The sequence below is a fragment of the Schistocerca cancellata genome, chromosome 5 (assembly GCF_023864275.1).
Source record: "Schistocerca cancellata isolate TAMUIC-IGC-003103 chromosome 5, iqSchCanc2.1, whole genome shotgun sequence".
Classification (NCBI taxonomy): Eukaryota; Metazoa; Arthropoda; class Insecta; order Orthoptera; family Acrididae; genus Schistocerca; species Schistocerca cancellata.
The window spans coordinates 619,351,730-619,423,818 of NC_064630.1; the positions used below are offsets into that span (position 1 = coordinate 619,351,730).

General features: G+C 41.3%; 1 protein-coding gene across 1 annotated transcript; it reads left to right on the forward strand.

Annotated features, from left to right (window-relative positions):
• Window positions 1-2,283: 2,283 nt before the first annotated feature.
• On the forward strand, window positions 2,284-22,270 carry LOC126188049 (uncharacterized). Its single transcript, XM_049929481.1, has 2 exons — window positions 2,284-2,338; window positions 18,715-22,270. Exons 1-2 carry the CDS (start codon window positions 2,321-2,323, stop codon window positions 19,552-19,554), a joined length of 858 nt encoding a protein of 285 aa, XP_049785438.1. The 5' UTR covers window positions 2,284-2,320; the 3' UTR covers window positions 19,555-22,270.
• Window positions 22,271-72,089: the final 49,819 nt, after the last annotated feature.

Below are 72,089 nucleotides of genomic sequence, written 5' to 3' on the forward strand. Positions count from 1 at the left end.
GGCACGGAAAGAAATAGGTATTCGTTTTCTCCGCGCTCTGTTCGAGAGTGGAATAAGGAGAATTATTGTGAAGATGGTTCGATGAACCCTCTGCCCGGCACTGAAGTGTGATTTTCAAAGTATCCATGTAGATGTAGCTGTAGCTCAACAAGACGTTAGTTTGTGATGATGATCACAAAACCTCGAAACGGACGAACGATAGTAAATGAGCTCTGTGTAACGTTCCTTCTGAATAGGAAGAGCTCACTCATTTCATCTCCATCTCCGACGCGCAAGTCGCCCAATGTGGCGTCGAACGCAATAAGTACTTGCCCTCAGCGGCTGAACTTCCCCGAATAGGGGACTCCCGGCCCACAATGCCGTACGCTCATTTCCATTTCACTGGCTGTAGTTAATCATACTTGCTAAGTTAATTAATGTTACACAGAAATAAAAGCTTGACAATCCCTTCAGTAAAATGTGTACTGCTTCCATTCAGCGAACATTTTTTTTTTTTTTTTTGCCCTCCGATATGACAGAGTTGATGATGTAAACAAAGAATGAGACTCATAGTGCGGTAAGACATTGTTTATGAAGTAATCTGTCGAAATGAGTTATATTATAGTGAGCGTTCGGACTCTGAAGAAGAGATATTTCATGAAGAAATACATTGTAGGGAGAAAACTCGCTATAGCCTAGTTCAGAATCACCGTAACAACATGTGATTATTACTCTTTAAGAGAGTATGAATGTGGTTGTCTTCCAGCTACATGGTGCAGGCGCGGATCAAAGACATCTCAAGGAACATTGTGTTAAAAGCGTTTACATTGTTACAACTCGTATAATGATTTACAAGTTTCCCAAATAACTTTCCGCAAGTAAATTACTTTTACTCTCAAAAACCATAAGGAATTCTAAAAAAGTGCAAGCTGTACGTAACACAAGATATTTGTCCATTTTTCGCCTGAGTGCTAGGCCTCATGGATGCCTTTACGGCCTGTCCTGTACACAATAACAAATCCAACACTGTTCGTGAGTTCACAGACAGAACCGGTAAACCATAGAAGTCGAGAAAAGCAAGACACCGAGAGAAGGATCCTACACTAAGAAAAAAAACACAGACATACTGACTTCCCGAAAGGAAGCAGGAACTACTGAAAGGGACAGTTCAAATAGCTCTGAGCACTATGGGACTTAACATCTGAAGTCATCAGTCCCCTAGAACTTAGAACTACTTAAGTCTAACTAACCTAAGGACATCACACACATCCATGCCCGAGGCAGGATTCGAACCTGCGACAGTAGCGGTCGCGCGGTTCCAGACTGTAGCGCCTAGAACCGCTCGGCTACACCGGCCGGCGAAAGAGACGGTAGCCCCCACATTTAGACGCTCACATTGCCGAAGTTTTGCGTAGGGATAGTGAGTGCTACGATAATACGGGATTATGAGAGCACAATTTTAAATCCTATAAATTTCGATATTGTCAAAGTTGGACAGTCTGATGGTATTATAATTCTTAAATTAGTTATATGACGGACTTCTCAAATTTTCGGACGAAAGCCTAAAAAATGATAAATTTTTCTGAATAATGACATCTTGAAACTTATATGTAAGCAATATACTAAGCATTTTTCTAGATAAATTATTATTATATTAAACAGTTCATATATTTTATTGTTATTACTATTATTAAAGCCATACGCATCTGTAGTACAGTACATGTTGAAGTACCAGCAAATTATATATATTGGGGGGGGGGGTAGATAAGCAGAAGAAAATAAGAAACTGGTCAATACTAGATCTGTGCCTGACATTAAGGCACGTATGCAGACTGTAGATAAGTTAACAACAATTAGGCCATTGTTTTAGGCACTCCAGACCTAACTTATATTTTGTGATTTTGTCTTATGTCAAGGTGTTCCAGTCAAGAATAATAAACATAAGCCACACCTACTGGAACCGATATTTCAAACCTGGTAACATCCAGAATTAATCGCACTGTCACTGATCCCATCTTCCCAGAATTAATATGTATATTTGGAAATAATGGGCTGCGGTGTTACTATAACACTCAAATACTGTAAGCTAATGTTCATAAGTAACCGTTTTTCTGTTTCAGTGAACGCAATATGCTCTCTCCAATTATTCCGCATATATTTTCTGTTATCATTTTCGTGAAGGTCGACACGCTGCTTTCCTTTGTAGCTAATTTTCTGAGAAAGTCGACATGGTTTTTGTTCTGACTGATAACATTATACCCGACTGCCTTATCGTTCTTTAGTACGACTTCACATGTAGGCACACGGCGTTTAGTTTTCTTTATGCAGTGAAACGTTCCTGATGCTACCCCGAACGTGTGTGAGTACTGCCAAGACTTTCTTTGTATAAAACACAGCATCTGGCTACGACATACAGGGTGTTCGGAAATTCCCGTTGCAAACTTCTAGGACATGTAGAGGGGAGTGAGTACATAATATTCTGAACAGGAACTTGTGTCCGGAAACACCGGTTTCGTTCTATGAATATTTCAATACAGATTTTAACTCATCCACTTCTGCTTGAAGAATTAAACTAGGCGTGACGCAGTACAATTATTAGGTAAGAATTCGAAAGGAAACATAATGAAACATCCCTTTTTATCACTTAAGCACATTTGTTTGTATTAACGCTTAAACATTACGCGTCAGCATTATTCGAAAACAAAAAAGAACCCCGCATGGTGTACGTACAGAACAGTACTGAAGCATTACAACAGCGGCTCGATGTGATTAACGGTTGAATGGATGTTTCGTTATGTTTTCTTTCGAACTGTTATCTAATATTTATACTCCGTCACGCCTGATTCAGTTCCTCAAGCAGAAGTGTATGAGCACAACATTTTAATTGAATCCGTCATAAACAGAAACGGTACGTTTCCGTATACAAGTTCCTACTCAAAATATTGTGTACTCACTCCCCTCTACAAGTCCTAGAAGTTTGTAACGGGAATTTCCGAACATCCTGTAGTTAACCTATGTGATCATATCACACTGTTGACATCCTCCTTTTGGCTTATGTAGGTTTTTCGCCCGCAGTTGTTGAGTTATGAAATCTTACGGAGTACGTTTTTCATTTGTATTGTTCACGGTTTTGAATTTAACGTGAAAGAGTGTCTGAACTATCTTTAGTCCCCAGAGTCATTATAAATGTAGGAATCTTGATATCTATGTGACATTTTGTAGAAATGGCCGTTCCTTTTATCACACGACACTTATCGTATCTCGGTAAAATCATTTCTGTGTTAATGTTCTTACGCCTGTGTTTGGAATAACGAACTTCAATAACTGTTACGATTGTTTTACTCCTGCTGTCTGCTTCACTTCCAACCCTTGGTTAGGTGTTGGATGTTAATGCAGGAAATGTTCCCACTTTCAGCAACGTATTTCCTTTTCCACAAGGCAAGTGAGCCCCATAGAGAGCAAACAGAGAGAAAGAGAAACAGAGGGAGACAGAGTAAAATAGCACCTTGGAAGGAAAGTGCTTTCCTTCACATACTCGTTGCTGACTGAAAAGGGTAAAATAATTTGCATCGTATTCTTTTTGTAAATTAGCCGACAGATAAATTATCGTGATACTAATTACCTTTGTTTTGATAGTTAAAATTAACGATACTATAACACATAAAATACACTTATGATGTTAAAAAAAGATAATTGATATTTCTGTCTAGAGCTAAACTTTAGATTTTAACCATTAAGACACATAATTGCGCATAAAAGCTATCCGTCGGATCTCTACAAGTGTACAGATTGTTCAAAGACTAACAGTGTTCTTTCCGAAGGATAAGAACTGCGTTTACGCCCCGGTCAGGCAAATAGTTTGTTTCAGTCTTCAGGGAAACTTCAGCTCAGAGTAGACACCGCTGCAGTGTCTAATTCAGGATTATTACTGGATCTTTCGTTCCAAACGTGGCAGTTTATCTTCCAAAACGTTGCTTAAATATGAGGCCCAGAACGGTTTCCGTTTTGAGCTGTGGTCCACAGCTGCATATTCCAAGATCGGTAAACGGGGAAGGTGCAGTCGTGTTTATGTATGACTTTCTCGAAGCTCTTCGCTTATAGAAGTGCTATTATCACGTTCATCAATTATCGCAGAAACAACCGAAACGATTGTACCTGGTGTTTGGCAGCGTAGCTCATGCTATTCGTGGTACTGAAGGCTAAAAACTAAAATTAAAACCACCTCTTAGAGACGACAAACAAATCTGGGAGAAATGGATTCCCTGTAACACTAACCCGTTGCAAAAACAAGTGAATTATGAACTGAGTCCGAAATTACATAAAATTTATGTATTCCTCTTTATAAAAGCATTGTAGCAAAAGAAAAGAAAACAGTTCTTCACTCTTCCCTAAGCACTGAATCATACAAAAGCATTTGCATAAGAAAGTTAGCTACGATCATTAACGCCGACAGCGCACTATGAACAACTGTTTAGACGCTATGGTGAAGGTCTGCAGTTCAACGTTTTAATGAATATTCCAAACATTTCAATTCTAGTTTATGGACATCACATATAATTGTAGAAATCTTCAACTTATTGTCAGCTCCAAAACTACATATTTCCTTGAGACGGGAAAGCTCCTTTCCACGAATCAGCACGGTTTCCGAAAGCATCACTCGTGCAAAACTCACCTTATCTTTTTTTCACTTGATATCCTGCGTCCACGGAAAGAGGGCAAAAGGAAGATTCCATATTTCTAGATTTCCGAAAAGCGTTCTACAGGATGCAGACTGTTACGAAGGTAGGAGCATACGGAATAGCTTCCCAGATACACTTCGTTATCGAAAGTATCCGGTCGTCTGGCTGAAAATGACTTACAAGTTCATGGTGCTCTCCATCGGTAATGCTGAAATTCAATGTGGTGTTGGCCCACCCTTAGCACTGATGACAGCTTCCACTCCTGCAGACATACGTTCAGTCAGGTGCTGGAGGGCTTCTTGGGAAACGGCGACCCACTCTTCACAGAGTGGTGCACTGCGGAGAGGATTCGATGTCGGTCGGTGAGGCCTGGTACGAAGTCGGCGTTCCAAAACAACCCAGAGGTCTGGACTCTGTGGAGCCCAGTGCATTACAGTTATTGTCGTGTAACAACTCCGCCTCAGGCCGTGCATTGTGAACAGGTGCTCGATCGTGTTGAAAGATACAATCGCCATCCCCGAATTGCTCTTCAACTGTGGGAAGCAATAAGGTGCTTAAAATATCAATCTAGGCCTGCACTGTGATAGTGCCACGTGGAACAACAAGGGTTGCAAACCCCCCTCCATGAAAAACACGACCACACCATAACACCACCGCCTCCGAATTTTACTGTTGGCACTACACACGGTGACAGTTGACGTTCACCGGGCATTCGCCATACCCACACCCTGCCATCGGATCGCCACATTGTGTACCGCGATTCGTCACTCCACACAACGTATTCCACTGTTCAATCGTTCAATGTTCACGCTCCTTACACCAAGCGAGGCGTCGTTTGGCATTTAGCGGCGTGATGTGTGGCTTATTTGCAGCCGCTCGACCATGAAATCCAAGTTTTCTCACCTCGCGCCTAACTGTCATAGTACTTGCAGTGGATCCTGATGCAGTTTGGAATTCCTGTTGACGGTCTGGATAAATGTCTGCCTATTACACATTGCCACCTTCTTCATCTGTCGGCGGTCTCTGTCAGTCAACAGACGAGGTCGGCCTGTACGCTTCTGTGCTGTACGTGTCCCTTCACGTTTCCACTTCACTCTCACATTGGAAGCAGTAGATCTAGGGATGTTTAGGAGTGTGGAAATCTCGCGTACAGACGTATGACACAAGTGACACCCAATCACCTGACCACGTTCGAAGTCCGTGCGCCCGCGGAGCACCCCATTCTGCTCTCTGACGATGTCTAATGACTACTGAGGTCGCGGACACGGAGTACCTGGCAGTATGTGGCAGCACAATGCACCTAATACTGAAAACGTATGTTTTTGGGGGCGTCCGGATACTTTTGATCACATAGTGTATGTAAGTGGCTCGAAGACTTCTAAAGTAACAGAACACAGTACGTCGTCCTCGACTGCGGGTGATCATCAGAAACAAGGGTGTAGTCAGGAGTACCTCAGGGACGTGTGATAGGGTCGCTTTATTTCCTGTATACATAAATGATCTTGTGGACAGAGTGAGCAGCAACCTGCGGGTGTTTGCTGATGATCCTGTGGCGCCCGGGATGGTATCTTCGTTAAGTGACTGTAGGAGGGTAAAAGATGTCTTAGACAAAGTTTCTACTTGGCGTGATGAATGACAGCTGGCTTTTAATGTAGAAAAATGTAAGTTGATCAAGATGAGTAGGAAAAAAACCTGTAATGTTCGAATACAACATTAGTAATGTGCTGCTTGACATAGTCACTTCGGTTAAATATCTAGGCATAATGTCGTTAAGCGATATGTAGTGGAACAGTTTATTGCGCGAATTTTAGGAAAATGTGGATCATCTGTGAAGGATGCCGCATATAAGACACTATTGCGACCTATTTTTGAGTACTGCTCAAGTGTTTGGGATCCGCACCAGGTCGGGCTGAAGCAGTACATTGAAGCAGTTCAGAGGCGGGCTGCTAGATTTGTTACCCGTAGGTTCGAACAACACTCAAGTACTATGGAGACGCTTCGCGAACTCAGATGGGAATCCCTGGAGGGAGAGAGACGTTCTTCTCGAGGAATACTGAGGAAACTTTAATCTGACTGCAGAACGATTCTACTGCCACCAGCGTACATTTCGCATAATGACCATGATAATAAGATAAATTAGGGCGCGTACGGAGGCATGTCAATATTCGTTTTTCACCCGCTCTGTTTGAAAGTGGGACTGCAGCTCGTGGTCGTGCGGTAGCGTTCTCGACTCGCACGCCCGGGTTCCCGGGTTCAATTTCCGACGGGGTCAGGGATTTTCTCCGCCTCGTGATGACTGGGTGTTGTGTGATGTCCTTAGGTTAGTTAGGTTTAAGTAGTTCTAAGTTCTCGGGGACTGATGACCATAGATGTTAAGTCCCATAGCACTCAGAGCCATTTGAACGATTTTTGCTTGAAAGTGGAACAGGAAAGGAAATGACTAGTGGTGGTATAGCGTGCCCTCTGCCACGCAGAGTACTTTGGCATATGGAGTGTGCATATGGATGTAGAGGAAGATAACTCCATTTTGGGACAGTACGTTCTGGATGATGTGCTGCAGGGCAGCACACACAACAGCACTGAGAAAGAAGCAATGCATCGCAAGAAATAGAGACGCAGTGGACCTGCTGACATAGCAAAAGACTGATGATGACAGATAACCAGTTGATCCAGACAGTGAGCGGCTATTGATAAAATTTTCAAAATTTTTCTTTCCATCTGTCTTCTGACTCGTTTGACGCGACCCTCCACGATTTTCACTCGTGCCTCATTTCAGATAAGCACTTACATTCCGATAAATTCGATTTATTCAAGTATGTCTCTTCCTCTAAAGATTTGCACTATGCTGAAGTTATCCTCCGATGTCTTTATACATGTCCTATGACCCTGTTCCTTCTTCTTGTTAGTATTTTCCACATATTCCTTTCCACGCTAATTCTATAGTAAATCTCTTCAATTTAAACGCTTCCATTGAAACGTCCCCTTAGAACAATTGTATACGAGATTGTGCTTAAACTGACACACAATATTTTTAGCGCAACGCAATATGACTATCAAAGATCCCTGCAAAAGAATGGCCCTGAGTAACATTAAACTATACCTTTCAGAAATCACTTACCTCACAAAAATCTTCATTACTCGAACTACTGCAATACGGCGAGCGCCACTACTGCCAGATAAATAAAAGATTCAAACTACGGAAGTCACTAACTACTGATAGGGATAGTTAGCAAATGAAAGATTTTAATAGAGAACAAACACTGTATTTACCTTAATAGTCATAATATATATAGTAGTTCTTAATATCCAGTATTACAAAACTCCGCCATCTCTCTCCCCACATCCACCACTGCTGGCGGCTCACCTCCAACTGCGCAACGCTACGCGCTGTTCACATCCAGCTGCCGCTGCCCAACACTACAATGGCAGACAACAATGCAAACTAGCCACAGACTGCACACAGCACAGCCAGTGATTTTCATATAGAGCGCTACGTAACGTTGCCAATAAGAAAACATAAACAGTCTACTTACATAGCCCCCATGCTCCCCACAAAAAATTTTACAAATTTTACAATTTTTTTTTGGGCAGTGGCCAATAATGATTTGATAAAATTTTTCATAATTACAATAACAAAGAAATCAAATGCACACACTTATTTATATAATGTTGGTCAAAAGCTAAAATTTTCTCACAGTCCATAAAGACAGTCCTGATCATTCATCACAGTAAAACTGCCGTTTCTTTTATCAAAGTCTGAGCAGTAAAAGACAATGCACACGGAAGTAGATGTCCATGCAGTCTTGAAGAAGTAGTGTTGTCCTTCCAACAGAAAGACAGTGCTGACTCTTGATATGCTGACAGGTAATGGGCCACAACAGAGCAAACCCACAGCAGAGTCATTCGACGTTTTGACGAATATTGGCAGGTAGGTCATCACAGAGCAGACCCATTGTAGTCCTGGTAGAGATTGTGGTATTGGTGGGCCACCAGAGGTGCAGACCCAGTGCAGTCCTTGTAGGAATAATGGTATTGGTGCATCATCAAAGATGCAGACCCACTGTAGTCCATGCAGAAATAATGGTATTGGTGAGTCATCAAAGATGCAGACCCACTGTAGTCCATGTAGAGACGGCCAGCAGCCATCTGTTGCGACTGTGCAGGTGCACATTCACCTTCGAAGAGTCTTGCGGAGAATATAGCAAGTCCATAAACCACCACTTGTGCACTCACAAAGTTTTTGGAATTGTCCTTAGAACCAGCAATGCTGTTATCCAGTCCCTTGCTGAATTATTAACACACGTGCAAACACTAACAGTCCCTACTTCTCACATATTGTCTATATACTATGACCAACAGAAATGTGTGCAGTGAAATGAATACTTACAAGTTACATAATTTTATGAACTGCTGTCAATTACAGTTTTATAGCAGAAGAATACAATAACAAAGGTACAAAATACATCATTAAAACATAACAATACAGATAACATTTGTAGTACAGGCTTTACAACAGAATAGAAATAAACATATACATCAGTGTTACAGGAATTATGACATAAGTAAATACATAAAAGATCAGAATAACTTTTGAAACATCAACTTTACATATGAGCAACAAAACAGAATAAATAATGTCTCAACATCTTTACAAAGTAAATAACATAGTATTAGAAAAATTCTACAACATAGCTCTCATCAGCTAAACACATAAAGATAGGAAAAACACAAATACACAAGGGTACACAGAAATATAGAGGGATGACACAAAAGGAAAGGACAGGGTTTGTTTTACTGCAGTATTTTGCATGGAGATCTCCCTTTGTTCATCATTATTCCCAAAAGTACTATCTAAGCCTGCTTCCTGTATTCTGTTCACATCCTCTGTCAAAAATAGTTTTTCTCCACTGTACAGTATCCTTTTCTTTTGCCCAAACCATTTTCATATAGCTTCTCAATACATTTCTTACAAGTCATCATAGTTAGTTTCTTATATAGTCTACCCCTCTTAAGCTAACTTAAATCTACTGAGCTCAGATATATATACTAAGGGACGAGGCAATGCAGCATCACATAAAACAATTAATATAAACAGCAATAAAAAAACGCAGATTTGCGAAGCAAGCAGCATTAAGAAATTAGAAAAGCAATTGTAATATTACAACTAATATAAGGCAATGTGCAGCAAACAAGAAAAATAAAACAATAGTAACTCATACCTAAACATGACGTAGCTCAAGCAGAAAAAATATTACAGTAAAAACAACAATGCAGATAAGGAAAGCATTACTCGAACTACTGCAATACGGCGAGCGCCACTACTGCCAGATAAATAAAAGATTCAAACTACGGAAGTCACTAACTACTGATAGGGATAGTTAGCAAATGAAAGATTTTAATAGAGAACAAACACTGTATTTACCTTAATAGTCATAATATATATAGTAGTTCTTAATATCCAGTATTACAAAACTCCGCCATCTCTCTCCCCACATCCACCACTGCTGGCGGCTCACCTCCAACTGCGCAACGCTACGCGCTGTTCACATCCAGCTGCCGCTGCCCAACACTACAATGGCAGACAACAATGCAAACTAGCCACAGACTGCACACAGCACAGCCAGTGATTCTCATATAGAGCGCTACGTAACGTTGCCAATAAGAAAACATAAACAGTCTATTTACACCATATACTACTCTTCTCATGTTTACACGGTTGATGTTTCACGTGCAAAGAAAACTTTGCTTCAGACACACATTCTCAGAACATTTTTCCCAAAATCAAGCCTGTGTTTGCTACTAGTAGGCTTAGTTTATATACGAATGCCCTCTTTTCCTTGACTAGTCAGCTTTTAGCATCCTATTTACTTCGTCCGTCATTCGTTATTTCGGTTCCACGGTATCAGAATTTCTTCAGTTCATCTACTCTCCTCAATTTGAGTGTTAAGTTAATCGCTAGTCTAATTCATTCTACTGCTCACTAATTTCGGCTTTCTTTGGTTTACTCTCAGTCCATATTCTGTGCTCGTTTGACTGTTGATTCAATTCAACAGGTCATGCAGTTCTTCCTCATTTTCACGGAGAATAGGAAAGTCACTAGCGAATCAATGACGTCCCTTTACATTGAATTTTAACCCCACTCTTAGATATTACTTTGTTTTCTGTCACTGTTTCTTTGATGTAAAGGATGAACAGTAGGAGAGAAAGACAGCATTCTTGTCTTACACCCGTATTAACCCGAGCTCTTCTGTTCTGGTCTTCCAGTCTTCCCTCTTCCTTCTTATACGTATTCTGTATTACCCGTCTTTCTCTACAGCTTATACATATTTTTCTGAAATTTTGGAAGATTTTACGTTTAAGAATGCCTTTCTTAGACCTACAAATCTTAAGGCAGTGCCTAGATTTCTCTTAAGTCTTGCCTCCACTGCAAGCGTAACGTCAGAAATACCTCTCTGGTTCCTTTACCTTCCGAAAGTCAAACATCGTCATCAAACACATCCTCAGTTTGCATTTCCAGTCTTATGTAAATTGTTATATTGGATAAACGATGTGTTAAGCTGATAGCACTACAGTTCTCGCATTAATCTGCCCTTACTTTCTGCGGCATTGTGTGAATGACGTATTTTCGGAAGTCTGGTGTTATCTCTCGAGTCTCATAGATTCCATACTGTAATTTATTGTTAACTCGTTGCCACTGCTCCCAAAGATTTTAGAAATTCCCAAGGAATGTTAGCCGTCTCTTCTGCTTCATTTTATCGAATTCTTCCAAAGCTCTGCGAAATTCTGACACTGATGCTGGATTTTCTATGTCTTTCATATCGAATCCCATTCCTTATATCTCACCAGCAGACAGTTCCTTCTCCTCGTAGAGGCCTTCAGTGTACTCTTTCAACCATCTCCTGTACGTTTAACAGTGAAATTCCGTTTGAACTTTTTTAGTTCACAGAAAATCAGGTTTGCTTCTTTATATGCTGAATTTCTCCTACCGAAGACCATTGTTTTTCGATGTCTTCACATTTGTCTGCAGTTATCTCGCTTTATATTACCGACACTTACTGTTTATTTCATTCCTAAGTGGCGTATATTGCAGCATTCCTGTACTTTCTCTGATATTTTTGTACTTACTTCTTTCTTCCATCAACTGAGTATCTGTTCTATTACACAAGGGTTCTTCGTATTTATCTTCCTTGTACCTGTATTTGTTTTTCCATCTTCTGTGATTGTCGGTTTTAAAGATGTGCATTCTTCTTCATCTGAACTGGCTGTTGTGTTATCCGTTATCGTAGTATCTACAGCCTTAGAGTACTTTAAACGCACCTCGTCGTTTCTTCATACTTCAGCATCCCACTTCTTTACACATGAGTTGTTCCTTACTTAATTGATGTGTGAGTCTATATCCTGTCTTCGGTGCACGTGATAATCACATATCTGATTTCGGACATTCTTTGAACGTTTGTATTTTTTTTTTTTTTTTGTTCTAGTAAAACCCCATGTCATTCCAAGCATGTGTGTCAATTTGTAGCTCTCTATCTACATTATTCCGTGATTTATTCAGTTTTCAAATTTATACTGACTTTATGATCATCCGGTATATACACAACTATCTTAAAATCATTCATGGTGTGATGTGCTTTCCTTAGCCAGCACTGTACCTCTTTACTCTAACGTCACTGCGTGCTTCCGATAACGGCCACAGGAGGCCAAGTTCGATAATATCGTGGTTGGGTAGAACTTACAGAGTAGTGCATGATTTTGAAAATTTTCTGTTGTTGTTGTTGTGATCTATCTGTAGCCTGGGATGATGCAGCTCTCCTCGCTAGTCTATTCTTCACTAGCATCTTCATCTCTGCATGACTACCTCTATCTACATCCATTTGAACTTGCTTACTGTATTCATACGTTGGTCCCCCTCCGCAATTTATAACCCAACTCATCAGTCTATTACTAAACTGATGAGTCCTTGATGCCTCAGGATGTGTCCCGTCAACCAATCCCTACTTTTAGTCAAGTTGTGGCATAAATCTCTTTTTCTTCCAGTTCGATTCTGTACTTCCACGTAAGTTATTCTATCTACTCATATAATTTTTAGCACTCTTCTTTAACACCAAATTTCAAAGGCTTCGGTTCTCTTCTTTTTTGAGCTGTATATCATCGATGTTTCACGTCCACGCAAGGCTACACACCAGACGAATATAATAAATTCAGAAAATTGTTTCGTGTGCAAATTATCATCGCTTACCTTGTCGGTTGTCATCTTTGCGTGTGTTAACTATTTTCTATGTTTTAAAGTATTCTGACCAACATAATGAGACTCGTGAAGAAGCTAACTGGTGCACAAAGGAGAAAACTATCTAGTGAACGAATAAAGGTATATCACGCTCAAGTTAAAATATTTAGTGAATACTTTTCTAAGACTGCACATGAAAATTGCAACCGCCCTATCTGTAGTAGTATTATTAATTGCTAGAGGTGAAATTTTAACACCATTAGATGAAAGTTTTGGTGTCGGTGAAATGAGTGGCGACAGTGGCAATACAATTAGAAATAGAAACGACGCTGTTGTTCATGTTGATGAGGCTTTAAAGTCGGGAGCTTGTGAAGGTTACATGGAGTTTGGAAACACGAAACTAGAGGAGGACAGTATCGGTGACAAGAGAAGTTATGAAGAGTGTATGGATGTAAACACGACAGTTGACACAGCAGGTGATAGTACACATGTGGACTTTGCAATAAAATTTTGTTTTAAAGATGCGAAAAATGAAAAAAGAAAAATTCAAAGACCCTGCGAATTGGGTCAATAATGATGCAGTATGAGAGTTTATTGCTGCTGCACTGCTAGGCAAAACGTAAGTGGGATTTTGATAACTCAAAATGAGAGTATTATACTCGTATTTTCCACTTAGAATACTCAGTAAACCATAAAATGGAGAAGAGAATTTCGGGCAGTGGTTTGTTTTGCCTTTGAAGATGTGACGTATTTTGCCTCATTTGCAGACTCTTGTAATAGGAGGAAGTTGAAAAATGATAATAACTGAAATGAATCAAACTCTTTTAAAAGTTTTAAAAACTATTTGCCTCTTTTCTTTTCGTCCTTTGAATGAACCACTTCGGTTTGATTTGTTTCGTTGTTACTCTACGATGAAATTAACTGTTGCGCTTCCTTTCTAGGGATGTAACTATTGTTATTTCTTGCTATCAGTTTATTGTAATGTAATTGTAAATTGTCCCATATTCATTGTTTCTTCGTATTATGTGTTAATTATAAAATTTATAAAAATTGTAATTACGACTTGTCCCTATCCACGTGTGGCAACACACAATAGGGTTTCTGAGATCAACAAAAATCACATCAAATCATAGCAAAACCTACTACATACTCCAGATTCAGAACCCAAGAACATTTAAGTCGAAATTGCTCCTCCCCTCACTCTGATGTAGTATTCCTTTTTACAGCAAAGAGACAACTGTAAGCAGAAAGATCACTTTGATCTCCAGAGTCCTTGACATGTTTCCTTTAAGTAATTACATTAATACACTCCTGGAAATTGAAATAATAACACCGTGAATTCATTGTCCCAGGAAGGGGAAACTTTATTGACACATTCCTGGGGTCAGATACATCACATGATCACACTGACAGAACCACAGGCACATAGACACAGGCAACAGAGCATGCACAATGTCGGCACTAGTACAGTGTATATCCACCTTTCGCAGCAATGCAGGCTGCTATTCTCCCATGGAGACGATCGTAGAGATGCTGGATGTAGTCCTGTGGAACGGCTTGCCATGCCATTTCCACCTGGCGCCTCAGTTGGACCAGCGTTCGTGCTGTACGTGCAGACCGCGTGAGACGACGCTTCATCCAGTCCCAAACATGCTCAATGGGGGACAGATCCGGAGATCTTGCTGGCCAGGGTAGTTGACTTACACCTTCTAGAGCACGTTGGGTGGCACGGGATACATGCGGACGTGCATTGTCCTGTTGGAACAGCTAGTTCCCTTGCCGGTCTAGGAATGGCAGAACGATGGGTTCGATGACGGTTTGGATGTACCGTGCACTATTCAGTGTCCCCTCGACGATCACCAGTGGTGTACGGCCAGTGTAGGAGATCGCTCCCCACACCATGATGCCGGGTGTTGGCCCTGTGTGCCTCGGTCGTATGCAGTCCTGATTGTGGCGCTCACCTGCACGGCGCCAAACACGCATACGACCATCATTGGCACCAAGGCAGAAGCGACTCTCATCGCTGAAGACGACACGTCTCCATTCGTCCCTCCATTCACGCCTGTCGCGACACCACTGGAGGCGGGCTGCACGATGTTGGGGCGTGAGCGGAAGACGGCCTAACGGTGTGCGGGACCGTAGCCCAGCTTCATGGAGACGGTTGCGAATGGTCCTCGCCGATACCCCAGGAGCAACAGTGTCCCTAATTTGCTGGGAAGTGGCGGTGCGGTCCCCTACGGCACTGCGTAGGATCCTACGGTCTTGGCGTGCATCCGTGCGTCGCTGCGGTCCGGTCCCAGGTCGACGGGCACGTGCACCTTCCGCCGACCACTGGCGACAACATCGATGTACTGTGGAGACCTCACGCCCCACGTGTTGAGCAATTCGGCGGTACGTCCACCCGGCCTCCCGCATGCCCACTATACGCCCTCGCTCAAAGTCCGTCAACTGCACATACGGTTCACGTCCACGCTGTCGCGGCATGCTACCAGTGTTAAAGACTGCGATGGAGCTCCGTATACCACGGCAAACTGGCTGACACTGACGGCGGCGGTGCACAAATGCTGCGCAGCTAGCGCCATTCGACGGCCAACACCGCGGTTCCTGGTGTGTCCGCTGTGCCATGCGTGTGATCGTTGCTTGTACAGCCCTCTCGCAGTGTCCGGAGCAAGTATGGTGGGGCTGACACACCGGTGTCAATGTGTTCTTTTTTCCATTTCCAGGAGTGTACATATTCATGATGTGGTCGTTTTCCACAGAAAGTATATAAATATTCGTTGTAAAAATTCAAACAACTTTTTCTTGCTGTAGTCTAATATTTATTTACGTTCTCGACGCGTTTCGCCTTTTACTCGTATTATGACACCTTTAGTGGATTTAACCTAGAATAATACAGACTTCTTGCTCGAAACAGTTCACGTCATAATTTTTACGTGAATACATTATTCTTTATAGAATTATTTCATGGAGGTCGTGTTGTACAGCTTTAATGGATGTTAAGCACTGCGTTATGCGATGCGCACCTGTATTAGTATATTTTATTAGAGACGATCGATTTCGATCTGGTATCAGACCACGATAGGATCAAAAAAAAAAAAACAACTATGTAAATATGCAAATGCGTAGCTGATGTACGGCATGTTTTGAACCAGATAATGGTTTGATCCCAGACGGAAAGCGATTGTCTCTAATAAAGTATAGTGATACAGCTGTTTGCATAGCTGAGATGCTTTTTGGACCCGATAACAGTCTGATCCTTGACCGAAATGGATCTTCTCTAGTGAAATATACTGGCAGAGTTCTGTACTGCATAATACAGTTCATAATATTTGTAACATTTATGTACAGCATACACAAATAAGAAAAGGGACACCAGGTGAACAAACAGTATTGCGACAGAAATCGCTCACAGATATCACGAGAAAAATCTTCAGTCCTCGCCTGAGCAGTAGTGTTGTTTTACATCATTTAAATAACGAAGTGTGAAAATTACAAAACGAACAGATCTCTATTTCGATATACGTTGACTTTTCATAAGGAAAGCGACAGTGTGACCTTTAACCTATGAGCAGATCTCGGCAAGTAGGAAGAATAACTGTAAGTGATAATTTATTCATGTAAACATTATACTGTGATTATATTTTCATTCAGTGATGTTCCACAGCTCTTACGTATTTGAAAAATGTCATATAAACACCATGACATGCTAGTAAAAAAGCTTGTTTTACACAACAAGTTGCCGGCCGCGGTGGCCGAGCGGTTCTAGGCGCTTCAGTCCGGAACCGCGCAACTGCTACGATCGCAGGTTCGAATTCTGCCTCGGGCATGGATGTGTGTGATGTCCTTGGGTTAGTTAGGTTTAAGTAGTTCTGCGTTCTACGGGACTGATGACCTCAGATGTTAAGTCCCATAGTGCTCAGAGCCATTTGAACACAACTAGTTTCAGTCGTCTGAGCATCATCAGGTTCATTAAATTATTCACAGTACCATTATAGGTGAATTATAAAACCGTTATCGTGAGGTCATAAAATCATGAATAATACACTGTCATCATATCACAATATAAATTACGTCTCACTCTAAGCAATTCCGACATGGATGTATACACTCCCTAGCAAAATTTTTATAGATTGATGACATAATTTATATTACCTACCAATATGATGACAGTGTATTATCCATGGTTTTATCACCTGACGATAGCGATTTTATATGTAGCCTAACATGATGCTATGAATTGTTTTATGAAGCTGATGATGGTCACACCACTGAATCTGGTTGTATAATTAAATATTTTACTGGCAATTCAAGGCGGTAATATGACATTTTTCCATTATGCTGTGGGTTGTGTCCAATGTGTAAGTATCCATGTAAAACTGAAACTATATTATTTCCATATTAAATCCACTGGGAAATGCGTTTCATATACAATGGTTGGAACTTAAATAGTGACAACTATTTATTCACAACCGATACAAAAGGGTTACATGTTTGCACCTGTTACCGTCCTTCAGAGTAGTCACCAGCGTTGTGTAGAACCCGTTGCCATCGATGTGGATGGCGTTGTATACCGTTAGCACAGACTGTTCTGTTGATGGTGCGTATGGAGCGGTCTACTGCCTGTCGAATCTCTGGAACAGTTCTGAAGCGAATACCACTTTCAGAATCAAATCAAAATCACAAGGACTTAAGTCCGGGGAGTATGGTGAACGGTACAGTACTTCCCACCCGGCCGCAGTGAGGTTAGTTAGGTTTAATTAGTTCTAAGTTCTAGGCGACTGATGACCTCAGAAGTTAAATCACATAGTGCTCAGAGCCATTTGAACCATTTTTGAAGTACTTCCCAGTCCAACGACCGAAGAGAGCAGCCACAGCTTGCACTGTATGCGCCCGCGCATTGTCGTGCAAAATGATGGGTGGGTTGCGCAGAAAGTGTCGCCGCTTCTTTGGCAAAGCTGGTCGCGGGTAATGCTCCAAAACCAAACAGTAGTACGACTTAAGTCCATGTGACGTTGATATGATTCTGAAGATGAAGGAACTACTTCGTGGCATTAGCTTCAGAACTGTTCCAGAGATCTGATAGGCAGTAGACCGCTCCATTCGCACCATCAACAGAACAGGCTCTGCTAACGGTATACTACGCCTTCCACATCGTTGGCAACGGGTTCTACACAACACTGGTGAATACTTTGAAGGACAGTAACAGGTGTAAACATGTAACTCTTTTGTATCGGTTGTGAATAAATAGTTGCCACTATTTAAGTTCCAACACTCGTAAAAGACTAAATGCGTCTAGAACGTAAACAAATATCAGAGAGCAACAAGAAAAAGACGACAGAATTTATATAGCGAAGGATGTCGTTATTAATTAAATGTTTGGTAACGTGGAATCTTAATTTTGTAGGACAACAGAAATGTTTATGAGTACTATAGACGTATGGGGGAGGGCGGGGTGGTTCGTGGTGATGCAAAATCTGTGACCTAGGACACCACTGCCTGTAAATCTCTCTCTATTGTAATTTCACGGTTTCATTGCTTGAGCAACACTTTAAGGAAATTCATCTCACGAAATCTACTACTATCAAAAGTCGTTCAAATGGCTCTGAGCACTATGGGACTTAACATCTGTGGTCATCAGTCCCCTAGAACTTAGAACTACTTAAACCTAACTAACCTAAGGACATCACACACATCCATGCCCGAGGCAGGATTCGAACCTGCGACCGTAGCGGTCACGCGGTTCCAAACTGAAGCGCGTAGAACCGCACGGCCACACCGGCCGGCCATCAAAAGTTGTAGTAAATAAATTTCTCGGTTCCTATGTTGCAGATAACTCTTTTGCTTTTGTCGCTGCTGTCGGCGGCTGCCTCAGTCGGTGATGGCACCTCTGGTGTCGCCGGCAAGGCGAAACCTCCACCAGCCGGAGCCGTCAGTAGCTTCCCGGGACAGAAGAGGCGCCCACCTGACAGGAAACTTCCAGCCAGCGCACAAGGTCAGGGAACGCAGACCCGCCGACCGACACGGAAGCCAGCGAAACAGCGGCCTGCCAGAAGACCGCAGCGCAGACCTCTCCAGCAGACACAGGGCAACACGCAGGACGCGAACGGCAACCAGGCGGGAGCAGCTTCGTCCGACCCCTGGCAGACTCCTTCCTACGTCGTTTGCTATCTGTACCCTGCATCCCCAGTCTACCAGGATATCAGTCCAAATCAACCATTCGCCGCCACCAACAACGGAGTTATGTATCTGCCTTACATTGGTTACAAAATCTCAGCACCGACGAATGCGGGAAGCGGCGCGTCTGCCGATTCGGTGAATAAGATGTTTGTGCCGCAAATGGGGTACCCTAGCCCACTTTATCCATCGAGGCTACTATGTCCGCTTCACCAATCTGTGAGCGCGTACGATACAGTTTCACCACTGTCAGTTACACAATATGTTGACAATGATTCAGACAACATGCCGGCCACTAATGATCCTAATATATTTGTTGTGGATACAGATGCTGGAATGTTCAATTATCCTTACGATGGGGAATCTCCAATACCCTACGACAATGTCTATGGACCATCTGGGCTTGCACCAGAGAGTATGTACCCAAATGGTGGCTATGGGGCACCTCAAGCATTTGGTTACCCACCTCAATTTCCCTTTCGAGCAAATTTATGATCAAATATTTTTCAGATGACCGTCAACAGCATCAAAATACTTGGAGAAATGCAGGACACACACTATGCTGTCTTACAGTACATTTATTCACAACCAGTTTCGATCATGGACCGTCTTCACTGTGGAAAAACATCTACTGCGACAACTTCACATGGCATAAATGCTATTGAACCACGAAAGTGTATGCCGTTGCTGACGTGAAAACTTAAGAAAACTCATGCTTGACTCCGTAATACAGGCTTAACCAAGCAGAAAACAGCGTTGAAAACACGGAAACAATGTAAGAGAGTAAGTCCACAGTAGGTTGTGCCTGAGCAATGGCGCCGATCACTGACTGCTCTTACATGTTTTGATGTTTTCAACACTGTTTTCTGCTTGCCTAAGCCTGTATTAGGGCATTAAGTATTAACTTTCTTACGTTTTCAAATCAGCAATGGTGTATACATTGCTGGTTAAACAGCATGTATACCATGTGAAGTTGTCACAGTAGATATTTTTCCACTGTGTATGATCAAAACCGGTAGTGAATAAATGTATTGTAAGGCAGCACAGTCTGTATCACGCATTTCTCCAAGTAATTGCTGACGCTGCACGCACTCGTTATGGACACAATCATAGGTGGACACACATAAGACAGAATCTTCAAAACCATCAAGAAACATTTACAATAAGGTGTAATTATATAATGCTGTATTTCACCATTTAGCAGTTATCTAACTTCACCTCTTCGGCCACTATCAAGCTACCTAACAATAAAAGTTTATTTTCGTACAGCTTGTTATATCCTACGTATCAGTGTGGGGGAAACCAACATGTGACGGCGTCTCCAATAAGAGTCTCAACAGCCATAGTGCAGTTGGGCAAAGCTACCCCAGATGTGAAGTCCAAATACAAGATGGAAAAAGTGCAGCCCTTTTGCGGATTTTGTTACTTTACCACCACATGTTACTCCCCCTCAACACTGATGTAGGGAAAATAACAAGCTGTACGAAAATCGATTTTTATTGTGAGTCGGGTGATAACGCCCAAGAAGTAGAAATTAGCAGATTACTTCACAATCACATAAAACGTTGGTTGCAAAATAAAAGACAGAAAATGTTTTCATTTAAGAAATTTACAGCGGCTATAAAAAAGACCATTGATATGATTCGTTTTTCGGAACGTTTGCACAGAGTATGTCGTGAGATGTATCTGATTATTCGGAAAGGCTTAAAAAATTTTAACTACGCTCAAATGCCTTCTCAAAATGGTAGCGAGTCTTTCACACAAGTATAGGACGTACATTTTTTTCGTTTAATGTGGCATGTAAAATCCAGTTTAATGTAAACAAACTGGGAGAACATCGCCGTGCTTTATTTCTACTCAGCTGCACAGCACAATACTTCTGTTGGTGATTATTCTTAGCTTTTCCAAGCATCAGCTCTCTTTGTGATAAACTAACCGCAACGAACATTAGGACGAAAAAATTGTAACGTTTCAAGAAATTCCTCTACTGTGAATTTTTTGATAAGGGTATTTACAAACACATATATTTCAGAATCATTTCGTGGGCGTTCACAACCTCAATATGTTTTAAGAACGAAAACGCATCTATTTATTGTCGGTACTATTAGCTAATTTCGACCGTTGGACATTTTCAAGCGCCTGAAATACATCCACAAAAAGTTGACTTTGGCTTCACATTACAATTGTATGTGTGGTGTCTGTTCTTTCGGATATGTTCGCAAGCACAGGCTGCGCATAGTCACGATTCCGCGCCAGTTTTTTTACATGCTGTAAGAGAAATACCGACGTCAGCCGCATTAGGGTACTGCGTGGCGACAAGTGATCATTTGTGTCAGAACGGCATTAGAACCCAGATTTCGCGCTTTATGCTAACACCTTGGCTATCCGAGTACGTTTCACGTACAACCCAAATTCCCAACTCGTCACACACTGTTTCTGTAGCGGCCCTCTGGCCATTTTCATCATTGCTCGCAGCATCAAGCATTATTTCTGTGGGAGGTACATCAACACTGAAGATATCATGAAGTACCGTCAAAGCTTCATTATGTGTGTGGTATCAGTTCTTTCCCTACCTTTCTTCATATACACAATGACACATGGGGCTGTAAATGTCGAGAAATAACCCAAAGTGGATGACAAACGTTGAACATGTGACGATACACCGTTGCACTTGTAGTGTCTGGGCTTGTCGATCCTGCCATCGCCGGTAGGAGCAGTGCTACACATCGCACACTGCGCGAGGCAATACTTGCATTCAAGCAAACGGTACAAAGTCCAAACATCTTTTGTAAAAGTGATCTTTTGTAAGGGTAGAGTCACAGAATTACTATTTCTCATGTCACCAAGCAAAAGTTGTTCTTATTTTGTGTTTCTTTCCTTTTCTCCCTTCTTTCCTTATTTACAAACTTTATTTAGTACAGAAAACTTAGGTCATTTACTGGTATCGACGCAATTCGGAAGCTTGTACTGATTTACTTGTGACGCAGTACGGTAAGTTTTGTTGTACTGTACTTTACAATAAACTAGTGTAGACCGTGAAACCGATAAATAAAATAATGTTACCTCAATGTGAACACATAATCGTCTGAAGCAATGAAAAACAAAACTGCTTGCCAGACGCAAGGCACGAACCGAACCCGAGGCGCTGAAGTTGTACACGTAAACCCGGAGCCACATGGACTTGAAAGCTTGACTTGGTTAAGGAATATATATATATATATATATATATATATATATATATATATATATATATATATATATATGTGTGTGTGTGTGTGTGTGTGTGTGTGTGTGTGTGTGTGTGTGTGTGTGTGTGTGTGTGTGTGTGTTTATATATGTATGTATGTCAGGTGCTACAGACTGATACGCCCAACCGCTGCTCGTGCAGCGAGGTACGTCATCTGGTGACGTCACATGTTCAACATTAGTCGTCCACTTTTGAGCTTTTTCCCCACATTTGTGTCTTGTATAAGAATCACTCTGTATGTATGTAAAAAATTTAAAAATTTATAAATAAAATAAAAATAAATAAAAAATGTATAACATGACTTCATGCCATTTACGCTTTTAGAATTTGTTTTGCTTCATAGCACAACAGTAGAGGTATATACACATAGTATGTATTTAAGTCTGTTACTGTATTTTAAGACATACTTTGTTCATGTGCCTTTAAATTCTTTTAAAAATCCTGTAAGCCTTTGTTAACACTTCAGTAGTTTGTATTACATTTTATGCACCTGCTGGTGTGGCCCATTAGGCAGTCTGGCATAATCTCTGGTTCTTCTAACTTGGTGCCGCAAGTCCAAATTATATATCTAACGTAACACACGATGTATGATCTTCGGATTTGGAATTGTTAAAAGTGCAAGATTTATAAGTTTTTAGTTAAGTTGGCTTCTTTTGCAACTATAGGTACTGCTACAATATTGTACCACATTTTGCAACAATTTGTGTGTTTCATTCAGGTAGTTCCGAAAAATCTCCTCTTTACTTCACATGATACCAGAAGGCTCCAACATTTGTACTGTAATATGGCAATAGATAACTGGGGCAAATATGTAGCCTGAATTGAGGCTGCTAAGTACTGGCATGGTTTAATCCACCTTTACTTCCTCTACTTTACACCTGGCGTACATACTGTGAAAACCAAATAAGCTGATCAGCATAAACCTGTCAGTACGTTATCAGACAGCAATATGGTAATAAATGTTTCGAAATGTTTATAACTTTGAAACTGTTACATCTTTTTGTGTACGGTTATGTACTGATATGAATATACGTCATTCAGGCAGACCCCACACTGTTGCATTACATCAGCATACTTGGATAATAGAGAAATTGTGCCCTTTTCATATATAATCTGCTACTGTTTTTAATATAACACTTAATGTATAAATCTTTCATACGTTTAAATGTCCAGTTATATACTGTTAATGTATCACTAATGTTTTATTTTGTACATCGTATGGCATGGCCCAGTGGGAGTTCCGACGTAATCTTCTGTATTTCTTACTTGGTACTGTGCATTCCATCCCTACATTTAACACGAAACGCGATGTATAAGTTTAGATTTTTAACTTTTAATAACATACAAATTACGTTCTTCTAGTTACACTAGCACCCTTTGAACTGTTGCTGCTGCCTCAGAAATATATACCTTGCTCAGTAATTTTGTCGTGTCTTTTATGCAGAAAATGCCGGTAAAACTCTTGTTCCCTTCACACGATACTGGAAGTTTCATACTTCGGTGATTTCATAAGCTAATAGGCGAAGCTATGGCTAGGGCGAACATGTAACCTGAATTTCGACAGTTAACCGCTAGTATGATTCAGCCTAACTTTACTGTATCTACTGCATACTGTAAGAAGCAAATAAGTTTACCAACATAGTCTCTGGCAGATACCTTAGCAACCTGTAATACATAACCAGTATAATATACATACAGTTATTTTGTTATTGTAGCCTATAGTCTATTGATTTGTGCCTTGATTCGTGCTCTGCTTGTCACATGCTTAAGTGAACGAACATAACTTGCCAGTAAATATTGCAGCAGGACAGTAGATAGTACTATCGACTATCCAGAGATATAATTCTAAACATCTTCGGCTCCATCATAACAGCTGTGCCTGTGTTATGATATGGCAGATTTCGGTATGCGTATTACTAATGGACGTAATCTAGGGCACTACTGGATTGTATTTATGATACAAACGCACATGAAAACGATGTGTGCCGTTGCATGTGTACTGACTATTCAGGCTAATTTGATGTGAAGCTTGAGGCTTGTGATACGTAAATAACTTCGTCTGTGAGGTATATATGTACACGAGATCTTTCATGTAGATAGATATGTATAAAACAATGTCTCCATTTTTGTGGATTTGTGGATGTATTTCAGGTGCTTAAAAATGACCGAGGTCGAAATTAAGTAATAGCACAGACAATAAATAGATTACAGCCTGTTTGGATCATGTTTTCGTTCTTAAAATATTTACTTCATATTAACTATATGTAGGACCAGTAGTGATTGACGTCAAAGTCTCTCTGTCTCCCTCTTCCTCTCCCTCTCTAAACCAGGGACCGAAGCGTGAACTGAATATCCCTCGCATGAAATCAGTAGAAGTCCACATAAAGTTTCGTTACAGGTAGATCAAATATCACAAAAAGTAATTCATCTGATAAAATGTCATTACTGTTCATTAATGTAGCCATATGCATTCGTATACTTAATGTTGCTATACATATCTTTTTACATACGATGTTTATTACCTAAATGTTATTGGTAAAATTATAAAGTGAAAAAGCCGAAGTTATTCATTTTTTGAGAGTCTGTCCTTTGTTTTGAATCTCAGTCAAATGAAACATAACATTTTGTTAACAACAAACGTTAAATGATTCAGATTTGTATTGTTGACATTACTAGTAGCGATTATTTGGAATTACCTAGCTATTATTTACGTGAAAATGGAACACATACACTTTAAATCAAGATCTACTCATACAGCTCACCTCCACTATGGCAAGATGACAAAAAGTCGCCATAAGAATTATGTAGAACAGCGATTTGACTAGCCATTACGACAAACCGTCAGAACATAACTTCATGTTTGGTTGACGCAGTACCCCAGGAAAAAAAGAAAACGAAAGTTTCACCCATTTATTTCCATCATATATTAATAATGTAGTACAGAACTAAAAACCGTCTTCCCTGCACTTCACCCTCATACTAAATATTGAACACTGTAAACTATAAACACAGCCAAAATACAACCAGACGATGTGAAACTTTTTGATTGTTACTTCAAACCAATACAGAAGAACAGAACACTTACTTCACTGCAGAACCACTGTTATCCATTTTTCTTCACGAAAGTGAGTTTCTTTCCCTTTTCAGTTTACTTTATTAATGAGAATTCACAGCGGAGAACGCAAACTGAGAAAGCAGTCTAACGCGAGAGAAGTGGAAAGCCTATAAGGGGAGAGAGGAGAGCAATAACAAATCGAAAGAAAACAAAAATAAACCCACAGATCATTTTATTACCAGACAAAGAGGCTAGCCAGTCACGGATCGAATCTGCGTACGGGATTAATAATCCTTCGTCAGTTAAACCCCACAGCCTGAGTGTGGTTTTTCGGCTGTTCACCGCACTCGTTAGGCAAATGCCGGGGAGGTCCCTAATCTCCGCCTCAGAAAAAGCGTAAGAGACGAAATGCGATAACACAAAGGGACGAAGTTTACACGGTGTACCGACACACGGCGCACACGAGTTTCCCCCTTGGACTAACTGACAACTGTGGCGGTAGGAAATGTTAAATCAAATTAAGTTAAATCAAATTATGGGCAAATCATGAACTGGAGCGAACCCTGTGTCCACGTATGTTACGTAGACCCACTTACAACAGTAAGGACTCCAAGTTGTAGCATTGTGATTCTCGTTCAGGAGCAAATTCTGTTAGAGTCCTATTTGCGAAATATACACTGATGAGCGAGAAAAATTTGACAATTGCCTGTAGCGAGATTCAGTGCCCCTGGTGGCGTTACAGGCACAAGCAGTAACGAACGTACGCTAGCAGATCAAATGTATGTAGACACCGCTTTGTAATCGGAATTGCCTACTAGAAGTCATGAGAGACAAACACACCAGTATAAAACGAGAAGGTTTGAGGAGAGAAACAGTAATAACAGACTGAGTCGGCCAGGAGAATTCAGTGACTTCGAATGTGGACTAGTCACTGGATGTCAGCAGTCCAACTAGCACGGTGCTTGTGTATAGGGGGTTAAAAGGACGATGTGTAACGGTCGAGCAGCTCCTCGTAAGCTGCACATTTCTGTAGTGAATGCTAAACCACGCTTGAGGTGCTGCAAAGAGCGATGCCACAGGACAATAACGGGAGACGGGTGGTTTCGAGAGATGATCCACACCATATTCTGTGACATGCCGATGGAAGGGTTCGGGTTTGTTCAATGCATATCATGTTTATTGTCAGTACTGAAGCACGGAGGAGGTGGTGTCAAGGTATGGGGTATTTTTCGTGGTTAGGGTGTTAGCCTCTTCTTGCGCTTAAGAACACACTAAGTGCGGAAGGATACGAAAACATTTACCAGCACTGTGTACTGCGTATATTGTGGGAATAGTCCGGAGATAATGACTGTGACAGTACATTCTATCATAAAGCAGTATATGTGCGGCAATGGTTTATGGGCAATAACATTCCTGAAATGGACTGCCCTGACCAGAGTCCAACCCACATCGAATGGAACACCTTTCGGACGAGTTAAATAGTCGAGTTAACTCCGGACCCCGATGTCCCACATTACTACCTTCTATGCTTTCGGTTCTTGAGGAAGACATTTAGACATACACTCCTGGAAATGGAAAAAAGAACACATTGACACCGGTGTGTCAGACCCACCATACTTGCTCCGGACACTGCGAGAGGGCTGTACAAGCAATGATCACACGCACGGCACAGCGGACACACCAGGAACCGCGGTGTTGGCCGTCGAATGGCGCTAGCTGCGCAGCATTTGTGCACCGCCGCCGTCAGTGTCAGCCAGTTTGCCGTGGCATACGGAGCTCCATCGCAGTCTTTAACACTGGTAGCATGCCGCGACAGCGTGGACGTGAACCGTATGTGCAGTTGACGGACTTTGAGCGAGGGCGTATAGTGGGCATGCGGGAGGCCGGGTGGACGTACCGCCGAATTGCTCAACACGTGGGGCGTGAGGTCTCCACAGTACATCGATGTTGTCGCCAGTGGTCGGCGGAAGGTGCACGTGCCCGTCGACCTGGGACCGGACCGCAGCGACGCACGGATGCACGCCAAGACCGTAGGATCCTACGCAATGCCGCAGGGGACCGCACCGCCACTTCCCAGCAAATTAGGGACACTGTTGCTCCTGGGGTATCGGCGAGGACCATTCGCAACCGTCTCCATGAAGCTGGGCTACGGTCCCGCACACCGTTAGGCCGTCTTCCGCTCACGCCCCAACATCGTGCAGCCCGCCTCCAGTGGTGTCGCGACAGGCGTGAATGGAGGGACGAATGGAGACGTGTCGTCTTCAGCGATGAGAGTCGCTTCTGCCTTGGTGCCAATGATGGTCGTATGCGTGTTTGGCGCCGTGCAGGTGAGCGTCACAATCAGGACTGCATACGACCGAGGCACACAGGGCCAACACCCCGCATCATGGTGTGGGGAGCGATCTCCTACACTGGCCGTACACCACTGGTGATCGTCGAGGGGACACTGAATAGTGCACGGTACATCCAAACCGTCATCGAACCCATCGTTCTACCATTCCTAGACCGGCAAGGGAACTTGCTGTTCCAACAGGACAATGCACGTCCGCATGTATCCCGTGCCACCCAACGTGCTCTAGAAGGTGTAAGTCAACTACCCTGGCCAGCAAGATCTCCGGATCTGTCCCCCATTGAGCATGTTTGGGACTGGATGAAGCGTCGTCTCACGCGGTCTGCACGTCCAGCACGAACGCTGGTCCAACTGAGGCGCCAGGTGGAAATGGCATGGCAAGCCGTTCCACAGGACTACATCCAGCATCTCTACGATCGTCTCCATGGGAGAATAGCAGCCTGCATTGCTGCGAAAGGTGGATATACACTGTACTAGTGCCGACATTGTGCTTGCTCTGTTGCCTGTGTGTATGTGCCTGTGTTCTGTCAGTGTGATCATGTGATGTATCTGACCCCAGGAATGTGTCAATAAAGTTTCCCCTTCCTGGGACAATGAATTCACGGTGTTCTTATTTCAATTTCCAGGAGTGTATTATTGGAAGTGTACCGAGTAGCGCTCAAGCCTTTATAACGGCGAAGGGCGGACATACTCCGTATTAACTTCCATTAATAAGTATCTGAACACATACTGTTGGGTAAACAGTTTTATAATGCTCATATATCTTCCGCTTGGAAATGAAGACAGCGACAAGTAGACTTATACACTGAAGAGCCAAGGATACTGGTATAGGTATGCGTATTCAAATACAGAGGTGTGTAAACAGGCAGAATACGGCGCTGCGGTTGGCAACGCCTATATAAGACAAGTGTCTGGCGCAGTTGTTAGATAGGTTACTGCTGCTGCAATGCCAGCTTATCAAGATTTAAGTGAGTCTGAACGTGGTGCTAGAGTCGGCGCACGAGCAGTGGGACACAGCATCTCCGAGGCAGGGATGAAATTGGTATTTTCCAGTACGATCATTTCACGAGTGTACCGTGAATATCAGGAATCCGGTAAAACATCAAATCTCCGACATCGCTGCGAACGGAAAAGAGTCTGCAAGAACGGCACAGACGACGACTGAAGAGAATCGTTCAACATGAGAGAAGTTCAAACCCTCCACATATTGCTGCAGTTTCAACGCTGGGTCATAAACGGCTGCCAGCGTGCGAACCATTTATTTATTTATTTATTTATTTATTTATTTATTTATTTATTTATTGTTCCGTGGGACCACATTAAGGAGAAGTCTCCATGGTCATGGAACGAGTCAATACATGAAATTATAAGACGATTGTAGAAACAGATAAAATGAAATATAAGAAACATATTCAGGCGACACGTCATTAGTTTAAATAAAGAAATCGAGAATGTAACACTGGAATTTGCTTAATTTTTTAGCTCTTCCAGGAGCTCCTCGACAGAATAGAAGGAGTGAGCCATGAGGAAACTCTTCAGCTTAGACTTAAAAGAGTTTGGGCTACTGCTAAGATTTTTGATTTCTTGTGGTAGCTTATTGAAAATGGATGCAGCAGAATACTGCACTCCTTTCTGCACAAGAGTCAAGGAAGTGCATTACACATGCAGATTTGATTTCTGCCTAGTATTAACTGAGTGAAAGCTGCTAACTCTTGGGAATAAACTAATATTGCTAACAGCAAACGACATTAACGAAAATATATACTGTGAGGGCAATGTCAGAATTCCCAGACTATTGAATAGGGGTCGACAAGAGGTTCTCGAACTTTCACCACACATAGCTCGAACAGCCCGTTTTTGAGCCAAAAATACACTTTTTGAATCAGAAGAATTACCCCAAAAAATAATACCATATGACATAAGCGTATGAAAATATGCGAAGTAGACTACTTTTCGTGTTGAAATGTCACTTATTTCAGATACTGTTCTAATGGAAAATAAAGCGGCATTTAGTTTCTGAACAAGATCCTGAACATGGGCTTTCCACAACAGCTTACTATCTATCCATACGCCTAGGATCTTGAACTGTTCCGTCTCGCTTATAACATTCCCATTCTGTCTGATTAAAATATCAGTTCTTGTTGAATTGTGAGTTAGAAACTGTGAAAACTGAGTCTTACTGTGATTTAGCATCAAATTATTTTCCACAAGCCACGAACTTATTTCATGAACTACATTATTTGATAATGTTTCAATATTACACACAAGATCCTTCACTACCAAGCTGGTGTCATCAGCAAACAGAAATATTTTTGAATCACCTGAAATACTAGAAGGCATATCATTTATATAAATAAGAAACAGCAGTGGCCCCAGCACCGATCCTTGGGGAACGCCCCATTTAACAGTGCCCCATTGGGACTGAACATCATTACCACTCTCAATATTGCGGAGAATTCAACGAAACATCACCGAAATGGGCTTTCAGAGCCAAGGACCCACTCGTGTACCTTTGATGACTGGACAACGCAAAGCTTCACACCTCGCCTGGGCCCTTCAGCATCGACATTGGACTGTTGATAACTGGAAACATGAAGGCTGGTCGGACGAGTCTCGTTTCAAATTGTATCGAACGGATGGACGTGTGCGGGTATGGAGACGACCTCATGAAACCATGGACCCTGCATGCCAGCAGGGGACTGTTCAAGGTGGTGGAGGCTCTGTAATGGTGTGGGGCGTGTGCAGTTGGAGTGATATGGGACCCCTAATCCGTCTCGATATGACACTGACAGGTGACACATACATAAGCATCCTGTCTGATCAGCTGCATCCCTTCATGTTCATTGTGCATTCTGACGGTATTGTGCAATTCCAGCAGGACAATGCGACACATCACACGTCCAGAATTGCTACAGAGTGGCTTCAGGAACACTCTTCTCAGTTCATACACTTCTGCTGGCCACCAAACTCCCCACACATGAACATTATTGAGCATATCTGGGATGCCTCGCAACGTGCTGTTCAGAAGAGATCTCCACTCCCTCGAACTCCTACGGATTTATGGCCAGCCCTGCAGGACTCATGGTGTCAGTTCCCTCCAGCACTACTTCAAACATTAGTCGAGTCCATGCCACGTCGTATTGCCGCATCTCTGTGTGCTCGTGGGGGCCCTACACGATTTAGGCAGGTGTACCCGCTTCGTTGACTCTTCAGTGTGCATGGAACTGATTTAATGTTTTGAAGTCACGTAATATATAGACATCGAACACATGCAGGAGTGAGAGTGGGAGCAGAAACTGTGTACAGCTTATGTTTCCTGTACTTGGCCTTTTAGTTAGTATGACAAAGTGTCTTTTGTAGACACACCATAAGCTGATCCTCAGGTTTGGATCAAATTTTATTTCATATTTATTTTAAAGTATGCTTTGTCATGTAGAAGTGACACGATTTTTATATTTTATGTTTGCAATTTTGCTTTTATGTTTTCAATTGCAGTTGCAGAAGGTTCAGCGGTGAGTAAGATACTGTGATTTTTTTTTTCTTTATTGTATTTCAATTCCCCATCGGGGCGGGCTGGCAGCAGCATTCTGTGATTGCATCCGACAGCAAATAAAATAAACTATGATCACTTCCAATTGTGAGAACTTTGGCGTTACAGTTCGTGTTCGAGCATCTCCAGCCCTCTTCACCAGTGCACAACGTAACAGCTCTTGGTTGAATTACCTGCAGAGCAAGTTGAGGTGCTCGGACAAGGGGATTAGTGGACGTTTCCCAGACGCAAATTCCAGTGGCCGGTGTGTACAGGATACCGCAGCAGTGCTGCCATCGTGAGAGATTAATTTGCCGCCAGCAGCGTGCGTGTTCCCGCAGCGCTGCCTGCTTGACAGGCAGCGTTACGTGACGGCGGGAAGTGCGCTCTCCCCGCCAGCAGAGCACACCAAGGCCGCCTGCTGCCGCCTTACGGAACCAATTGGCCTGTTATCGCTGCTCTGACTTCACGGCCGTGCTCGCCGTACCTTCCGAGTGAGTTACCCAGCGGTGTACAAACTCTCCTTCCAGCCTGCCGCTACGGAGACACAGTAGTACATGTGTACTGAAGCACGGTGGATTAAAACAGGCCAGCTTGGGTTTCCGCAAGCCTGGCAAGCTCCAAGGGACCCTTTCAACCAGATGCGCCTGAGAACAGGTTGCGCTATCAGTCCAACGTTACTAGCCATGTATATGTTTCCGTAGGTAGTTTCACTTCAGCTCATTTATCATAACGGTAGGGGCAGCAAAATGAGAAAACCAAAGGAGACTGAGGAGAAATTAAGAATTGGGGAACATAGACCTGTCACGAAACAGAGTCAATGTCTAGCAGGGGAACAGTTGCTGTGTGTTTCTGAAGCAGCTACAAATAAATCGTTCTGTGTTTCTCAATGCAAATTGTGTGAAAAGAAACTAAACACTCATTCCGGAACCTCGAATATCCCCCATCCCCCATAAATATTTGAAAGAGGACAAGACTTGGTAGTGGCTGACAAGTTTGAGGAAATGTGAAGGACTTGATGCCATTTAGTAGTATATAGGCTTACTAAATTTAGGGCAAACATTAGTATCATTGCAAGTAATTCCACATTCCGGTGGTATGAAGCACAGTGCGAAGAAATTATGAAACGAAAGCTTTTTCTTTCACACATGTACTTTTTAGATTAACATAACATAAAAATCTAACTTTGTATTCGCTGTAATGCATTTTGGGAAATTAGGATGAGCTGTTTTGGCCTCTCAGAATGATTTCAGCGAACCTGCAACACAAGTTCTGCAAAAATTATTTAAAACTGGTATAAATAGGGTCATATCTGGCTGAAACACACTAAGGTTTCAAATATTAGATTTCCAAAAGCTTACTGTAGTGGGCGTTGCAGTATAATAGACATCTTCAGGTTCTTAGGTGCAAAGAATCTCGACTTTCAGAAATGGTTCTGCTTGGTGCAGAAAAAATGAATTAGAGGTGACCTGATGATGATCCGAATTGAGAATAGCCAATATTAGTCGAAGGATGGTGAAGTTCCCGAGAAACCATTCATATCGAAGTAAATAAATAAGCCCAAAATACGGTAAAGGGAAAAATGAACCAAGAAATGCCGCCATTTTCTCAGCCAAAACTGAATATACACTGAAGTGCCAAAGAAACTGGTACAGGCGCGCGTATTCAAATACAGAGCTATGTAAACAGGCAGATTACGGCACTGCAGTTGGCAACGGCTACATAAGACAAGTCTCTGGCGCAGTTGTTAGATCGATTAGTGCTGCTACAATGGCAAGTTATCCAGATTCAAGTGAGTTTCAACGTGGTGTTATAGTCGGCATCTCCGAGGTAGCGATGAAGTGAGGACTTTCCCGTACGACGGTTCCACGAGTGTACCGTGAATATCAGGAATCCGGTAAAATATCAAATCTCCGACATCGCTGCGGCCGGAAAAAGATCCTGCAAGAATGGCCTCAACGACGACTGAAAAGAATCCTTCAACGTGACAGAAGTGCAATCCTCCGGCAAACTGCTGCAGATTTCAAAGCTGCGCCATCAACAAACATCATCGATTTGGGTTTTCAGAGCCGAAGACTACATGACACAAAGCTTTACACCTCGCGTGGACCCATCAACTCCAACATTGGACTGTTGATGACTGGAAACATGTTGCCTGGTCAGACGAGTCTCATTTCAAATTGTATCGAGCAGATGGACGTGCATGGGTATGGAGACAACCTCATGACTCCATGGACTCTGCATGTCAGCAGGGGATTGTTCAAGTTGGTGGAGGCTCTGTAATGGTGTGGGTCGTGTGCAGTTGGAGTGATATGGGACCCCTCATACATCTAGATACGACTCTGACAGGTGACACGTGACACGTATACCCAATGTGAATTCTGACGGACTTGGACAATTCCAGCAGGACAATACGACACACCACACGTCCAGAATTGCTACAGAGTGGCTCCAGGAACACTTTCAGTGTTTAAACACTTTCGCTGATCACTAAACTCCCCAGACACGAACATTATTGAGCATATCTGAGAAGCCTTTAAATGCGCTGTTCAGAAGAGATCTCCTCTCTCTCGTACTCTTACGCATTTATGGACAGCCCTGCAGGGTTCATGCTGTCAGTTCCCTCCAGCACTACTTTAGACATTAGTCGAGTCCATGCCACATCGTGTTGCAGCACTTCTGCAAGCTCGTGGGGGCCCTACACGATATTAGGCAGGTGTGCCAGGTTCTTTGGCTCTTCAGTTCAAATGGCTCTGAGCACTATGGGACTCAACATCTTAGGTCATAAGTCCCCTAGGACTTAGAACTACTTAAACCTAACTAACCTAAGGACATCACACACACCCATGCCCGAGGCAGGATTCGAACCTGCGACCGTAGCAGTCCCGCGGTTCCAGACTGCAGCGCCAGAACCGCTAGACCACCGCGGCCGGCATATTTCATTGGACCTCAGCTTGTGATACTCCGGTAAAAAAAGACTTTTCATCCATTTATTTCAATACCATTTCAGAAGAAAAAAGGACAATATATTTTTGTTTTTATATCATTCATTAATATGTGGACTCAACTTCTTCCATGAAGTCGGGAGTTGTCTTTCAGTGTTGTTGACCAATGAATCGTGTTCAGAGTTCATTACTTTTTACTTTGTGATGAGTCCTCTATGACTGCGCAGCGGAAACAGTAAGAGCCAGCTGGCTACTTAGATCGTGTTTTTCTGTCGTCAATAACTTTTGCTTTGATGGTGTAGATGTTAGAATATTGAATGTCACTTAATACGTACATGCTCTCTCACAGACATTTTTTTCAGGCTGCAAGTAATATGTCTGCTCAGTCTAACGCAGTTACGTTAAGCTTTACAGAGACGCACATATAAATCGAATTGGTTGTCGCAGACTCTTCCTGCAACAGGCATTTTATGCACATTGCGGCAGCAGTTGGTCGTGTTGGGTGGTAATATCCTTTTGTAGTATATTTGGTATAATATCCTACTTGGGAAAATATCCTGCAGTCAGACTACAGGCTTTGTGTACTGAGCAAAATCTCTAAGTAATAGCACTCTCTCATCGACATGTTCATTGAGGATCAAATGAGAATAGCTTTTCAGGGACTTCGTTCATTTTTCCGCTTTTCTTCGCCCCTGCACGAATATTCCATGACCACATTAGTGTTAGTTTCCTGTGTGATTGTGTGTGTTTTTTAATGTATGTTGGTTGTGTGTTTATTGTTTATAGTGCTGCCAACTGTGGCTGTGATTATAAACAGTAAACACACAAAACTAACATACATTCCTGAAACGCACATACCGTATGAAAATGAAGTATTTTAATGTAATGTTTAAAATGTTTATTTGACGCTACAAACGGTCGTCAAGTCACAGTCACGAAAACAAAAAAAAATTTACAAGGTTATGTAACTAGTTTCGACGCCCTGAGTCGTCATTTTCAAATGTAGTCAAAAACCTGGAAAACTGCATTAATAATTGCAACCACAGTTATTTCAAATATTACTAAAAATACACTAAAACCAGTAAACCGAAGCAAAGGCAACAAAAACGGGTCACAAGACGTCATGAAAAATTTTGGTTGATCTGTCATTTCACACCTTAATGCAGTGTAATGAGTTTTGATCTACATTGCATTAAGATGTGAAATGACTGATCAACCAAAACTTGTCATGACGTCTTGTGACCCTTTTTGGTGTCTTTGCTTCTTCAGTTTACTGGTTTTAGCGTATTTTTCGTAATATTTGAAAGAAGTGTGGTTGCAATTATTAATGCAGTTTTCCAGGTTTTTGATTACATTTGAAAATGACAACTCAGTGTGTCGAAACTAGTTATGTAACCGTTTAAAAATTTCATTGTTATAGTGACTGTGACTTGACTGTTTGTGGTATCAAATAAACATTTTAAATTTCATTCAGTCACACTCCTTGATGACTGTTATGTCGACACACAAAATTAATGTAATGTGTTTGCAAACGCCGAAAGCGGCACTACTGGTGCACGCAGGACAACGAGATCCATCTCCAGGGCGACACACATGTGATAACAAGACCACAAAAAAAAAACACTGCTGAGGATGCTTTGCAAATGAAAGGCAGCGAAATGCACATAATTGAATATCCTTTTATTTAGTTGCATAGCAAATAATAATAAGAAGAATATAGAAGCAACTAAGGAAAGAAAGAAAACACAAAAATGACAAATTTATTGAGCCTGCATAGAGATTTCCCCTGTGACTCTAATGTTGGGCCATTTTAAGTGTTTTCGTGACTCCATTATAGTGTCATGGCCAGAATCTGACTAAGCTATTGCATTGTGTGGACACTTCACCGTGGGAGGTTTAGGGAAGGGGACAGGGCAGTTGCAAGGATTATGACAACGTAACGGACAGTAGCGTGAGTGGCACCACCAGACTCAGCTAGCGGCTGCGGTAGTCATCTTCGAATTCTTTGTGCATTCCACTTCGCTTTATGTTGTGTATTGCTCGTTTCAGTGCTGTTGTCACCAATGTGGTACAATGGCGGTGGATTATAAGCCGTTTGACATACAAGAGCATATAATAACATATAATAACTAATAATAATAATAAATAATTTTAATATATTAATTTTACATACATAAATTTAACTGTTTAAATATATTTATATATTTTATAATTAATCGGTTAAACATTTTAAGGAACAAAATTTTTAAAAAATAAAAAGTGTCAGAACCAGTGGGAATCGAACCAAGACCTCCAACTTGCGGATCTGTGCATTTTACCACCACGCTAAGCCGCCACTGAGAGTGCTGCTGACAAAAGTCCCTCTTACAATACGCGTACACCTTTAGAGAGAGTTTTACCTTTTCGTACACTCTTTCAGGGTAAATATTTTTGGAATTTGAAAGAGATAATTACGTACTTCTACTCACATAGTTTGAGCCAAATCGGTGAGCCTCATACCACATTTGGAGAAGATCTATCCAACTCTTTAAATCTCACTTTCTCCTCCAAAAATCAAATGGAAAAGGGCCTCTTTAGCTGATTATCTCCAGAAAACATTTTCATAGTGAATGAAGGAGGAAATTTGTTGTATTAATTTTATTCGTTCACCACTAGGTTCATCCTTGTATGCCATCTCAAGTGATATTGTGATTCTGTAATAGCAACTGTGTACTTTACATATTGAAATATCGCCGTCATTGATTTGTATTTTCTGTTTGGTTTGGTTCACAAATCCTGTCTTGCTGCTTTGAGAGCTTGACATTTAGAAAGGTGTTGTAATTCGTTTTGCTTCAGAAATGCTGTCTTGTTAGTTTGACAGGGTAACATTTGCAAAGGTATTTTTGAACCAAAACGAATACAAAACTTAAATTTAAAAACTCTGACATTTCAATATGTGAGGCATAATTTTCTATTGCAGAGTCCCAAAATCACTTTAGAATGGCATAGAATGCTGAAACTAGTCATGTACAAATAAAATCAGTACAGCAATAATGAAAATGCCTCCTCCTTTTAATAAGTTCAGTGCTGTGATACGCGCTATGATAAAAACTCCATGCCAAATTTGTGCGCATGCTCGCTTATTTTATGACCATCTTCAATTTTGGCTAACCGGTTAGTAACGAAACTAAACTGAATGATTAGTTTTATGTATATTAATTGAACTGTTTACATATATATTTTAATTTTGTAATTAACTGTTTAGTAATGTGAGGAATAAAATAAAATGAAAAAGAGTGTTGGCAGCAGTGGCAACTGAACCGGAGCCAACAGTCCCCAGTTGGTCACCTTGACAACTTGCCTACGTAGCCACTGCAGCACGTGTTCCTCAAAAATCGCACGTACTCTACACTTCCACAGTACGTTACGCACAGTTTCAAAGAAAAATACTGTCCTCGTGCTGTGAGCAACGTAGCATTCACACCATATCATGTGCAGACGAAAACAGACAACTGCATCCCTTCTCTGAGTTGATCGTAGTGAGGCTGACATCATGGTTTCTGGTTGGCTCGGTCAGTGTGTTACAAAACCTTTTTGTTCGTTTTACTTGCATATCAGCATGCATTCAGAGAGAAATAGCATAATTTTAGTGCAATATTTACAGTTTGCCGTGTTATATTAACACATGATAACCGGTCGCCACTGGTTGTAATATTATATGAAGTACTTAAATTTTTATGTAATAGTTGTGAGTATAATGACAACAAATTAAATGAAACCACAAAGATTTCTGCAATAGGGTTTTTGTTATTGGTTGTTTTTCCAACTCACACAAATAATCTGACCTGTATTTTAATAATCTACTAAAGCAGTGTATCACAAGTTTTTTATGAAAGTACAGTCTGTACTGCATACAGCTGTACCACATCAACTGAAAATGGAAATTATAAGTAAGTTCCTATGGGAGCAAACTGCTGAGCTCATCGGTCCCAAGGCTTACACACTACTTAATCTAATTTAAACTATATTGAGGACAACACACACACACTCTTGCCGAAGGAGGACTCGAACCTCCTACGGAGGGGATACGCACATCAGCCGAGATCTCATTTTTTTCTCACAAAAAAGTCATTCTTTTGCATGTTTGTAATAGCACCCAGCAAAAACATAAGAATCTCGATGATATTTTTAAATGCGGTCACCAGGCTGCAGTAGAATGATGTCGGGCCTCAAAACTTGACTGACTTCAGTTTTCAGTGACATTGGCGCTGCAGTTGCATGTATGAAAACCAAGTTTTCGGCAGCATCGATGCACTGTTGAAACATTCTGCCATTCCAATGAAAGTTAAAAGTCGGTTGTTCTTAGCGAAGTCCATAACCTTCCCCCACCACCCTAAAGCACCATCTGACTGCTCCCTGGCGGTTTTATTTCAAAATATCAGCATTCTGTCCATGTCTTCGTAAAGTAATTGCTGCTGTAGACCACTCGGTTTCAGTGATTTTTCATTTTCTTAATTAAAAGATTCAAAAATTGGCTGGCATTACAGTTTCGCAGCTTCTTTAACAACACGAAGAGCGACCTGATACACCTATAAAATTTTCTGTAGGAGTAAAAGTGAGTGTGTGCGTGGGTGGGAGGGGGGGGGGGGGGAAGGAGTGTGCACGAACGCACATTCGTGCAGAACGTTTTCAAACTAATGCTGTATTCTACGACCCGAACAGATTTTTTGGTGAGTAAATAAATAAAATAAACATGGAACCAAAATGCCAGTTGCATAAATATCGTTGTTTGAAAGACCAAACACGAATTTTGAAATGCATGTAGGAATTAACTCCCGGTGTTTAAAATGCTTGCATTAACGAATACAAGAAAATTCTAAAATCTCGGCAGAATGGCACGTTCTTAGATGATACAAGCGAAGTGTTGGTTGATTTGCTATAGCGGACAAGATTTTCGTCTTCGAGTGTTATTGCTTTTGTTAGTGTGTTTGTTGCCCCAACTATATTCCTTCGCGAAATCTACTTTCGCATGCAACACTTGGATTTTTCCTGTATTTAACTCACAGGCCAGCTCTAATGCGACAACCTTCGCAATAACATTAATATCCGCACGAACCATCTTATCCAAAGTCATACCGATAACTGTGCCACTACAAAGAATGTGTCGGGTTCAGTGACCTGTGTGAACATGGCTCCAGAAGCGCATTCGAGGAAAGGGGCTAGGAGGAAAACTTCTACAAAATTTGTACAAAAATTTGTATAAGCGTTTTTATTTTACGTATATGAAGTTCCGAAGTTCAGCACTCATTTTCGGAGATTAAAATAATATGAAACTTACCAGTGACGAAATCGGCAAAGATTCTGCTAAATCGTACATATCTGTGGCAAGTTAAATGTGGTGGTGACGGCATATTATACCCGGGGTCCTCGAAAGCAAGCTCTAGCTCCTAGCCTGCATAGCTCGTCATCACAGTGTCAAAGCACTTATGCCACCAGCTGTGGCATCACTTTTGTGTGTGTGTGTGTGTGTGTGTGTGTGTGGGTGGGTGGGTGGGTGGGTGGGCGGGTGGATGGGTGTGTGTGAAGGCAGCTTATGTTCACAAGTTCAAATACAGGGTGAAAAGTATTTAAACCGACAGACTCTGGGAGGTTGTAAGGGACATTAAAACAAATATTTTTCCCTAATGTCATTTTTTCCTACGAGGATTATTTAAACCGTTGGAGGTCGTATTACCCTCTTCAGTTGATAGAGGCCGTATTACGATCTTCAGTAGTTAGAGGGCGTATTGCACTCTTCAGTTGTAGGCAACTGCTGTCCACCAGTGAAGTAATGCATTGTCTCTGTTTACTAATGGAGCGATACAACTGGAGTGAGTACACTGATATGGTTGGTGCGTACTACATAGCGCACCACAACGGACGAGCTTCACAGCGGGTTTATCAACAACAATATCCTAATCGCCGTATCCCGCATCATACGACCTTTGATACTGTGTACCAACGTCTGCGTGAGACCAGGTCATTTAGCAGATTACCTGGACAGGGATGCCGTCGCACGGTAAGAACGCTGCAATGTGAGGAAGCTGTCTTGCAGCATGTGGAGCGGGATCCTTCAATCAGCACTCGTGCAATTGCACGTCACATGGGGACGAATCAGACGAATGTAAGAACAGTCCTTCGAGAGCAATTGTTACGTCCATTTCACTTACAGCGTGTCCACAACCTGAAACCAGTTGCTTATCCACCCGGAGCACAGTTTTCGCAGTGGTGCCTGGAACAGTGTGAGATGCATCCTACATTTCCATCCTCTGTGCTGTTTACCGATGGGGCAACGTTCGGGCGTGTTGGAGTCTTCAACGTGCTCAATTCGCATGTTTGGAGTGAGGATGACCCACATGCCACAGTTACTAGCGCTCATCAAGTGCGGTTCTTTGTTATGTGTGGGTTGGTGTTGTTGGAGACTGTTTAATTGGGCCGTATCTGCTACCTAGTTGTTGTCTCTTGGTCATAAAAAAATGGAAAAGTGTTTGTTGGTTTAATTAAATTGCCGCCAGAGAAATCTTCCTCTACCGGTTCAAATACTCCTCATAGGAAAAAATGACATTAGCGAAAAATATTTGTTTTGATGTCCCCTACAACCTCCCAGAGTTTGTCGGTTTAAATACTTTTCACCCTGTATACCGTGATTCCCAATCGATACAAAGCAACTCATTACAGTTACTGATAACAACCACGTTCGAAACTAAAACAATAGGGCAAATAGTTTCCAACAAGAAAACAGTTTAGTACACGAGAAGGCATTGTAGAACACCTGGCATCGAGATAAACGTCTACGCTTAGTATATTCATGACGCGTCATCATACGTACATTACTAAAGCTTACATCGTACTTGACAAGTAATCGGGCATACAAGACAGATTACTGTAAAATACACTCTAAGATAAACAAATGACACAATACGAAGGAATTATCAGAATGGGACCGAAATCGGTAGATGTGACGTACATGTGCAGACAAACAAATGATTGCAATTTCGAAAAAAAAATGGATGAGTTATTAAAGAGAAAGAGCTTCAAAGAAAGTCAGTAACGCGTTGGTCCACCTCTACCCCTATGCGAGCAGTTATGTGGCTTGGCACTGATTAACAGAATTGTAGGATGTCCTCCAGATGGGCATCATGCTAAATTCTGCCAAATTGACGCGTTAGATCGTCAGAATCCCGAGATGGTACGAATGCCCAGCCTCATAATGCTCCAAACCTTCAGCGAGCGTGAAGACAAGCAGTAGAAATTCTCACCGTATGCGAGCGGGCATTATCTTGCTGAAATACAAGCCCAAGATGGCTTGCCACGAAGGGCAACGAAACGGGACGTAGAAAATCGTCAACCTCTGTACTGTAAAGGTGCCAAGGATGACAACCAAAGGGGTCCTGATATGAAAAGAAATGGCACTCCAGACCATCACTCCTGTTATCGGTCCTTACGGCTTCCAACAGTCAGGTTGGTACCCTACCGCTGTCCCGGGCGTCACCAGACAGGTCTTCGCTGGACATCAGAGCTCATTTGGAAGCGGGATTTATTGATCAAGACAATTCTACTCCATTCAATGAGATTCCAGGCCGAAGACGTCTCTGGAGGCGCCCCGGACAGTGGTGGGATACCAACCTGACTATTGCTCGCCATGGCCAGACAACCAGGAGTGACGGTTTGGTGTGCCATTTTTTTTCATGGCAGGACTTCTTCAACTGTCATCCGCAGCACTCTTACATCAAAGCGGTGCATAGACGATATTCTACGCCCCGTTTTTTTGCCCCTCATGGCATACCATACAAAGCTTACATTTCAGCAAGATAATACCAGCCCGCTCACGGCGAGAGTTTTTACGCTTGTCTTCATACTTGCCAAAGGTTTGGAGCATTGACGTCAGTGCGTCCCTGCCAGCTCGGAATTTTGAGGATGTAGCACGCTAGTTGGAAAGAATTTGGTACTATATACTCGCACATCAGGAGGACATTGAACAACTGTCAATCAGTGCCTAGCCAAATAACTACTTGCATACTGGCCAGAGGTGGACCAACGCTTAATTGAGTTTCTCACTTTGTGAAGGTCTTTCTCTTGGAAATTGATCCAGTTTTTCTGAAATTGTAATAATTTGTTTGTCTGTATATGTCCATCGCATCTACCAGTTTCCGTCCCATTCGGATAATTCCTTCCCGGTGTGTCTTGACTGTTTTATATTTTAAAGAGTGAAATAAAATTGTTAATGCAACAACTGTAATGCTGTGCCCCATAAAGTCCACAGATTCTATGTTTAGTCTCTCAAGATCTGTAATTAAAAATGTACACTCGCAATTACATAATCATAATTATCAGCTTACAGACTTGGAATTTCATCACTAGTGAAGAATTTCGTCACACGTGAAAATATAATAATTGAAAAAACAGTACTTAATACAGAACAGTTACAGGCTGTGCATTAAAATAACGATACCAGTAATACCAATGCCTATAGTGTTATGCCATTTGAAACCCTTATGTACTCCATGTTGTCTTAGGAATTATAGAGGATGATCAGAAACAGTCTTAAAAGCTTGTAAGGGTACACGAAGATGCTATCTGTTCTTTCGGACATGCCCGAAAGAACAGATACCATCGGTGACCGTGCAGCTCTCTAGAATGAAATGATAATGAAATCAAGACCTAAGTTGTCGTCAGGCGTTAATATACATCAACGGTGACAGTTGAAAATGTGTGCCCCGACCGCGACTCGGTGGCTCAGATGGATGGAGCGTCTGCCTTGTAAGTAGGAGTTTCCGGGCTCGAGTCCCGGTCGGAGCACACATTTTCGACTGTCCCCGTTGATGTATATCAACACCTGTCGACAGCTTAGGGTCTTGATTTCATTATCATTGCTTGTAACGGTGTTGCAGAGTAGATTGTGCTGAGAAATAATTGTTAAGAAAAAATACTTTGCGCCGTTTCCGAGTTAATTATCACTGAAATTAGCCAATCAGGCAGTTGTTCGCTCAAATTCAAGCGGCCCGCCTCAGCTGGTGTCATCAAATGTGTTCTTCGTTTTGTTTTCTAAAACCAGACAAGAGAGCGATACGTAAACTGGACATGGGACGGTAGTAAGGATCGAACTTGAGCCGCAGGCTGGGCAGTTTCATGAGTATTATCTACGCTATGAGAACAAGTAACATTGTTTGTGGCAGGTCGCTTGAATTCGCGCGTGCGACGGCCTGATTGGCTAACTTCCGTGCTAATAAACTCGGAAACGACGCAACATAACGATTTTTTTTTTACAATTATTTCTCAGCACAAAAAATGGTTCAAATGGCTCTGAGCACTATGGGACTTAACTACTGTGGTCATCAGTCCCCTAGAACTTAGAACTACTTAAACCTAACTAACCTAAGGACATCACACACATCCATGCCCGAGGCAGGATTCGAACCTGCGACCGTAGCGGTCACGCGGTTCCAGACTGTAGCGCCTATAACCGCACGGCCACTCCGGCCGGCTTTCTCAGCACAATCAACCCTGCAACACCCTTACAAGATTTACATACTGTTTCTGACCACCTTGCGTAACTAAACAATCTCAGTGACAGTTCCATAATCAAAAATAATTATACGATAAGCGACAACAGTGTCAGTCCAGTGCACGAAACAGAGCTATTTTACAATTAAGCGAGCTGTGTCTGCAGATACAACAAATTATCAAATGAAAGACCATATGAATCATGGATTAGTCATCATACAATAATATTTATTCCACCTCCATCGAGAGAAACCATGAGCATGTAAGCAAATAGAGCTTTGTTTGGTAAATAGTAAAATTGCTGAACATGTGTCTTGTACACACATAAAACAGGAGGAGGAAGATGTTGGTAAGAAGAAGAATTATAATGTGCCAATTTACACAACAAAAATCTAAATCAAAAAATGTATGATACAAAATCATACTCCCTAACAATCCAACAAAGACACACTGAACGGACTACTAACGTAACACACATTCATCCATGTAATTACGCCGCATATAGCCATCAGATTGTGCGGATAATGGTATAATACTACGAAATGATTTTGTTTTCTTCTTTGATTCATTTCTTCAAAGGCGGACGTAAAGCAACAGCTTGGTATCTGCATGCACCCACGATTGCAATAAAGGTAATTATAAACATAGAAAAGTTAAAATGTGCTAATTTCATCAACTGAATCACATGGTTTTGATATGGTGACGGATATCTGCAACGCTGATTGAATTGCCATTGTAGTAATACTGCAGATTTTACTGAGGTTAGAGGTGCATTGGTTCGACACGACATCGTCTTCAGGGACTCTATTACCAGTTGTGTATTAAAATAATGGAACATAGATGTTTTGCGTTTCTAGGTTGGAAGAATGATGTGGTTTCTAAATAATAGATTTCAGCTATCAGACGTCCTCTATAAATTTTATTGGCAGATCTAGATTTCAGCTACAAAGTAGCTATTTTCAATGCACTATCATTTTTTATCAATTCATGTAATGCCTGTTAGTCTTGCTTCATCCACAGTCCATTCAACATTCATTTATCAAAAATGATAGTGCATTGAGAATGGCTAGTTTCTAGCCGAAATCTGGATCTGCCCATAAAATTTAAAAAGGACGACTGATAGCTGAACTCTATTATTTACAAGTCAATACAACAGTCGCTGAGTGCAACAGCGTTCTGAATAGAAGGTAATCTGATGGAGAATGATGTGGGCTATGGATGGGATAGCTAGGGAGTTAGTGTAGGAGGATCGGTATGCTGTGATGGTGAGATGGATATGGGACTAGACAAGGTTACCTACATGGGAGAAAGTGAAATGGAAGTGATTCGCGGAGTATTGCGGCATTAAGGTGAAATATAAAACGCACTGATTGTATAACAAGTAAGAGGCTGCTGAAAAAGTTGAATGTTTTAGATAACTATGGTTATGGAACGGATTACATCATCAGTAATGGGTATGGGATTTATGAAACTGTTTGGATATGGTGGTTTATTCATAGGGCAGATGAGATCTGTCAGTTCATATTGGTTGTTTTTACATTTTAAGGAATAGGTTGTAGGTTGAGTGGAATGGGTTGCTGACGTTACTGTAGACTCTGTACCAGCATGCCAAAATTTCGACTGCTCATGATAATGCTTTCCCTACACTTCCAATATTATTTCTGAAGATGCCTCAAAAAGGCCAAACGAGTCAATTAAGTTTATTGCGGCCTACACTGCACCATGGACATAGATTAGGATGATTATAGTGATTTGTGGGGTGCCCAACGGTGCGGTTATCAACGCCCGTACAAATTCCCAATCCTTGCACTTTCCAGTCCCGCCAATGCCTGAATGATGAAGAAATGATGATGACAACACGAACACAAACAAATATGGTCTTAGTGTTGGAGGATTTATATGCACTCCTGGAAATGGAAAAAAGAACACATTGACACCGGTGTGTCAGACCCACCATACTTGCTCCGGACACTGCGAGAGGGCTGTACAAGCAATGATCACACGCACGGCACAGCGGACACACCAGGAACCGCGGTGTTGGCCGTCGAATGGCGCTAGCTGCGCAGCATTTGTGCACCGCCGCCGTCAGTGTCAGCCAGTTTGCCGTGGCATACGGAGCTCCATCGCAGTCTTTAACACTGGTAACATGCCGCGACAGCGTGGACGTGAACCGTATGTGCAGTTGACGGACTTTGAGCGAGGGCGTATAGTGGGCATGCGGGAGGCCGGGTGGACGTACCGCCGAATTGCTCAACACGTGGGGCGTGAGGTCTCCACAGTACATCGATGTTGTCGCCAGTGGTCGGCGGAAGGTGCACGTGCCCGTCGACCTGGGACTGGACCGCAGCGACGCACGAATGCACGCCAAGACCGTAGGATCCTACGCAGTGCCGTAGGGGACTGCACCGCCACTTCCCAGCAAATTAGGGACACTGTTGCTCCTGGGGTATCGGCGAGGACCATTCGCAACCGTCTCCATGAAGCTGGGCTACGGTCCCGCACACCGTTAGGCCGTCTTCCGCTCACGCCCCAACATCGTGCAGCCCGCCTCCAGTGGTGTCGCGACAGGCGTGAATGGAGGGACGAATGGAGACGTGTCGTCTTCAGCGATGAGAGTCGCTTCTGCCTTGGTGCCAATGATGGTCGTATGCGTGTTTGGCGCCGTGCAGGTGAGCGCCACAATCAGGACTGCATACGACCGAGGCACACAGGGCCAACACCCGGCATCATGGTGTGGGGAGCGATCTCCTACACTGGCCGTACACCACTGGTGATCGTCGAGGGGACACTGAATAGTGCACGGTACATCCAAACCGTCATCGAACCCATCGTTCTACCATTCCTAGACCGGCAAGGGAACTTGCTGTTCCAACAGGACAATGCACGTCCGCATGTATCCCGTGCCACCCAACGTGCTCTAGAAGGTGTAAGTCAACTACCCTGGCCAGCACGATCTCCGGATCTGTCCCCCATTGAGCATGTTTGGGACTGGATGAAGCGTCGTCTCACGCGGTCTGCACGTCCAGCACGAACGCTGGTCCAACTGAGGCGCCAGGTGGAAATGGCATGGCAAGCCGTTCCACAGGACTACATCCAGCATCTCTACGATCGTCTCCATGGGAGAATAGCAGCGTGCATTGCTGCGAAAGGTGGATATACACTGTACTAGTGGCGACATTGTGCATGCTCTGTTGCCTGTGTCTATGTGCCTGTGGTTCTGTCAGTGTGATCATGTGATGTATCTGACCCCAGGAATGTGTCAATAAAGTTTCCCCTACCTGGGACAATGAATTCACGGTGTTCTTATTTCAATTTCCAGGAGTGTATGTTACATTTGTTACAACAAAGACAGATTTCAACTCCCAATAAGGTCAGTCACCTTACCTTGAAGAACTTACTCCTAAAAAAAAGGAACTGGACAATATATGTAGCTCCGTTCCACATACATTAAAAACATTAAAACTGAGAGCGTTCATCAGAAGAGAGTGAAAAAGACTCTTCAGGGGAAATTTGTTTGTGATAGGAAAGCATTTCTATAAAAATTGGTTCCAGTTCGCCACTACAAACTCATTATACATTATGGAAGAGACTTCAGAATTTAAACTTTTTTTATGGTATTCTGGTCAAAGGTTTTACATTTTTAATAGAAAAGTATAAGATTGCGAATGACAAGGAACATAATTGTATTCTACTACTTAATGAGATGTCGCTTAGGCCTTCTCCAAGCAAGGAAGTTGATATAGGAGCTGGCCTTGCGGTTCTAGGCACTTCAGTCCGGAACCGTGTGACTGCTACGGTCGCAGGTTCGAATCCTGCCTCCGGCATGGATGTGTGTGATGTCCTTAGGTTAGTTAGGTTTCAGTAGTTCTAAGTTCTAGGGGACTGATGACCTTAGATGTTGAGTCCCATAGTGCTCAGAGCCATTTGAACCATTTTTTTTATATAGGAGCAGGTGTGTTTACTGGTCATGTTACTGTTCCGTGTCCTAAAAGTACTGCATAACGTGGTTGTGTTTTTCTTTTGGGTAGTGTATTCTTGAGATGGAAACATGTACCACTAGCGGCACATTATATCACTGAAAGTAGTGTCAGTGCCAACTGTAGAACAAACAGTAATCAAGTTACATCAGCATATGATACATGAGTGGATATACACTGTACTAGTGCCGACATTGTGCATGCTCTGTTGCCTGTGTCTATGTGCCTGTGGTTCTGTCAGTGTGATCATGTGGGCACTTAAACGCAAGAAACAGGATACTTTTTTAAGTTAGTTACATGTTCCATATGATTATTTTATTGAAATGATGTGTAAAACGAGTCAGTTTACAGGATATGTACACTCCTGGAAATTGAAATAAGAACACCGTGAATTCATTGTCCCAGGAAGGGGAAACTTTATTGACACATTCCTGGGGTCAGATACATCACATGATCACACTGACAGAACCACAGGCACATAGACAAAGGCAACAGAGCATGCACAATGTCGCCACTAGTACAGTGTATATCCACCTTTCGCAGCAATGCAGGCTGCTATTCTCCCATGGAGACGATCGTAGAGATGCTGGATGTAGTCCTGTGGAACGGCTTGCCATGCCATTTCCACCTGGCGCCTCAGTTGGACCAGCGTTCGTGCTGGACGTGCAGACCGCGTGAGACGACGCTTCATCCAGTCCCAAACATGCTCAATGGGGGACAGATCCGGAGATCTTGCTGGCCAGGGTAGTTGACTTACACCTTCTAGAGCACGTTGGGTGGCACGGGATACATGCGGACGTGCATTGTCCTGTTGGAACAGCAAGTTCCCTTGCCGGTCTAGGAATGGTAGAACGATGGGTTCGATGACGGTTTGGATGTACCGTGCACTATTCAGTGTCCCCTCGACGATCACCAGTGGTGTACGGCCAGTGTAGGAGATCGCTCCCCACACCATGATGCGGGGTGTTGGCCCTGTGTGCCTCGGTCGTATGCAGTCCTGATTATGGCGCTCACCTGCACGGCGCCAAACACGCATACGACCATCATTGGCACCAAGGCAGAAGCGACTCTCATCGCTGAAGACGACACGTCTCCATTCGTCCCTCCATTCACGCCTGTCGCGACACCACTGGAGGCGGGCTGCACGATGTTGGGGCGTGAGCGGAAGACGGCCTAACGGTGTGCGGGACCGTAGCCCAGCTTCATGGAGACGGTTGCGAATGGTCCTCGCCGATACCCCAGGAGCAACAGTGTCCCTAATTTGCTGGGAAGTGGCGGTGCGGTCCCCTACGGCACTGCGTAGGATCCTACGGTCTTGGCGTGCATCCGTGCGTCGCTGCGGTCCGGTCCCAGGTCGACGGGCACGTGCACCTTCCGCCGACCACTGGCGACAACATCGATGTACTGTGGAGACCTCACGCCCCACGTGTTGAGCAATTCGGCGGTACGTCCACCCGGCCTCCCGCATGCCCACTATACGCCCTCGCTCAAAGTCCGTCAACTGCACATACGGTTCACGTCCACGCTGTCGCGGCATGCTACCAGTGTTAAAGACTGCGATGGAGCTCCGTATGCCACGGCAAACTGGCTGACACTGACGGCGGCGGTGCACAAATGCTGCGCAGCTAGCGCCATTCGACGGTCAACACCGCGGTTCCTGGTGTGTCCGCTGTGCCGTGCGTGTGATCATTGCTTGTACAGCCCTCTCGCAGTGTCCGAGCAAGTATGGTGGGTCTGACACACCGGTGCCAAGGTGTTCTTTTTTCCATTTCCAGGAGTGTATTTATGATCAGTGTTAAAATTAATGAACACATAATTTTTTAGTCCTACCAATGCAACTACATTTAAAAACAAGCTTTTTTGAGAGACTACCGCATTTTAAATAGAAATTCGTCCATAGAATAGAGGGAATTGAGCAGGACTAATGATTTTAGATTAGATTTAAAACTTGATTTGTTGTTGCTGTAAAAACCAATTTTGTGTGTGCGCCGCTTCATATTTCATATTTCAAGTTTCAAGGACTCTAGAGTCCACCGGGCTGCTAGTACGACAGTAGTTGCGGAACTAATGCTTATACAGCGTAGAGAAAAATTGAGTAACGAAATCTTAATCTTGGGTAGTTCATGCCGGAATGAACCAAAATTACTAATGTTGTGTAGGTCGACAACGCACCATATTTAAACTGCGTTACAATCCGATGTCTCATTCCAGAATCTCTGCCCGTGATGTAATTTTACTGAATCTCTCCATACGTCTCGGCTTTTTCCAAGTATACCTCATACTCTTGTGATTCTTGAACAGAGTATTCGCTATTACTAGCTGAAATTTATTGTAGAACTCAGTCTTTCTTCTCTTTCATTCCTGTTACCAAGCCCATATTCTCCCTTAACCACTTCCTCTACTCCGCAGTACAACTGCATTCCAATCGCCCATGACTACGATACTACATCTGCATCTACAGTACACAAAAATTCCGCAGTCCACCTTATGCCACGTGGTAGAGGGCCCCCCGTGCTACTACTATTCAATTCATTTCCTTTCCTGTTCCACTCTCAAACAGGAGGGAAAAACGAGTGTCTAATGCCTCCACATGCGCCCTAAATGCTCTTATTTATCTTCGTGATCCTTACGCGCAATGTATGTTGGAGACAGTAGAATTGTTCTGCAGTCAGTTTCAAATGCCGGTTGTCTGATTTTGTCAATAGTGTTCCTCTAAAAGAATGTCGCGTTCCATCCAGGGATTCCCATTTTAGTTCCCGAAGCATGTCCGTAACACGTGTTGTTCGAGCCTACCATTAACAATAGCAGCCTGTCTCTCAATTGCTTCGACGTCTTCCTTTAATCCGACGTGGTATGGATCCCAAACACTCTTACAATAGATCACACCAGCGTCCTATGTACGTCCCCTTTACAGATGAACGACACTTTCCTAGAATTCTCCTTATAACCGAAGTCTACCATACGCCTTCCCTACTCCAATCCTCACATCCTCGTTCCATTTCACGTCGTTTTGCAAAGTTACGCTCAGATATTTAAAAGATGTGACTTTGTCAAGCAGGCGACTAGTAATACTGTAACCGAAAATTACAACTTTGCTCTTCCTACTGATCCACATTAACTTACGTTTTTCCACAGTTAGAACTAGCTACCATTCATCACACCAACTACAAATGTAATCTATCATGTTGTATCCCCCTACAGTCACTCAACTTCGACACCTTACCGTACGCCACAGCATCATCTTGATACTAATAGAACTGCAGATTGCTGCTCATCCTGTCCGCCAAATAATTTACACTACTGGCCATTAAAATTGCTACACCACGAAGATGACGTGCTACTGACGCGAAATTTAACCGACAGGAAGAAGATGCTGTGATATGCAAATAATTAGCTTTTCAGAGTATTCACACAAGGTTGGCGCCGGTGGCGACACCTACAACGTGCTGACATGAGGAAGTTTCCAACCGATTTCTCATACACAAACAGCAGTTGACCGGCGTTGCCTGGTGAAACGTTGTTGTGATGCCTCGTGTATGGAGGAGAAATGCTTACTATCACGTTTCCGACTTTGATAAAGGTCGGATTGTAGCCTATCGCGATTGCGGTTTATCGTATCATGACATTGCTGCTCGCGTTGGTCGAGATCCAATGACTGTTAGCAGAATATGGAATCGGTGGTTTAGGAGGGTAATACAGAACGCCGTGCTGGATCCCAACGGCGTCGCATCACTAGCAGTCGAGATGACAGGCATCTTACCCACATGGCTGTAACGGATCGTGCAGCCTCGTCTCGATCCCTGAGACAACAGATGGGGACGTTTGCAAGACAACAACCATCTGCACGAACAGTTCGACTACGTTTGCAGCAGCATGGACTATCAGCTCGAAGACCGTGGCTGCAGTTACCCTTGACGCTGCATCACAGACAGGAGCGTCTGCGTTGGTGTACTCAACGACGAACCTGGGTGCACGAATGGCAAAACGTCATTTTTTCGGATGAATCCAGGTTCTGTTTACAGCATCATGATGGTCGCATCCGTGTTTGGCCACATCGCGGTGAAAGCACATTGGAAGCGTGTATTCGTATGGTATGGGGTGTCATGGGTTACACGTCTCGGTCACCTCTTGTTCGCATTGACGACACTTTCAGCAGTGGACGTTGCATTTCAGATGTGTTACGACCCGTGGCTCTATCCTTAATTCGATCCCTGCGAAACCCTACATTTCAGCAGCATAATGCACGACCGCATGTTGCATGTCCTGTACGGCCCTTTCTGGATACAGAAAATGTTCGACTGGAACCTTGGCCAACACATTCTCCAGATCTCTCACCAATTGAAAACACCTGGTCAATGGTAGCCGAGCAACTGGCTAGTCACAATACACCAGTCACTACTCTTGATGAACTGTGGTATCATGATGAAGCTGCATGGGCAGCTAGCTGTACATGTACACGCCGTCCAAGCTCTGTTTGACTCAATGCCCAGGCGTATCAAGGCCGTTATTACGGCCAGACGTGGTTGTTCGGGGTACTGATTTCTCAGGATCTATGTACCCAAATTGCGTGAAAATGTAAACACATGTCAGTTCTAGTATAATATATTTGTCCAATGAATACCCGTTTATCATCTGCATTTCTTCTTGGTGTAGCAATTTTAATGGCCAGTAGTGTATGTATATAGAGAATAATAACGGTCCTATCACACTTCCCTCGGCCACTCCTGACGATACCTCTGTCTCTGAACTCTCGCCATCGAGGACAACATGCTGGATTCTATAACGTAGGAAGTCTTCGAGCCACTCGAATATCTATGATCCTATTCCATGTGCTCGTACCTTGTTTAATAGCCTGCAATGGGGCACCGTATCAAACGCTTTCGAGAAATTTAGTAATATAGAATCTGCCTGTTGACCTTCATCCACAGTTCGAAACATATCATGTGAGAAAAGGGCAAACTGAGTTTCGCACCAGCGATACTTTCTAAAACCATGCTAATGCATGGGCACAAGCTTCTCGGTCTCAAGAAAATTTGTTATATTCGAACTGAGAACATGTTAAAGGATTCTGCAGCAAACCGATGTTAGGGATATTGGTCTGTAATTTTGGGGTTCCGTTCTTTTGCCCTTCTTATACACAGGAGTTATCTGCGCTTTATTCCAGTCGCTTGGGACTTTGTGCTGGGCGAGAGATTCGCGATAAATGCAAGCTAAGTAAGGGGACAATACCGTAGAGTACTCACTGAAAAATCAAACTGAGATTCTATCCCGACCGTATTTTTAACTACAGTTGTTCCTCTTCGCCAGGGATGCTTATTACAATGTCGTCCATACAGGAGTCTGTTCGATGGTCAAACGACGGTATGTTTGTACGATTCTCCTATGCGAACGGTTTGTTGAAAGTGAAATTTAAAACTTCGGTTTTCGTTTTGCTATCTTCGACTGCCAGACTGGTCAACAAGTGACTGGATGGAAGCCTCAGACCCACTTAGCGAATTTACATAGGGTCAGAATTACTCTGGTTCCCTGCCAGACCTTTTGCTAGGGTATGACAGTGATAGTAGTTATATGCTCCGTGCATAGACCTTTTCACAGACGCACGAATCTCTACTAATCTTTGTTTATCGTCGTTTCAATTTTCTCTTTTGAGCCGAGGGTGCAACAGCCTCTGCTTCCTCAGCATTTCCCGAATTTCCTTATTAACCTACAGCGGATCTTTCCAATTCTTAATCCACTTCCTAGGCACATAATTCTACAGACAAGGATTTTCAGTCTTCTTAAGCTTTGTCTATAATTCCTCTGCGTCCATTTTTACTGGAACCAAGTGATCTCGTTTCACTGTCTAAATGAAATGCCAACAACTGCTTATCCGTCTTTCTAACAGAAACACTCTCCTAGCCTTCTTAACTGATTTATTAACTTTCGTAACCACGGTTATAACATGAAACCATGATCGCTAATCCTCGTTTCTATACAGACATTGTCAATAAGGTCCGGCCCATCTGTAGCTACAAAGTCTAAGATACCTCCATTGCGTATGGGCTGCTGAATACCCCTTTCAATTAATCCTTAGACATCCCATTATATACTTGGTATGTTAAAGTCGGCTCCAACTAGTAATGCATGGTCTACTGACTATGGACATTCTTTGACTGACTCAAGAATTGTCACAGTAGAATTGGCTGGCCAGTAAAAACATCCAACAAAAAACTTGGTCTCACCTATACCTTTTCTACGAGGTCAGATAACTTCACTATCTCTCCGTTTCGACCTCAATAGAAACAATATTTTTGTTAACTGCAATGTACACTCCTCCCCCTATGACCTCTAGTCTGTCTTTCTGATATACTATATGTTCCATGACTCGCTAAATATCTCAGAAATTTCCACTTCGGTTTTCAGCCAGCTCTCCGTCTCGAGAATAATCTGAGCGTGAGAACTTTCCTGGAGGACAGTACATTCGGGAACTTTGAACGAGTACTTCGACAATTTACTGACAAAATTTTGACAGTCGAAGTATCTTTATTCTGAATGTGATCTGAGTTCCGTTGATACGTACTGAGTGACGAGTATTCATCAGAGTATCTCAAATTAATGTCTAGCCTTAAAACCCTCACGTGCAGTCCACAAGTTCCCTGGTGCCTGAGTAGCTGCTTCCTTTGTGTAGTGCACCGATGGCCTACCAAGGGGATCCCTACGAATCCCCATCCGATAATGCAGGTCAAGAAATCTGCGGCCAAGACTGTCACACAGTCAACAAATCTTTTGCTTGAGACCCTCCACTTCTCTCCAAATCAGTGGACCCTGATCAACTCTGGGAACAATGCTCAAAACTGTGAGCTCTGCTTGCAGCTCACGCATAAAGCCAGCAGCCTTCACCACTTCCTCCAACAGGCTCTATGAACTGAGGATGGCTTCAGAACCCTTGCCAAACCCTTTCCACAGGTGTCGTTGGTGCCAATGTGAGCCACAACTTGCATATGATTGCACCCTGCACCCTCGCTAGCCACAGGTAACCCACCTCCACATCTCAGATGAGGCCCCCAAGCAGACATATCGAGTGTACATGAGCTTTGTTTCCAGCCCCGAATGTACCGGCATAAAAGTCTCCATAACATGCCCAACATTGAGCTTCCAATAACTAATAAATCTCTGCCCCCTATGTGCCTGCTCGGACCCTGCTGAAGGAGCAGCCACCCCTCTACTCACAGGGTGAGTGGAGGAGGTTAAACGACCAGTCTCATCATTGGCCCTCCACCTCAAGTGGCATAAAGGGGTTACGACCCACCACTCACTCTTTGTGAAGATGGATCCACCATTTCGGGCGCACTAGAAAGTGCCTTAGTAGCAGAGCCTGTGGGTGAAACAAGCACCTGAGGTGCGCCATGTGATGTGCCATATTCTCCACATCCACTACACACTGAAGCAGCAGCCTGTAGGCGACTGGCCATAGCAAAAAAAAAAAAAAAAAAAATCAGCTGTTGGTGAATTGTATTTTTAACTGATTACAGTATAGATACAAGTAATAACAGCATTCCTCATTATTTACATATACAGGGTGGTCCATTGATAGTGACCGGGCCAAATATCTCAAGAAATAAGCATCAAACGAAAAAACTACACAGAACGAAACTCGTCTAGATTGAAGGGAGAAACCAGATAGCGCTATGATTAGCCCGCTAGATGGCGCTGCCATAGGTCAAACGGATATCAAATGCGTTTTTTTTAAAACCAGGAACCCCCATTTTTTTATTACATATTCGTGTAGTACGAAAAGAAATATGAATGTTTTAGTTGGACCACTTTTTTCGCTTTGTGATAGATGGCGCTGTAATAGTCACAAACGTATAAGTACGTGGTATCACGTAACATTCCGCCAGTGTGGACGGTATTTGCTTCGTGATACATTACCCTTGTTAAAATGGACCGTTTACCAATCCGAAAAAGGTCGATATCGTGTTGATGTATGGCTATTGTGATCAAAATGTCCAACGGGCGTGTGCTATGTATGCTGCTTTGTACCCTGGACGACATCATCCAAGTGTCCGGACCGTTCGGCGGATAGTTAGGTTTTTTCAGGAAACAGGAAGTGTTCAGCCACATGTGAAACCTCAACCACGACCTGCAACAAATGATGATGCCTAAGTAGGTGTTTTAGCTGCTGTCGCGGCTAATCTGCACATCAGTAGCAGACAAACTGGGCGATAATCGGGAATCTCAAAAACGTCGGTGTTGAGAATGCTACATCAACATCGATTGCACCCGTACCATATTCCCATGCACCAGGAATTGCATGGCGACGACTTTGAACGTCGTGTACAGTTCTGCCACTGGGCACAAGAGAAATTACGGGACGATGACAGATTTTTTGCACGCGTTCTATTTAGCGATGAAGCGTCATTCACGAACAGTGGTAACGTAAACCAGCATAATATGCACTGTTGGACAGCGGGAAATGCACGATGGCTGCGACAAGTGGAACATCAGCGACCTTGGCGGTTTAGTGTATGGTGCGGCATTATGGGAGGAAGGATAATTGGCCCCCATTTTATCGATGGCAATCTAAATGGTGCAATGTATGCTGATTTCCTACGTAACGTTCTACCGATGTTACGACAATATGTTTCACTACATGACAGAATGGCGATTTACTTCCAACATGATGGATGTCCGGCACATAGCTCGCGTGTGGTTGAAGCGGTATTGAACAGCATATTTCATGACAGGTGGATTGGCCAGCACGTTCACCGGATCTGACGTCCCCGGATTTCTTTCTGTGGGGAAAGTTGAAGGATATTTGCTATCGTGATCCACCGACAACGCCTGACAACATGCGTCAGCGCATTGTCAATGCATGTGCGAACATTACGGAAGGCGAACTACTCGCTGTTGACAGGAATGTCATTACACGTATTGCCAAATACATATAGGTTGGCGGACATCATTTTGAGCATTTATTGCATTAATGTGATATTTACAGGTAATCACGCGGTAACAGCATGCATTCTCAGAAATGATAAGTTCACAAAGGTACATGTATCACATTGGAACAATCGAAATAAAATGTTCAAACTTACTGAACCAACAACCTGTATTTTAATTTAAAAAACCTACCTGTTACCAACTGTTCATCTAAAATTGTGAGCCATATGTTTGTCACTATTACGGCGCCACCTATCACAAAGCGAAAAAAGTGGTCCAACTAAAACATTCATATTTCTTTATGTACTACATGAATATGTAATAAAAAAATGGTGGTTCCTATTTAAAAAACGCAGTTGATATCCGTTTGACCTATGGCAGCGCCATCTAGCAGGCCAATCATAGCGCCATCTGGTTTCCCACTTCAAGCTAGACAAGTTTCGTGCTTTGTAGTTTTTTCGTTTGCCGCTTAGTTCGTGGGATATTTGGCCCGGTCACGATGAATGGACCACCCTCTACGTTCCTCTCCACTGTAAAATTATCTTTTCCTTAAGCAGCCGTTTAGAAGTTTCTTGAACATCTATTCACTCACTGTTCTGTAAACTCTTGGGAAGATGCTTTATCAGTTGTATGCCTGAGTATTGAGTTCCTTTTTCAGCAGCTCTGTCTGGGTGATATGCTTCTGAGCTGGGATTTATTTCTTGTGTCATATGAAGGAACATCTGCAACTTTTTACTAGTAATGTATTACCTCTGATTAATCAAACTATTGTTTTGTGTATGTAAATGGATGGAAAAGTCAATATTTTTATATTCCAGAATGCAGTTCTGCATGAGTCTCTTGGTTTATTGTTCAAAATGGCACTAATGGCTGTAGATTCAACCAAATACTTAGAGATTACAGTTATGAATAACTTAAAATTGGAACAACACGTAGATAATGTTGTGGGTAAAGCAAACCAAAGACTGTGATTTATGGGTAGAATAGCTAGGAAGTGCAAGAAGTCTTCACTTGTCCACACTGTCCTGAAGTATTGCTGTGTGATGTGGGATATGCATCAGAAAGGACTGATAGTGGACATCAAAAAAATTCAATGAAGGGCAGCTCATTGTGTATTATTGTGAAGCAGGGAAGACTGTGCCAAGGACATGATACATGAATGAAGGTGGCAATCATTAAAATAAAGGTGTTTTTTGTTACAGTAGTATTTTCTCATGAAGTTTCAGTCACCAACTTTTTCCTCTGTGAAAATATTTTGTTGGTGCCCATCTAGAGAGGGAAAAATGATCTTCATAATAAAATAAGAGACATCAGAGCTTGCACAGAAAGATTTTATTGCTTGTTTTTCAAGTGCCTTACAAGAATGGAATGGTAGAGAAATGGCTTCCAAGTGCTGAATACTCTGTCAGGCACTTAATTGTGAACTGCAGAGTAATTGTGTGGATGTAGTAAAGCACTAACATTTTATTGTGTGTGGTAACTATTACTCTACAATTCTTTTGGTAGTCGTTTGATGAGGGTAATAATTTTCAACTAAGTCATTAATTACTATTTATTAAATCTATTAACACAGCAAATACTTAATTATTACTGATTAATATCATGATCCATAACTGTATTTAATTCAAAAATAGATACCACCAGGGTTTTGGACTGCACTAAGGCATTTCTCATATGGAAGGCCATGATCAGGCTGATAAGTCTAAATTTGTAATTTTTGCACTTCTTTAAGATTTCCCACTGACATGCGTACCGCTTTATGCCACTGCCTGCTCCATAGGTTCTCCAGCTCTGAAGTTGCCTCCATGGCCCCAATAATGACATAAAATGCAACAGCTATGACTGCCCAGTTTTCTGGTTTCCTCTGACAGAAACCTGTCATTGACGACTGCCCTGGGGTCCACAGAAGTACCTCCTTGCACCCTCTAGCACTTAGTACTGAATCAAGTGCATTTCACCACATTTTTACAGCACAGTCTTCACATACATTTATTTCTTTATGGTGAATCAATGTTATTCCTCTTTTGTCATTGAAAATAAATCTTTAACTCTCTCTGCTGGACACCTTTTTAAATATTTTGTTTAACTCAGGGTACTTGAATTCATTCTGTATGATTTTGTTTACTATTTCATATCATGAACTGAGATATGCAGGGCGTTACAAAAAGGTATGGCCAAACTTTCAGGAAACATTCTTCACACACAAAGAAAGAAAATATGTTATGTGTACATGTGTGCAGAAATGCTTACTTTCCATGTTAGAGATCATTTTATTACTTCTCTTCAAATCACATTAATCATCGAATGGAAACACACAGCAACAGAACGTACCAGCGTGACTTCAAACACTTTGTTACAGGAAATGTTCTCTCCCCACATCCACCACTGCTGGCGGCTCACCTCCAACTGCGCAACGCTACACGCTGTTCACATCCAACTGCCCAGCACTACAATAGCGACTATTCCAACAATGCCAACCAGCCACAGACTTCACACAGCACAGTCAGTGATTTTCATACAGAGTGCTACGTGGTGTTACCAACATAAAAACCTAAACAGCCTACTTACACAGTCACCATTAAGCTGATGTCCTATTCTGTTCAGATGGGTGGTGTAAGGTGCATGTCCTATAAGAAAATTGATCATACCTCTCAACATGTCCTACATCCCAATCCTCCTGCAATTCTTGCATTATGCATGAACTGAATTCCTTGGATATACATCACTGCAGATGTGCCATACCTGTTAAAAAATTATTAGGCTATATACGATTATAATTATTGCTGAGAGAATAAGGAACAAGTACACTTGTCATTCATAGTTGTTGACTATAACCATGTTACGGAACTAAATTATTTTGATGATTACAATGATTTGAAACATGTTCCCAAATTAACAATAGGTGATTACAAATAAATAAGTTTAGAAGCATGAAAGATTCTGGGGCATGCACTTTTTCAGTCATGAAACAACATCCTGTGGATCTTATAATGCAAAACAAAGAAACAGCATAAGCTGTAAAAATGGTGGTCTCCTATAATGACATCAAGAAATTCAGTCACTGCTCTTGGCACATTCAATCAAGAAAGATACAGGCAGGCTACAACTTTCGTGGATGTAGTTTATATGTGAGCTTTTCTAAATTGGAAAATTTGATCACTAAAAACCAGATGAAAGTGATGTGAGACTGTCATTGCAGAGTGTACTTGATTTGCAGAAACTCTTTCAGGAACAAGTACAATTAAAAATTCTTGCTTATTGCTGGATTAGAAAGCAGATTGTTCAGTACATTCCCTTGTGTTGGAAGAATTCAGAGAATCTCCATATTATGGGCGATTCTGTGTATGTTTAAAGTTTTCTTGAACAGAATTCAATTAAATACTCCACCACATGTCGCTCACACTGTGTTTAAGCTACCAAAAGGAGTTCTGAGAATGAACTAACAAAGGGAAACCATGACATTGGAATCACAGATTTACTTCAAACTTTGTACACCTTCAGTAGGCCATTAAAACAACATAATGTGCAAGTAGTTAGGTACATTACTCTGTAAATTCTTAGAAAATTACAACATGCATCTATTACATAAATGATGTATCGGTGTGTAGGTGCTGGATGCTAAAGTTCATGATGGTCAAGTGGTTAGCAAATGGTTCAAATGGCTCTGAGCACTATGGGACTTAACTTCTGAGGTCATCAGTCCCCTAGAACTTAGAGCTACTTAAACCTAACTAACCTAAGGACATCACACACATCCACGCCCAAGGCAGGATTCGAACCTGCGACCATAGCAGTCACGCGGTGCCAGACTGTAGCACCTAGAACCACTCAGCCACCCCGACCGGCCAAGTGGTTAGCATTCAAGCTACATTAGAAATGTGTATGAGGTGACTCCTGCTCAGATTTCATTTTTAATCTACATTTTTTCATCACTGGTCATATTATTTAATTTACATACATTTGAGAGGCAACATGATTAAAAAAGACCACATGTATTTACATATTAGTGAATTTCATGTTATTTGACTACTTCCCATTTTTAATTACATTTACTTATTAGATCAAAAATATATTTATGTCTGTATATGTGAGGATGGATATGTGTGTGTGTGCGCGAGTGTATACCTGTCCCTTTTTCTCCCTAAGGTAAGTCTTTCCACTCCCGGGATTGCAATGACTCCTTATCCTCTCCCTTAAAACCCACATCCTTTAGTCTTTCCCTCTCCTCCCCTCTTCCCTGGCGAAGTAACTGTGGGTTGCGAAAGCTTGATATTTGTGTGTTTTTTATTGTGTCTATCTACCAGCACTTTCCCATTTGGTAAGTCACAACATCTTTTTTAATATATTTTTCCCATGTGTAATGTTTCTTTCTATTATATTCATATTTATTAATAAAGATATTTATAAGTATTATAATATAAAGATATTTATAAATAAAGATATAATTATAAATAAAGAAATGCACACTTTTCCTGAAAATGTATGCCTGTCTTGATTTCCAAAATCCCTTAAACATGCAATCTGGTAATGTACCCGGAACTATTTTGCACCTCAATGCTTCTAGATGCAGACACAGAGGCAGGCTCCATTTGGCAGTTAACCTGCATAGTAATGGGATGTAGCTAAGTTATCAAGAACAAATGGTGTAGGAGCAGATATTTTTAATATAACAGAACTTATACTGGCACTACAAAAATGATGGTTTGAGCAGGAGTCAAAGCCTCACCTCTTACACATTCATCTTACAAAGCACAAAAACAAATGGTCATTCATTCACTATGCTTGCTCACAGTATAGAGTGATGTAGGCAGCCAATGAACAGCTCTTGGCCATTTACAGCTTTAAGCCACTAACATATCACCACCTTAATACAAAAGCTAGATAAATTAAAATACCTGTTATTGAATAAAACACATTTGAAAACTTCTTGGAATTTTAAAGTACAGTGTACACAAAGTGTTTGAAATAATTCAGATATGATATGTTGTACTCTTCAGTTTTTTCTGACTTTCCTTTCAAAATTGATTTCTGTTTACTAAAAATGGATATATCTGCTTGTTGCATTGGTGCATATGGCAGACTATCTACTTTTGATATCCATAATAAACTAAACACATTTATTTGTAAAGAAATACACAGTTATCTTCAAATTTGCTAGAATTGTTTTGATAATACACTATAATGTAGAATCTACAGAAATACACAGCTGTCCACTCACTCTTTCATCTCCAAACATACCACAAAATTTCAGAAGCAATTGTCATGCAAAAGTCCCACCTGAGTTTTGTGCTTGCTCCTTGTCTTGAGTCCTCTAGTACAAACTGACACTTAAATGTGTGATAGTAACTGATAGCAAATTGAACTGTAAAGCTTCACTTTAAAATGATTGTTGATTGAAGTGTAAGACAATGGAGATACTCATCTTGATTTTTTCATAGAATTGGTGGCTCATCTCACTGTCTAATAATCTGCTGAGATATGAATCTTGAGTGGCCCAAGTCTGACATTGAGTTGTTGAGGAATAAATTGTTTTAGAATTTCTGATTATCATCATAGAACAATCTGAATGTAGTTGGTCACCTTAGAAATAAACACTGGCTTTCAGTTTGATGTATTTGCATTCATTCTCATAACTGTTGAATTACATAAATTAACATTTGCATTTCTTGGATATCTGGCAGCATTCAGTTCACAAGACAAACATTACACTTCATTTGACATGGAGACAAGTCACAACCAGGCCTAATCACATCTGTGCTCTATCAGCACACAAAGGACTCTTCAAATACTATTACAAGACACACAGTAAACAAAGATCCTATGACTCTTTGGAGAAATGAATATTTACTGAAAGTATAAGCTTATATCCAATGAAAAAATAATATTCAATATATAAACAAATTTTATAGTAATAATTCAATTGAATAATCTTGGTATAATTTTGAAATTAAGTTTTTGGTATCTTAATAAAGTTAGATACTCAAATCTCTGCCAATTACTGATGAAAGAAGCAGCTGTAATTTCATAGGATAGTTAACATTTTCATAAGCAACGTGAAAGTGAAAGTATAGTGTTTTTAAAATATAATAGAGAAAATATAAACAAAGAAATAGAATTTCAAATATTACTCGCCAAACAATATAATGCTCCTGAAAAATCCTACAATGAAAATAAGATGTGCAATTTTCAAAGAAACATATGAATTGGTATTGAATGGTTTAATAAACAGGGAAGTATTATCAACTACTATCGATCAGGGTACGCAGTGGTACGGACTCATTTCAAAATGTATTCAAAACTATTTTCTTACTGACTTGGTTGCCTTCCATTCTTTGTGGCAAGTAGAAGACAACAGTGAACATCCTAGAATTCACACATGAACTAGTCTCTTTAAAGATCTTGTCTGTGTTACTGCGAATAAAGTCTCTTTTTATCTCATATGCCTCTAATGTATAATATCCTTACAAAATGTTTGGCCTTTCTGTATGTATAAGCCTTTTATAATATATTCTTTCTCAGTTGTCTTGTCAGTGACTTTCATATTTCTGGAACATACACTTTCCTGGATGAAATGTAGGATTCTCTGTGCTGTCATCTGATTTTTTGAAACATTTCTTGTCCACTGTTCTGGAAGGTTTAAGTTTTTCCTAGTGTTGCTTGTTCCTGAAGCTGTATGTTCAATGCCTTCAAAATTAAAGGACTGCACACCAGTAATGTCATCTTCAGTTGTTCTATTTCATTAGAATCAGCTAGCTTCAAATGCCTAAATTCAACACTCACCCTTCTTTATGGCTCCTCATCTGATTCGTCATTATATGATGGTTGGAGGGGGAGTAGTAGGACAGATGTCAGATGGCAATTGTGAATAAAGATTGTCTTCACTGGAAAGCAAATTAGAAGGCAAAGTAGCTGAGCAAGTTGATTTTCCCTTAGAAGCTGCAAAGAATCAGTGCTATCTGAAGAAGATTAGAAACTTATTTTAGTACAGTGTTTATTTTGTATTTAAAACATTCATTACTATTAAGCTTAACTAATATTACAAGATATTAAAAAGATAACTTTTAACTTTCCATTTTGCATTTGCACAAAATAAATAAAACTAGAAAGAAAAATAAAGATTTGCAGTATGGTTTCATAACTACAGTAATTCAGAAGAATATTGTAATACATAATAGCATGAGACTCTTAATTCTATAGAAAAGCTTCCTCCATTTTTTCTCTCTGTTATTCATAATTAACAAATTGACACTATAAGAGAGCTTTGAAATCTCTCTCTCTCTCTCTCTCTCTCTCTCTCTCTCTCTCTCTCTCTCTCTCTCTCTCTCTTTAAAGAATTGGAAAAGTATTGCTTGTCGAACATTATTTACATTGTGGATAGTATTACCACTGCACAGGTTACATAAAAATCCCAATATCATATGCTAATTATATATTACAAGATATCTACATGCACCATTACAGTTACCTCATCATTGGCCGTTTGCTTTACAACACAACTGAACAACTCAAGATATGTATTTGTAGCTGAGAAATACATCCTGATTTAATAATTACCTATTTGTTGAAATGCCTATTGTGTCTCAACAGCCAATCTTTAGACGTATCCAGTTGTAGCATTGACTGGAGCACATCAAGTAGACAAGAAGCATATAGATAACTCAAAAATGTACAAAATCAAGTTGTCTAGTTGTTATGCTGAGGTGTCAATATACAGTACATTAATCACATTTTGTAAACGCTCTTTTTGTCACAGAATGTATTGGTTTCATATTGACATCTATGTTCTTGATGTATAGGCCTACATATATTGAGGACACGTGCACATTTTCTATTGAAATGTTAATTATTTAGCTTGAAATATGAATCTTGGTTGTGATTAGTCATGTTCTTCAGTTTCCTTCTCCCATATACGACTATTTCTGTTACTGAATATATACAGCACTTTTTCACTGTCAATGTTGAAATATTACAGATGATGATATCTCAAAGCCAGAATACAGATTGTGATGATAGACTAATCTGTAGCATAGCCAAGGTCTAGTTTAGGTTGGGACATGGCAGTTTGGTTTTGAATTAAAGCTGCATACAATATGGTTTGTGCAAGGCTCATTATTAAGGGTGGCCCTGAACTTATAATTGGATCTTCCTTTCAACCACTAGACTCATCCCCAGACGTAACCAACAACTTTGGGGAAAAACGAAATTCTGGGGCATGTAACTCCCCAATTACATTGTCATCACCAGATGATACTTTAATCATCCACTAACTGACAGGGATACTTAGTTTTGTAAGTGGCAGGCATGGCAAGACATCCCGAAAAACAATACGAAGTGCCTCCTCTGAAAATCACTTACAATATATAGTTCAGAAGCCTACTTCTGATGGAAATTTTTATTTATTTATTTATCCACAGACCATTCTGTACAATGAAGATTGAAAAATTAAAAGCTTCAAAATTACAGATCTACATGAATACAGACCCTGGCTAAATTATTAGATGCTCTGCACACTTTTCATGTTATTTGTAGTAATTACATGTCGAGCCCTACATTTAATGCAATTAATCGGAAAATTTATGTTCATTATTCAGGGCACTTATTAAATTGTTGAATTATGTATCTGTTGTTGCTATGTGACATTGGATTGTTGATTTATTGTAGATATCAATGTGCAGAGTACAGCGTACAGGAAAGGACCTGTTCAGTGGTGTTCTCGCGTGTAACAAGTGTAATACTTTGTTCGCTTTGATTATCAATTTCGTAATATCGACATCACAAATGATAGTTTAACAGCCAAATATTACTAATTGTGACGTTTAAAAATGGGCAAAAGAGGGGTCATTTCACCACCTAAAAAAGCAGAGGTAAATCTCTCATTAATACGTAAATATATTCCAAACGGGAAATTTCACGAAGGTTGGAAATGTCAGAAGCTGGCGTGAGACACATAAAGAAGAACTTTGATTCAGGTAAAAAATTGAGCCTCAGAAGAAGAATGAATGTGGAAGAAAACAAATTTTCACCCCTAGGTCAGAAATATTTCCAAAACAATTTGCCTAGAAAACAGATTTGCAACAACAAAACAGATAAAACCTCAACAGAAAGAGGCTAACGTGAATGTGTCTGAATGCACTGTTCACAGAAAGTTGAAGGATATTGATTTCAAGGCCTGTCGACCTGCTAGAAAACCAAAGTTAACAGCCACAAAGAAACCAAAGCGTCTGAAGTGGGCTAAACAGTGGTGTGATAAGCATGTGGATTACCAGAGATCAGTAATTTAACTTTAAATTATTATTTACAATATGATTGAAACTATGTGCATTTATTCATAGTATATTAATTATGTTTCTTGATTTTTACAGGTACCACAGCTCAGAGAATGGTTCCCAAATGGGGAACCATTTATTTTTATGTAGGATGGAGCTCCCTGTCACACTTACAAGTTAGTTAAATCCTTTCTGAAGGAACAAAATATCCCTTTGTTAGACTGGCCAGGTAGAAAATGTATGGGAACCAATGAAGAGGGAGGTGGCAAAAGATGCTATCACAACAAAAACACAGCTCTTTGAAAAGATCATCCATGTGTGGTATCATCAGCCACAAATGCAGGACACAGTACAGTTCTGCATAGACAGCATGCCAAGTCATATTAAGGCTCTCATAGCTGCAAAAGGTGTCTCAACAAGATATTAAAACTATTTTTTTCCCTTTCACTATATTTTATTTTTTGTTGTAATTGTTAAAATAAAATATTTTCAAAAAATACTACATTTTATTTATTTAATATATCACCTTAATTATGAAGTAGACTATGCATACTCATTTTATCATAATTTATGTATTAATTTTATGGGAGTATAGAAGAAGAGATGTTCTATTGTAAATGTTTGCCAATGACAATGGAGGAAGAAATTTTTAAATGTCTTTATGGCTTTATGGTAGAAAATGAAATAAGTGGACAAAATGTGTTGCACTGACAACTGATGGTGCTCATACTATGTCTGGAGTTTACTCAGGTTTGAGTGCCAAAGTTAGGGCAGTTACCCCTTCTGTTCAGCGGACTCACTGTAGCCTGCACCAAGAGGCCCTTGTTTGTAAAGGCCTGTCTGAAAGCCTAAAGAAACTCATTAATGATGCAGTGAAAATTGTGAATTGCATTAAATCTAGACCTAAAAATTCAAGATTGTTTGCCATACTGTGAGATGAGATGGGCAGTGAGCACAAAACACTTCTCCTGCGCTGTGAAGTATGCTGATTGTCAAGAGGGAAAGTGCTATCAAGATTACTTGAGCTTTGAGATGAGCTGAGAATCTTCCTGTTGGAGCACAAAAGTGATGCAAAATCTCTGAGCATTTTCTTGGATATGTTAAATGATGAAAACTGGCTAATGTGTCTTTCATATTTGGGTGACATATTCAGTGCTCTTAATAGCCTCAATTTATTGCTGCAAGGGAAGGATGTCCACAAGTTCTATGTTCACGATAAAATAGAAGCAACTACTAAAAATCTAGAAAGCTGGTCCAGTAAAGTGAAAGAGAGCTGCTCTGATGCATTCCCACCACTCAATGATTTCTTAGAAACATATAGAAGCAACATTAACAAGGAAACAGCACCTGCCATAAAGGAACATCTAGTTTCAGGTACTTATTCTGAAATAATTTTACTAGTAATCTCTTAGAGTTGAAGTATTCCTTATTAAACATGTTTATAATTTTCATGTTATTGTTTTTCACCCAATACAGAAAGGTAACAATTATGTTCAATCACCACCATTTTCAAAATGATAGCTAGGCAGTCCCCACATAGCGAACTCAAAAGAATCTGATAGTTTCAAATTAATCCCAGTTACTTAGTACTGATTTCATGTTGTAGGTATTGCTTTCCAAGAATTCCTGATGAACTGCTATGGATAAGAAATCCATTTGAAGAGGACAACCTTAAAAAGTTAAAACTGTCGGCATCTGTGGAAGACTCCCTGATAGAACTATCTTGTGATTTTTCTTTGAATACCTTATTTCAAGAAGTCAGCTTAATCCTGTTTTGTATCAAATTAAAGGGAGAGTATCAAGTGCTTGCAAAAATAGCTTTGAAGGAACAAATGGGGTTCACACCTACTTACTTACATGAAAGTGCTTCTTCTAGCTTGGTTTTTTAAAAGAAACAAATATAAAAACAAACTTTGGATGGAAAATGATTTATGACTAAAAATAACAAACTTCAGTCGAGTTATTCAAAGTTTTATTAGCACCAAGACTAAACAATAGCACAAATCTCATTAGGTTCACCATTTAATTTGCATGAAATAAAATTCTTATGGGCCAAAATATTGTTTCTTTTCTTTAATTTTGTTACCTTCACCATTTTCAAAATTATTACCCAGAAAATCATTTTTTCATACAATACTAAGATCAGTTTCATATTATATATAATTTTTATATTACTATCAATTACTGCATAGTGACTGTAGTAGTAGAGTATACATATGTATATACTGAGTTGTGAACATGTTTCCAGAAAAATGGTGGGCCACATTACAAAAAAGTTTGGGAACCAGTGTTCTGGATAATTTCTTACTTTAACAATAAAAAGCAAAATTCCTTATTTCCACTGCATATGTTTTCTGTAGTATTTCACTGCATTTTGAACAGCATCATATTCCAGAATGAGATTTTCACTCTGCAATGGAGTGTGCACTGATATGAAACTTCCTGGGAGATTTAAACTGTGTGCCAGACTGAGACTTTGCCTTTCATGGGGCGAGTGCTGTAAAAACTGAGCTATCCAAGCACGACTCACGACCCATCCTCACAGCTTCAGTTCTGCCAGTACCTTGTCTCCTACCTTCCAAACTTCACAGAGGTTCTTCTGTGAACCTCGCAGAAGAGCTTCTCTGCAGTTAGGAAAGTAGGAGACAAGGTACTGGCAGATTTGAAGCTGTGAGGACAGGTCATGAGCCGTGCTTGGGTAGCTCAGTTGGTGGAGCACTTGCCCACAAAAGGCAAAGGTTCAGAGTTCGAGTCGTGGTCCAGCACACAGTTTTAATCTTTCAGGAAGTTTCAGCATCATATTGCATCAACACCATTGTTTAACCTCCACCCTGACACTAATGTGCTTAACAATGTGAATGTGTATGATGTGTGAGTGAAGTCTAATCTCTAGGAAGAATATCAGCTTTGTGATGAAAGTGAACCTGATATTATCACAAAATCAGAATTCCACCCATCTTACCCTATTTTCACTTGTCTCGTGTACAACTACAAATCATACATAGCTCGAACCTTCAAGGAGTAAAGAATCCTGACTGTGCATAATTATGTCATTCATTCATGTTTTAGTAATTCCAAAGTTATGGAACGAAGTTTTTGCTTTTCTTTCTAGTGGGTATTTTCTTTTATTGACTTTATGATGCATAGCCAAATGCAGTTACTTTTTAGTTACTGTGTTCTACTGGTGGCCCAGTTAGGCTTTGAATAGAATTGAATTGAATTTTTTTAATCCTGTAGTATTACATGGTGTATAGTGAACATACATGTAAAAATACAAAACCTTCATTATCACATACTTCCTAACTGTTCTAACATCATTGATTATAATTAACAATATTTACAAATTTAATATGAGCAATATTCATCAACACTGTAAAATTCCTGTTCCACCAAATAGCCTTATAGATTATATATGAAGTCTTCACGTGTTGTCAGCCGAGTAGCATCGTTGTCTCGTAGCAACATTTCGATGGAATGTGTTTCCATCATCTTCAGGCGAAGTGTCGGGATATCGTCGGTCGCGGGCTTATATCTCTGCTGGACCGCTCTCCGACACTTCACCTGAAGATGATGGAGATCCATTCCATTGAAACATTGCTACGAGATGACGATGCTACTTGGCTGACAACCCGTGAAGACTTCATATATGAAATTCGCCGAGAAAGCCTGCACTTGCATATAGTCTTATAGATTCTTTAAAAAATTAGTGTCATGTACAGTAGACTGCTGAATGTAGCAGTAGTTTCAAAATCACTGTTCTGGAAATTTATTTTGACTCTTCCATATATTTTAAACATAATTTTATCTTAATGATAATCAGTGCAAGATCCATCTCTGATGTAACATATTGCAATGGAGTAATGCTTAAATTTATTGTCCCAGGTGCCTATACAGCTTGAAGTGATCACTTCTGTTACAATCCTGTTGATTCAAGATTCAGCAATGTTTGTCTTCGAGAAACTGTGAAAGTTATTATTGCTTGATTTAGAAGTGGAGTGAAATTTTGTTGCACGTATTTGAACATCAGATACTGTAACAGGATCTTTCAATAGTATTTCCAATCAAAGATAGCATTAAGACCATTGTTTGTATGACTTCTAACTTATGCAAAAGTACACATGTTAAAATATGTCCATAGTTATTTTGATGAGCATTCTAAATAATTTCAAGGATAGGTCTGGTTACCTCACTTGCCCTGTATCAACACAGCTGATCCTTTATGGAATGTGGTGATGAGTGTATATGTAAGAAGATGTCTGAGCTATAATTATAATTATCTGTGAGCAGCTATTGAAATTCTATACCTGATTTTTTAAAAAGGGAACTGCCATTAACTTGACATGTTTATGCCACAAACAATTACTAAACACAAATATTAATGATGGAATACTATATTGCCATCATACATCCTTCACATCATCTTAGAGCCAATCAGTGGCAGATACATATGGGGGATGCGCAGGGTGCACCCCCCCCCCCCATCTTGTGGGGCCACCTGCATTGCCACCCGCACCCACCCTGCAGTCAGCCAACATGCTATTCCTTCATTTCTTTTGTCAGTCAAATTGACTGAATCGAGTTATCGTGTAGTTGTACTTTCATATGTAGCATGCGCATCCATGTCATTGTATTTGACGATGTAATTAACCAATTTGCCAGGAAGAATAGGTGCATAGAATTCATCATTTAAGGAAGAGAACCACAATTTTAACGTTTTTATATTATAAGATGACGTTGTCTTGTATATGGGTATAATCACTTTAAATAAAACTTTCTTAAACTTTGCATGTGACCTGATTGTTTTTTATTGTGGTAAAAGAAAAGTCAGCTCAAGATATCTTTAGCGCCCCCTCCTTGAGGTTTTTCTGTACCTGCCATTGGATGCATTAGTATATCTGCAGTAAATATGATATTTTAACGACTGCTAAACTGGCCTGTATTCAGTTCTAAGTGTAACTAAAATGATTGAAATCCTGCAGGTGGTGACTAGCAGGTAATCCCAAGTAGTTGTCATTTTAAACTAACAGCTGCAAAGCTGTGAAATTATTCTTACATGGTGTCTGTCCCAGTGATGCTATTATTTATTTACTTATTTTTTATTTTTATTATTAAACAATGGAAAATCCAGGAAGGAATGTACAAGGCTCACTCCAAAAGAAATGTACACTATTTTTTTTAAAATCCATCCTTTATTCTTCATGTTTGAAAGTTTTACAGTGGTAGATACATCCTTTAGGAACAATATTTTCGTTTCTCCACATAATTTCCATCCCTCTCAATTGCCTTATGCCATCTTGGAACCAGCACCTGTATACCCACACGGTAAAATTCTGGACCAACCTGTTGGAGCCATTGTTTGGCAGCGTGCACAAGGGAGTCATCATCTTCAAACCTTGCTCCATGAAGAGAGTCTTTCAGTTTCCCAAAGAGATGATAGTCACATGGAGCCAGGTCAGGACTGTAAGGCGGGTGTTTCAGTGTTGTCCATCCAAGTTTTGTGATCACTTCCATGGTTTTTTTTTGACTGACATGTGGCTGTGCATTGTCGTGCAACAGCAAAACATCCTGCTTTTGCCGATGTGGTCACACACGACTCAGTCGAGTTTGAAGTTTCTTCAGTGTCGTTACATATGCATCAGAATTTATAGTGGTTCCACTTGGCATGACGTCCACAAGCAAGAGTCCTTCGGAATCAAAAAACATAGTAGCCATAACTTTTCCAGCAGAAGGTGTGGTTTTGAATTTTTTCTTCTTGGGTGAATTTGCATGATGCCACTCCATTGATTGCCTCTTCGTCTCTGGTGAAAAATGATGGAACCACGTTTCATCACCTGTCACAGTTCTTCCAAGAAATTCATCTCCACCATTCTAGTACTGCTCCAAAAGTTCGCTGCATACCGTTTTTCTTGTTTCTTTGTGAGCCACATCCTGGGAACCCACCTGGCACAAATCTTTTTTAATGCCAACACTTTCAGTATTCTGCAAACACTTCCTTCCCCTGTCCCAATGTAGCATGACAATTCGTTCGCTGTGATGCGTCTGTCAGCAGTCACCAATTCATTAACTCTCTGCAGATTGTCTGGAGTGTGTGCAGTACAAGGCCTGCTGCTGCGGGGACAATCCTCAATATTGCCGTGCCCGCTTTCATCACGTAACCTGCTTGCCCACCGACTAACTGTACTGCGATTGACAGCAGCATCTCCGTACACCTTTTTCA